This window comes from Leiobunum rupestre, chromosome 7 (genome assembly GCF_980474605.1).
Source record: "Leiobunum rupestre chromosome 7, qqLeiRupe1.1.hap1, whole genome shotgun sequence".
Classification (NCBI taxonomy): Eukaryota; Metazoa; Arthropoda; class Arachnida; order Opiliones; family Sclerosomatidae; genus Leiobunum; species Leiobunum rupestre.
The window spans coordinates 28,194,699-28,247,314 of record NC_143390.1 but is presented as its reverse complement, the minus strand read 5'-3'; the positions used below and the strand labels follow the sequence as shown (position 1 = coordinate 28,247,314).

General features: G+C 36.7%; 2 protein-coding genes and 3 long non-coding RNA genes across 13 annotated transcripts; 2 read left to right on the top strand and 3 right to left on the bottom strand.

Moving 5' to 3' along the window:
- Nucleotides 1–20,729: 20,729 nt before the first annotated feature.
- On the bottom strand, nucleotides 20,730–30,877 carry LOC149935827 (uncharacterized). Of its 7 annotated transcripts, none has more exons than XR_016482252.1 (16): nucleotides 30,759–30,877; nucleotides 30,325–30,698; nucleotides 28,300–28,417; nucleotides 28,137–28,229; nucleotides 28,039–28,069; nucleotides 27,590–27,818; nucleotides 27,351–27,515; nucleotides 25,933–26,196; nucleotides 25,747–25,872; nucleotides 25,499–25,617; nucleotides 23,474–23,591; nucleotides 23,310–23,403; nucleotides 23,212–23,242; nucleotides 22,763–22,991; nucleotides 22,524–22,688; nucleotides 20,730–21,369 (listed from the first exon to the last, which is right to left on the bottom strand). It is a non-coding gene; the product is annotated as an uncharacterized LOC149935827 (long non-coding RNA). The 7 variants fall into 7 exon arrangements; XR_016482251.1 differs by having other exon boundaries at nucleotides 25,499–25,872; nucleotides 30,325–30,443; nucleotides 30,573–30,698; XR_016482250.1 differs by having other exon boundaries at nucleotides 25,499–25,872.
- LOC149935828 (uncharacterized) lies at nucleotides 23,978–27,137 on the top strand. Its single transcript, XR_016482257.1, has 3 exons — nucleotides 23,978–24,942; nucleotides 26,174–26,285; nucleotides 26,345–27,137. It is a non-coding gene; the product is annotated as an uncharacterized LOC149935828 (long non-coding RNA).
- Nucleotides 30,878–32,601: 1,724 nt separating the features above from the next.
- Nucleotides 32,602–33,986, bottom strand: LOC149935826 (uncharacterized). Of its 3 annotated transcripts, none has more exons than XM_090181643.1 (3): nucleotides 33,889–33,986; nucleotides 33,019–33,658; nucleotides 32,602–32,946 (listed from the first exon to the last, which is right to left on the bottom strand). In XM_090181643.1, the coding sequence occupies exons 2-3, from the start codon at nucleotides 33,565–33,567 to the stop codon at nucleotides 32,794–32,796; spliced, it is 702 nt and encodes a 233-aa protein (XP_090037769.1). In that variant the 5' UTR covers nucleotides 33,568–33,658; nucleotides 33,889–33,986; the 3' UTR covers nucleotides 32,602–32,793. The 3 variants fall into 3 exon arrangements, with proteins under 3 accessions (XP_090037769.1, XP_090037770.1, XP_090037768.1); XM_090181644.1 differs by having other exon boundaries at nucleotides 33,023–33,658; nucleotides 33,773–33,982; XM_090181642.1 differs by having other exon boundaries at nucleotides 33,773–33,973.
- A 633-nt stretch (nucleotides 33,987–34,619) lies between these two features.
- Nucleotides 34,620–35,907, top strand: LOC149935825 (uncharacterized). The gene is made up of 3 exons (XR_016472316.1): nucleotides 34,620–34,736; nucleotides 34,928–35,031; nucleotides 35,347–35,907. It is a non-coding gene; the product is annotated as an uncharacterized LOC149935825 (long non-coding RNA).
- A 15,571-nt stretch (nucleotides 35,908–51,478) lies between these two features.
- On the bottom strand, nucleotides 51,479–52,174 carry LOC149935824 (E3 ubiquitin-protein ligase XIAP-like). Its single transcript, XM_090153592.1, has one exon. It carries the CDS (start codon nucleotides 52,172–52,174, stop codon nucleotides 51,479–51,481), a length of 696 nt encoding a protein of 231 aa, XP_090009718.1.
- Nucleotides 52,175–52,616: the final 442 nt, after the last annotated feature.

Below are 52,616 nucleotides of genomic sequence, written 5' to 3'. Positions count from 1 at the left end.
GTGTATTACTATCTCGACGTAGATGCCACTACGGCGTCCCTAAGACCGAGTGTCGATTTAAAAACTAAAGACGATTTAAAACATTTAAACTTGTTTAAGTACTATCAAAATATGTTTAAAACGGTATTCAATATAATTAAGTTCCATATTCGCAAAAACAACGAACCCTTCAACGTGACAATTTGTAGCTCTTACGTTCAGCTTATGATGTTAAAAAGTTTCCTCGATGTCTACGGGAAAATGTTTCCCGGTCAATATATCGACGGTCAAGACGTTGATAAAGCATCGTTAAGCGATCGAACTATAGATATAAGTCAATACGCGTATGACGAAGATGGGTTAAATAATATGGATGACATAGTCTTAGCAAATTCAACGTAATAATTTGACTATACATTTTTTTTTTGGGGTTTTAGTTTATTAGTGTTGTTTTTTTTGTTAAATGGCTATCAAAAAAAACTAAATGCATACCCATTTTTGGTAAAATAAAGCGATACAAAGATGTAACGTTAAAATTTAATTAAAATATATCAATAGGATTTTAGTATCACCAAATTTAATCCCACCAACATACGTTGATACAAATACCAATTTAATTCGTAGTAATTATTTTATAAATTCACAACAGGTTGTTCGATTATTTAAAGTGTTTCTTAGCAAATATGTACCGTGCTAATAATAGGTAGCGCCGCATTGATTGTGCAAATAATAAATAATGTATATTGGATCAGCAACAACGTTTCGCTTTTATTTTTAGTTTAATTAACATAGTTAAAACGAATCAAAATACTTCTCGAATTTTTTTATGATAAGGCTAAATAATTATTTTATGATGGGTTTTAGCTACACCAACTGAAAAAAAATCAGATTTGGCCAAAAAAATGTATTTCCCAAGTTCAAAAAAAAGAATTACTCCCTGATTAATATACCGCCAATTTCCAGAAAAATAATACATGATAAAAAAATATTTTTGATATCCAAAGTTTCGCGAGTCTTACAACGACGAATCGACCGTCAGAACACTATATAAATATAAAATCTACTATAGGATAAAGAAAAAAGAAAAAAAAACTAATCGGATAAAGACCAAAAAAAAACAAATAAGAAATAAAAGTTATTTATATATCCCGACAGCTATCGGGTATTCGTTATCAATGATATAGGCGTTGCTTGGTTTACTAAATTGAACGAGTGGTAATTCCGTTAAATCGGGATTGCCAAATAAAAGTTTTAATTCTTCAGCGATATTTTTATACTCTGATGGATTAAACTCGCGATCTTCGGTATACGGAACGCAATAAACGTCCCAGCCAAATATTCGGGCTACGGTGTAGTAAGCGATAGCTTGTACAACGGCGTACGATTTCAAACGCGATCTGTAAGCATCTCCGTTTGTGGCGCGCTTTAACATACGCGCGGAGTTGATACTAGGATATGGGTCGATAAAAACGACTCCTTTCTGCTGTATATAATACGCGATACTTGGTTCGTTTAGTTGGGAGCTTAGAAATTTAATTAGTTCATCAACCACGCAGTCTTTTAATCTGGGATTACAAAGGGGCATAATAATCGACCATAAAGGATTGTCAATTGGGCCTCGGTCACCAATCACGTTGCCTTTTCGAAGCGCAAATTCTAAAGCTCCGTGCAAAACGCCGATCGACGAGGCATTACTGGATTTTCCCGAGAATGTTCCCAAGCTTCCGCGACTGCAAATTGTCCACCCTTGAGCTTTAAACGTATCTAGTAACGTTGTTTTTCCGCAGCACGCTTGACCAGTAACGAATTTTATTTCGGCTTTTAACTTCAAACGTTCCACGCTGTCGATATTTTTCAGTTCAAAGGGTACATCCATACTCGCTTCTATAATAGCGATTTCGCCCTTTTGAATGCTTTCATCAATGAGCCATTTATATACCAACTTTAGATGGTTTATAAAATCGTGACTCAAGTGCCGCGATAAAGAAAATGCCACTTTAGATGGCGACGGATTTTCGAAGCATCGTTTAATTAACTTGAACGTGCATTTTATAAATGGCACTCCTCGATATTGATAAATGTAACGTCCGTTATCCTTTTTCTTTTCCAGAATTAATTCCTCGATTAAACGTTGAAAGTTGGGACGGCGTTTGGCAAATCGAATTAAACTCTCGTTATTCCAAAATAACATAAACGACACTATAGCGTAAATAACGCGATCGAATCGTCTATCAGATAATAGATCCCTATTAAATTCCTTGGCGGTTAAGTACTCGTTCGCGTGATCCATTTCGTTACTAGTAGTATTTCCGTTTCTTTCGGTCGCGATTTAGAGTTACTTAGCCGGTTATTTAAAGAATACTCGATTATCTCTATTAAATTCGCTGTCTCTATCGATCGCTTTGACATTATGACTTCGAATGATAAAGTCTCCAAAACAACGGAAATAACTATCTTACCAAACTCGGACTGGGTTCAAAGCGCTAATGAGGAGGATCCCTTAAAGTTCCCCCCTCTAATATATTCCCAAGTTGAAGCGTTAGACGTTCCCAAATCGATAATAGTTGGGGGTAGTTGGAATTACTGGTGCGATTTGCCCATGTACCGAGAGCGACGCGCTCTTTGCGAGAGACAGTACCTGCCGTACAGCTTAAATTCCACATTCCTAAAAGTCAGACACGGTATATTGTTATGGCCGCGTTTTAACTTATCGGCGTATACGTCTACAAAACATCCTCAGCAAATATTTGTTAAAAATTCATACGGTAAGTTTATAGCTCAAATTGAGTTTGGTTCCGAATTTATTTCGATCAAAGAATTGATTGACGACGAAATAATATAAATAGTTAATAAGAGAGCGAGATAATTAACTCTTAAAAGATCACCCGTTTTTCGCGCTCGAGGAGTAGATCGAGGTCCCTGTAGTATAGCGCCACTCGCATTCCAATTGTAATTATTGATAATTAAAATACAATTTTTTTTAAATTGCAAAAATAGTATTTTAAAACAGCAATTTTCGCTTTAGTTATAATTATATTATACTTACATTTGAAATAATAATAATTATAATAATGAGTACTTTTTTTCACAATCAAGTTGGCGCTTGAGAAGCTATAATTTCAATGCGGGGGGGGGGTAAACGCTAGCAGTACGTAACGCCCCCCCCCCTCCTTCTTGTGTACGTACGAAAGTACACCGAATTCTAACCCGCCTATATAAGCCGCGGCTTCAGCCTTGCGGACTACAGAACTTTTATTATATTTCGTAACGCCAAGTTATTTTAGAATACTTTATAATATAATATAGTGCAATGGATTTAAAAGGCGATGTTGTTTGCTGCGTGAATAACTGTAGCAGTTATTCGAAGCTTCATGGGGATGTCGACCACGATGAGATAACATTTTACAAGTTTCCAAAGGACCCTTTATATCGGGCAGAGTGGATTGCACGAATTCGGTTGAGTTACGAAAATAGTAATGCGAATGAAAATCTACGTACTGAAAAGATGATATGGGAACCGTTAAAATCAAGCCAAATTTGTGGGCGACATTTCAGTATATCTGAAGGAGAAACCATAGAAAACAAACTACCAGTGTTCATTGGGAACTGTGTGCTTCCATCGGACACTTTTTATTTTAGTAGTGAAAATTTAGATGAGGAAAATACCGGTTTGCTGAAAAATATCGCTTCGGAAATTGAAACTGATTGCAAAGAAGTTTTAGAAGAGGACTCCGCAAATTTAGAAGAGCAGTTAAAAGAAGATATTTCTAGGTTGAGTAGTGAGATTTGCCAGTTACAGCAAGAAAATCAAAAGCTGATGCAAGAAAAACAAGAGCTAATGGCTTCAGTTAAGAGTAAAAAGGAAGAAGCTCAAAAAACGAAATTTCTTCTAGAAAATATCAAAACGTACCTAGCGCTAAGTTCTATCTTTCAAAAGCTAATGGATTTAGTTAAGAGTAAAGAGGAAGACGGTCAATGAACGAAATTTCTTCTAGAAAATATATATCAAAACGTAGCTATCGCGAAGTTCTATCTCTAAAAAAAAAGGATATTTATAATCGCGCCCCTTATCACAAAAGTGTTCAAAATGAAATATTTGGTTTTTAATATTTTGGCAATATATTATCAAAAGTAAATAAAAAATTCTATCAAAGCGAATTCGTTCACAGAAAATTCCAATGCCGGTATCAACAAAGAAGTCGAAACCAATCGAGGCCAGATATACCTAACTGCCCAATCACTTGATAAAAATAGTTATGTGTACGTTTATAAGTTAGTTTTTCCCGTATATATGGAAATATAATATATTGTATTTGTCGTTAAATAAAGAAACACGATAATTCGTTATGAATAGTTATTTTGACGAGAGTGTGTTTGTTCATGGGTTTATAGTGAACGATTACGTTTCTGTTGGCGTTTCAAATAATGCCGATAAATATTTAGTCGAACGGCTGGGCAAAATAGCTAATACGCTTATTTGTTCAAACGATAATAACGGTATCAGTTTAAATCCGCCATCTTTATGTCGAGGAATAAATATATACACGATGGATGGATATAATAAGCAAATACAAAAGGTATTACCGTTTAATCAGATTGGCGTGATTGACACTCAAACCGATGTTCCAATTTATATTGGAGAACACGTGAAAGGAAATATTTATACGTCATCCAGTCGTATTAACCCCTTAGAATCGGCCATAATGGTTAAATATTTCGCTATGAATCACGTCGTTTTTATTACAAAATATCTGTATACACTCATTGAGCCCTTTTTTAAAGACACGCGTAGCTGGTTCAATATGAAACATATAGGGGTTTTACAAACTACCGATAATGAATTAAAACTTGGAAAGGAGATATTGAACATTCCGAATCTATCAATATTCAGCGACGAGGTTTTGATAGTTTGACAATATAATAATAAAAATATATATGGTATATAAGGTACATTGTATTAAATACAACATTTTAAACTATATATTTTTTTTTTTGGTTTCTACCGAATATGGATAATCTATCGGTTTAAAATAATCTATATTTCCCGAGTGTAATTCTTTCGTTCTTGATGTAAACCAAAACAGAGACGGTACAGCCGCTTGGTAGCGCACATTAGGCGCGGCTACCGCGTCGTTCCTCGTCACGAAACTTTGCACCGATGAATTCACCTCTGGCAAAATATTAGGGTGTAGCGTCGATATAATTTTTGGATTTTGCGGTTGCTGGATCGGCGGCTCTGGCGACGTAGTGGATTGGTTCGGTAAAGAACTATCATTCGGCTGTTGACTAGTATTAGTAGTAGAATATAGAAATGGATTAATATTCGAACTACTGTTGAGTGGTATAAACGATATAGGCGGGAGTTGCGTTTGTGGTAATTGTTGTTGAATTCTAACTGTAAATTCGGGATGTAACTCGTAATAAATTAACATACTATCACATTCGCAATTTTTAACGTATTTAGTTATCCCGTTTAAAACCACCCCCTTATCAAAAAACCACCACTCGCCCGAACAGACCAATTCAAAACCGACAAAATTTGGCGTCACTCGAGAATAAGAAATTCGATCAAAGGACGCTACCCACGAACCAACGCAAGATCTATAGCGCTCGGCTGCTTCTGGCGTTGGAGTTATTACGTCAAACAATAAAATAGCGTCATTATCTCTATGTAATAACGTAGTTTCTGCGCGTGCGACAATTACCGTCTTATGGTTACGATATAGAGTAAAATGATTTCTATATTTTTCCGTTCGGTTTGGTAGCTCGTTAGGTTGTTGCGATACTAAAAACATGCAAGATTTATAACTGGAACTAATAAGAACCCTAGGTCTTTTTTCAAAATTTCTATTGCTAAAGCCGTACTCTGCAAATATGTTCATTTCCGTAGCGGATATCGGTAATAATGCGCTCATTTCTTTTACTTTTTTTTTAAACCACCCCGTAACAGCTAAAAAAAACAATTGAAAATGACTAAACTAAATATTTAATCTTCTTTAATTAGTTTTTTTCTCCTTCAAACACGAACCCACACTATTTACTCTAAATTGAAAACCAAAATCAATAAATACAATGTTAGAGGAATAAAGGTTTTATTTTAGAATTATATAAGGTGGGTAAAACTTTTACGAATTTTTAAGACCATTTAGGGTATTGCCACAGAGAACGTATTCTGCTCTTTAAATTCAGTACTTCTGTGTAATATTTATTTTTTTACACTTTTTTATCCATTTTACTTCATAAACAGTAAGAATTGAAGACCTTTTAAATTCTAGGCGCTTATTTATTTCTATGTTTACTAGTCTCGAATGTTTTTTTTTTAGTTAATGGGTGGGTGGGGGTGAATTGGTATCCAAAAGGACTAAATGTTAGAATTTAACTTTATTTTTATACTGTTACTGGAAAAAGTCTTAGGGTTATTTCTCTTTCAATACCTCCCCCTCTACGCAAAAAACTGTATCGTATGAAACATTAAAGAGTATAAGAATTTGGTCTGTAATATTATTATTATATTATTTTTATTTACCCCTAATTGGTTCGAAATAAATAAAAAGTTCAATTTTAGTCGTTTTGTAAACCTTTATTTTTCAACATCGTACACTATATTCGATTATTCAATTTTAGCCTGTTTTGCTTTTGGCATTTCATCATCGTGATTTTCAGCTGGACATTTCTCATTTTCCGACGATTTTACGGTTGTTAGTTTTAATTCGTTAAGCTGATCATCGGTGAATAAATCCTTACAGTACACGTACAACAAATATTTAAACGCGGTATACATGTTTGCGCTATAAGCGTTGGTGTAAACTGGTTTGCAATAAAACATGCCTCTATCATCGTGCTGAAGTTTTTCAATTAGATCTTTATCCGTTTCTGAAACGCTACCATGGTAATCGCACAACTTTAGAAGCGTATGAATGTTTAAGCCTGTATTTTTAGATATAGCTATACAAGTTTTAGCACCAACGCTAAGACCATGCAAACCACCAATAATTTGACGAATGCTTTTAGCAACTTCCTTGTAGTTTTCGCAATTAATGAACGCGCCATTAACAATTTTAACGTTGGTGGATTTAGCATCTCCTTGGTCACTAAACAAGGTTAGTTTGGACTCTACAAACACCAAGCAATGGGTGTTCTTGTGGTATTCCGATCCTTTGGCGATTTTGGGAGCTACCGTATTTTTCGGATCCGAAGTATAAACCCCACTAAGAGTCAACAAATTCTGATCGAACCATTCTCGTTTGCGACTCGTAAATATCGTTGTGAGTTTGTTGATCTTAACTTTCTGCTTTTCAAAGGTCGTTATCGGCTTGGTTGTCGAATTAAATGTGGAAAGTAACAAGTTTCCGTCCGTATCCACGCTGAAGGCATCGAAATGGATCTTAATTTTGGTGTTTTTAACAAATCTACCGCTCCGCGAATCCTTGGGCTTAAACACGTCGGCCGTTCCTTGTTCGGAATTGATCAGCGACACGGCATTAAGCGGTCGCTTCACTTTATACGCCTTAAACACGACACGTATTTTGCCAACTTTTCCGGAAACGGTGGTGAAATTTACAGTAAATAGTCCGGTATCTTCTGGATCTCTTGTGTAAATTGCGGGAACAAAATCTTTTCCATCGGCCATCACTCGCGATATAATCACGAAATCGGGTTGCTTCGATGGTGCAGTTGTTTCAACGACGTTATTCTTCACATTTCGACCTTTAGTTACCGTGGGAATTTTTATTATGTACCCAGTGTTAATACGGACACCAGAATTTGGCGACACATCACCGACGTCGATGATCATTCTTGGTGGAAACAGCTTCGCTGAACCTCCGGTGTTTTTCATTTCGGCGGGATAGTAAATTACTTTGGGATTATCTACGACTTTGATTACTTCCATAATCGCTAGCTCTCGACCCTTTGGTACGTTGTCTAAGGCCTTGTCAAACGCGGCTACGTGTTCGCTGGAGATTGAAACTAAATCTACGGTACCGTATTTTGGTTTAGTTTCGATAAACGGCTGGTTCTTCATGGCATTTTGCAAATCCTCAAACGTAACGCTTTTTCCGTACAACGAAATTTCAGCTTTTTGATTAACCACGTTCTCTACTGACTTGTAGAGTTCGCCTAAACGAGAACGCGTAAATTCGGAAAACTCTTTCTTACTCGCCATTGCAATTTCCGATCGTTATACTTCTCGTTTAATACGATACTGACGGTACGATATTGCGAATCGGTATGCCATAGTATGGCGACTCATCACCCCCCTTTATATATACGCCTCTTGAAACGATCGCGCAAACCAAAATAACGATGTATTTAAAAATAAAAAAAAAATTGAAAAAAATTAATCAAGTTTTAATATAAAGGTAACTACGCGGTTAACGGTATCTTGAGCTGCCGGCAAATTCAGTAATAAAGGAAACGTATGCTTTAACTCGTTATGTATTTTATATTCGCACGGCTCCAACGTTATGTATTTGGAAGTTTGAGCGTGAAAAAACTCGGCTGACGAACCAATAACTAATTTGGGTAAGTTCAGACCGTAACAGCTATATTTGATTGGATTTTTCGTGCCACGCATTATGTAAAAGTTAAAGAGAGCCGACAACAGTTTATTATCAAATTTGGGCTCGTACAACCCGCAAATCCCAGTAAACGATTTAAAATTTAAACCGATTTGCGGGACTTTTATAAGATCAGACGTCGTTTTCGATGATTCTTTCTGAATAAAAGTCCCCGCTAGTAACGTTCCAGCTGAAATCCCGATGGCGTGATACGTTTGATACGTCAAGAATTTGGACAAAGTCTTATTTGCCGAAAATACCGCATCTTGAACGGTATATTTAAATCGAACTGGATAGTCAAATACTAGTATATCGTAGTGTGGTAATTTTTCATTCAACGCGTTCAAAAGGCCGTACGTGCTGGAGCGAGAGCTATGAAGAAAAACACTTCCGTGAAACAAAACAATTAATTTGGTATTTGTACCGTTAGAATATAAAGTATAGTTTTCGTTTTCGATTCCGTTTTTATTTAAGTCGTAGCCAGTCGTAGTCATAATCTTCGCGACTGGGATTTTTAACGGCGCGGGCGCGATAAGAAATAGCGCCAATAGAATAATAACGATAAGCGACAAAAGCGCCTTCAACAACGACCACATATCCATTTGAACACCCCCCCCCCTACAGTGCTATATATTTGAAAGAATTACCCAAAAAATATTATATTCTAAAAGAAATAAATTACTCGTAATAATAAGAAAATCAGGAAAAAACAATTTTTTTTACGGAATGTTTTTAATGAAATTAAATGATTTTTATTTATTACAATAATAATAGGAACTACGAATAAAGTAATTAAACGTTTATTTTTTTGGAGTTGTTGAGGAAGGCCCATTAAGAGAAAGAAAGGCCATATTAATAAATAAAATAATCGACCCCTAAAAGTACGGAATAGTGGCGTGGAATAGTCCTATAATATTAAGTTACACCGCAATTCAATTCTCTAGGTTTTTTTTTCTGCTTAATTTTACAATAACCAGATATTATATATTTTATTTCAATTTTCTAGTAAATGAATCGATTGCGTAAATAATTCGTATTCCTTTAATGAACTGGCAGCAATTCTATCGTTTCTTTCTCGTAGTATATCGAAGTTTGGCGAAATCTCGTATATACAATCCGTGACTCCCGGATCTGGCAACTTTAAAATTTTATCCGCGACCTTGTAAGTGTAAGGAGCGACACACTTAACGTCGATAGTAGGCATTTTCCATTTAATAATCATATCATTTTGCGCAATAATAAACCCATCGTATAGTGATTTATCATAAGTGTCGGGCAATGGCGCTTTGTTGAATGTTTGTACTATTAGTAACTTCCCGCCAATTGTGGTATTTTTTAGCATCTTACGAAGATGTTTTAGAAATGAAATGTTAGTTATTGGTTCCGTAGTATACGTTTTATTATAAAATGAAGCGGCGATAACTTCAATAATAATTACGCGATCTTCCATGATTTCAACTAACAAGCATAAGTTGGCGATACACGACAAGTCTCCAACGTAACGTTCGGTTTTTAGACCGCCGGCATCGGGCCATATATACACCAAGTTGTCAGTATTGAGAGCCATTAATTTAGCTTTAATTCCGTTCCATTTGAACGCCCATTTATATTCGACTCTCGGATCGAAGCAATGCCACATTTGAACTTTCGACATAACGCACGAAAATATATCTTCCAACGCCATAGTATCGGTAGTGATGACGTGATTGTCCCTAATAGCGATTCGCATCAACTTCTTTTCCCATTTTAATATCTCACCGTACGCCGTATCTTTAGGATATTCAATTTCGTATTGAACACTGTACTTGACGCCGTTTTCGCATTCCTCTTTATTATAAGAGACGCGAACACCGTCCTCGCTTTGGTAAGTGATTAATCGATGAATAGCTTTTTCAATTTCTACGTGATCAATTGTGTCCACTGCAGTTTCGTTCGCCGTAGTTCTTGAAATTGGAAAGCGCATTCCATCGCAAAAGCTCAAGATACTTCTTTTTGTCAATGTAGTTTTTTTCTGCATGGTGCGCTGACTCAGTCGTTGTCCGTTTTTAAACAAAAATATTACATCGTCTAATCCCGTGACGCTTTTATACTGGTGTTTGCTTATACATACGCGTATTGTGCTTTCACACTCGTTAGAATCTAAATTGTCGGGGATAGACATGTTTTCGCTGTTTTGGAAGCGATTGTAAATTCCCACACCGAACCTAATACGGCTAGGGAGCCGATCACGACCGCACTAATTGTAAATCCGCCGATCACTTTCTTTTTCTGATACTCCAACGCCTTTGTTTCATCCACAGTGGCTCCGTCTGTCTTTTTCAAATAGTTATAGACTATTGCAGATAATAATAAAACCACCGCGATTGTAATCAAAACCATCGTAATCAACGAAGACCTTTTGATCGATCGTGATAATTGATCACATTCCGGTGTTATCGCGGATCGCGCACGTCCAAGTGCGGAAGACATTTTTTAATAATGAAGTATAATCGAAGGGTAGGTTTACGAAGTATACTATATTATACTCTAATATTGAAATAACTACGCGATCTATTTCGTTTTGCGACGATGCTATATTTGAAAATCGAGTACAATCTACGAGACGTTCTGGCGTTATTGGCACAATCCAGGTAGTAAACTGGTTGGCGTTACTATATTTACGAATATTTTTAATACGCGTGTTCTGGTTACTCGGCGTTGTGAATTTTATTTCTTCCGTACTATGCATAAACATAAGCGGATAAGTAGGCTCGTTAAATAGAAACGCCGACGATTTAAATTTTTCTAGTATAACGCAAACATGAATACCGAATCCCACGAAGTCCCTAGCTGGTCCTGCCACGTCCATTCCTCGTCTAGTTGTCGTATGTCTTATCGTAACAACGTACAATATCATATAGTCCCGGTTAAGGAAACGACAATCTTCGCGCAAATGAAATATAATGCTCGGACGGAAAGTGGCGAATTTTGGGAAGAACTTAAAGGGGGTTGTTATATGAGTCCAATAACCTACTGTAGTTTGCGTAATGATCGCAAAGTATTCGAGTTAATATTAAATGTTTTTCGAGACCTGGATAACGAATCTTTAGTTTTCCACCAACAGCGAACCGCTGTCGATATGGTTAAGAGACATATATTGACAGATTGCAAAGAAAACATAGTGCTTTGCAATAAGCATCTATTAAAGCGAGTCAACCGAAAACAATCGAACCAAATCAAGTATACGTCTCTCGGGTGGATCAAACAAATTATAAAAGCTCTATTTCCTAACGCTACATCCCGTAAAAATACACCTACTAGTACTCCAGCTTGGGCCTTAAAAATATTAAATTATCCAGCCACGCGCCATAAAAATGAACAACACGGCGTATTATAGATGCGCGCAACTGGCAAATCTTTATCCCCAAGTAAATTAAATTTTACATTCTCAAATAAAATATTTATTACTTTTATTTTCGTTTTTTTTTTATGTTTTAGCTTTGGTCTTATATACGTCAAAATGATCCGGCCGTTATATATTTTTCTTTAAACAAAAATGACGCGCTTAGAGCACCACCAGATGTACCGCAGATTTACAATATGGATGCTTTGAGTTACATTTCGGGTCCAGCTTTGTTGTATAATAGACGCGTTATAATAGCGACTCATAATTATATAAATATACCAAATAGTGATTTTCTTATTGTCCGAAGATTGAAATAAGAAATAAATTAATATGAAATTTTATACATTATCCTCGTAGTCTACTTATTATCTATTTATTTATTTAAATAAATGGAACTCGGAGTTCTATTATCCGAATTAGACGGTCACGCTACAATTATGGATAAACGTAATTATAACGTGAACATCTTTGTTGGCGATAATATTCAAAGCTTTAGGAATAGGTTTTCCGAACGCCGAAGCGCTCCAATCTCCAATCGGCGATTGGATCCGGTATATGGCTTAATGATCGAGCCAATTTTAGCTAAACCCGAAGATTATATTTATTTATCATCACCGCCAAAACGCACCAAATTAGAAGAGTCCGGGGTCATAGAATCGCCAATACAAGATACAGTCATAGATTCGTTGCAAAGACCGCGCCATATTTTATTGAACGACCGATACGGGTTCTTAACAACTGGCGACACTAGAAAAGCCGATATCGAAAATGACGTCCTAATTAAAACACCAACGGTCAGTTTGCAAGACTCGTACGCTGCCCGTCGAAAAAATAACATATTCGATCCTTATAACCCGAAACCGGTAAACGGCAGTTTCAATAACGATAACAACGATAATAATATCAATCAAGCGATTTTTAAATCTCCGATCACAACTGCAACGTGTGATCCACCGAAATTTAATTCCTTACCATTATCGACTCGAATGGACAATATTAATACTCCCTTAAGTGTCAAAACAAACACATCGCCTGTGGTTAATTTTAACGGCCAATTGTTACCACTATCGTCTCAATCGACGTCGCCAGCACTGCCCATATTGACCAGTATAGACGATAATAATAATAATAATAATAATAATAATAATAGTCCTAGATTATCCCCGCCGCCGTCGTTGATATTATCACCACCACAATCAACAAATATCAATAAGAAAACCAATAACGCCTCTATTCCAGTATTTTCACCGATTCCATCTGTAATCCAAGAACCAGCCACTAATGATTCAACTCCTAAGCCCCCTCCTCCACCACCACCACCACCTCCCCCTCCTCCTCTTTCGCCACTAATTCTACCAAATCTATCATCTACAACGCCAGATCCAAAAGATGAAATTGTTACAGATAATAATAATTTTAAAGCTTCAAACTTAAAAAAAACAGTATTACGAGAAACGCCGCAGAGTCGTGAAAGCTTGATGAATGAAATATCGAACTCACTTAAGAATTTTAACCGTTCGAAATTAAGAAAAGTACGACCGTCGGAAATTGACTCTGATTCGGCTAAAAATCTGAACGGTCCGAGCGACTTGAATAATGAATTGGCCCAAAAATTAGCCGTTAGGAATAAAGCTATACATGGGACGTCAAAAAGAAAAGGTGGAGTTGTTCAAGCCGTTTTCGATCGTATAAATAGTAAAAACGAAAATATAGAGGCCGACAACGGCGATTCATCCTCGGATAACTTTGACGACGGTGACTGGAGCAGCTAGCGGTTTTTTTTTAAAGAAAATAGTGGTAAACAAAATGGACAATAAAAACCGAAGCAATATCGACAATCAAACGCGGCGAGCGGCGCAAAACGGGTCAGAGCCCCAAGAGCAACCACAATCACCACCGGTCATGTCGTCCCTAGAAACCGAGCAATTAAATCAAAATGCGCCTACGAATTTGAACACGCTCGTAAATTCGTTTATTCTGACCAAGTTCGAATTCCGGTTCGCGGATGCGCTAAAATATGCTACTATGGTTGTGGGAGCGTTAATAATGGCGTTATATTTATTTCATAGATATATAACGTTGATATTGCTTTTGATCTTGTTTATTATTTGTGTTATAGTATATATAGCTATACAACGGTCATCTGGCTTACATAAAAGCGACAAACCTATTAACCAAGAAAAATTGAATCGCCTGCGCCAAAATGTCAATCGAATTAGGAGAACTTATTGAAATGGCGCTGAACATTCCGCAGACTAGACAATTACTCGCGCTTTATAATATTAATATTAATAAAAATAAACTTATCCATTTAATACACCAAGTACCGGAATCAAAACGACGAATAATTAATTTTCAAGATTTTATTGATAATTACGATTTAATTCTACTAGAAATATCACCCAATCTAACAAACCGAGAGCGAACAGCGTTAAATAAATATAAATCAATCGCTCAATCTTTAGTTTGGAATATATTTCAAGTCATTATATGATTTTTTTTTAATTCATATAACGCAAAAGATTTATAAATAACTGCATTTTGCAGGAAAAATACACCTTTAGAAACCGGTGTTCAGTTTCATTCTTATATTAAAAGTTTGTGATGGCAAAAATATACGTGTGAAACGAATTAATAAAAAGAATTTGAAATGTTCTGGCAGCGCATCAGCAGGATACCCAAAACTTTCCGTAAAATTTTTATAGGTAAGACTACTCGGTAGTTTCATTTGAAACGTACCGTAAAATAAATAGTTACACTACTGCCTAGAACGGTGTTCATGGTCAAAGACTATATCATAAGCTATCGCTACATAGCCTGGAGACTTCAGTGCTTTAGAAAGGTTGACTTTTTTACACTTAGCGCCACATAGTATCGGTGGGTGGAACTAAAATAACTGCACGGCTCTGCCAGGCGCGGTTCTAAAAAATTATTCATAGGTAGACCCATACTTCAGGCAATAGTGGGGGGGGAGGGGGGAGGAATCCGAGGAAATCGAATGGAAGTTTACATAAATCATAAAATTTTGGGTGCACACGGGCTCGCTGGGCCACCCCCTAAAACCGCGCCTGGGCTCTGCCATCTACGATTTTTCTTAGCACCAAAAAAAATGGCGGTAAATTTTAATTTATTTTTGTTGGAAACGCGGTATATCATTTTTTGATATTCGACCGAGTTGTACAAAAAAAAGGCGTTCAACCGATTAATTGGTAGGCTCAAAACTATATTATTTTGCAGTATTATTATGATTATTTATAGGCTTCTTTTAAAGATGTTTACCTAAATGGCCAAAATTTATAACTATAAGCTATTAAATTTTAGCTTTCTTAACAATTCCGCTTTATTGTAAAATTGATAATACGACTATTTCTTTTATCACTTAACTCGAATACGGAAGAAGCCTATTAAGACAAATGCATTTATTTCAGAGTTCCAGTCATAACAAAATTGATAATACAGTTATTTATCTTATCACTGGTACCAGGATATGAAAAATTGATTTTTATGGCCTGAATGTTATGCATCAAGCAAAACTGCAAAAAACATATTTAATAATAAAATATTTTCAACGACAGATACTTCATGGTATTATTTTAAAAATAACACCATGAAGTATCTGTCGTTGAAAATATTTTATTATTAAATTAGTTATTAAAACCATGGTAAAAAAATTAAACATATTCGACAGCGTCCCTTAACTTTTACTCCAGGTTAGTTGGGCGATTTATTCATTTAAGTATGTATTTAAAAAATGAAGAACTTGGTTGCAAAAAAAATAAAGAAAATCTATTATAATAGATACTGTCAAATTCGATAATAATAAGTTCGCTCGGGCTTTTTTTTTTAAACTTTATTATTGGAAATCGTAATATCGTTACGTACGGGTTCATTATATAGGTTGTGTGATAATACATTTTGCCGTGCGGTTTTCGCTTTCAGTGTCTCCTCCGCTGCTCTACAGCACCTATTTATTACTGCAGCGCATTTTTGCCATTCTTTTTTATTCGAATCGCTCGCCACTCCGAACGCTGTTGGAAAATGAAGGAACGCTAGTTTTTTAACGGTATTTAATTTCTCAACGTTTAACTTTTTTTTAGGATTGTCAATGCTTTTTGAAATTCCCGAACAATTTCTTCCAACCATTTCCTCTGGTTTAAAAAAATGTTTAAAAACTTCTCGGCTAAAGTTTACACGATTTTTTTGGTGTAAATGCGCCATACTTTTTGCATTTTTATGAGCTCCGGAGAATGAATCCAAATAATCCTTTAATTCTGAATTTATGTTGGGATAACTTTCATTCTCCGAAATAAAATTATTTAATAAATTTCCAACAACGTTCGTAGCGTTTTCAAAGCGCGGCTCGATTCTTCTTACGGGGGTGCTACTACACGTTTCTAGGTTTCTCCGAGGCATTGTATTTGGAGAACGATGTGGTGTAGCGCCTACGTCAGAACGGTAAGCGCACGGGCAGGTGGTATGTGGGATTTCTTGCCTTGGCTGCTGTAGTACTTCGTTTATTTTTCTCAATTCGTGGATTATAATTTCCGAATCATTATTTTTCTGGTTAAGTTCCGCTAAAATGTCTTTAAAAATTGATATTTTTTCATTATCACGGCCGTCGTTTCGGTTTGTTTGTCTATCCACTTGGTTTAACACCTCAAAAGAAGGTTCTTTCATCGCGTCGCTCATACACGGAACCATGTCTTTAGCTTTAGTGCTGTGTAACGGGGTTTCCAGATTTAAATCTAAGTTAATAGACTTGTTATAGTTTAAGGGTTTATGTATTATGCCTTCTGGTTGGGTATCTTTGGCTAACGGTCTCATTTTTCTGGGTTTTTTAATTAAGCTGGGTGCGTGCACATAATCTTTGCTTTCAGATGGTAATTTGCGGCGAACCGCCACTCTTTTTCCTCTGTTTTGGATGTAGTTTTTAATTTTGAAGTTTTCCGGGGATTTGTTTTTGGGGTTAAGATTGGCCTTAGGTTTTGATTTTGCTACTGTGGTCGAGCCCTCTTTAGTATTAGCTAATTCTTTTTTCTTCACATCTTCATAGGCAACCTCGAAGTCTGGTTTCCCTTCAAGTTTCAGCACCCCTTTCGCGTAATCATTAAAGACAACCGTGCCTTCTAGGTTTACTTCGTCACATCCGTAACAAATTTTATCTCCTCTTTTTAAAGGTTTTAAGTCGCTCCTCTTTAAGGAAGAATTTCTCGGAATTACTCGCTCTTTTTCTATAAAACGACAGTCATCTGTAAATAACAATGAATTTGTTAAAAAAAAAATTAATATAAAAAAAATTATAGAGTTGGAGTTAAGATCTCTTAACCTAACAAGGAATATCACATTCCCGCGTCCAGGTTTAACGGAAGCTAAAGGGACCAATCATATATGTTACCATGAAAAATTTGAAGGGTGTGTCTGTTTATGTGCTTTAGGCATAATTTGACATTGAAACGACAGTTGGTTTTTCTGATAAAGCCAAATCTTTATACTCCGGCAATTTGCGGCTCGCGTGGAATCACCCTCCTACGCTATTTCACCCAATCACCTGAGTTAAAGGCAGTTAAAGTCGCTAAATGACTTGGGGCCTGAGGTGATGCCTATTTGGGTATACATGTAGTTTATAAAAAAACGAATTAAACAGTGTCGAACAAAAACAAGCAATTTATCTAAATAAATATACTAAATAACTATTAAATTTTATAGGCAAACTGATAAGAAAGTGAAACGTACCTTTATGGTAATTTCCATCCCTAGTCTCTGAGAGATTAATGAAACGCAATTTCAACTGCTCATCAAAAATTTCCAAAATTTGGGCTATGAAAAAGGTTCCCTCTTTCCGATCCAAATACTCGATGTAATCGTTAACTTGGAACATTTTAGTTAAAAACTTTAGAACAATCCTTTCGCTCGTGACCGTTTAAGAAATTCGAAAATGATCAAATGAAAAAGAACAGCGTCCCAGGTTAAATAATTAAGTAGGTTCTTGAATGACCACTATTCAGCGAATCTTTAATTCCTGCAGGCTTATCCGAACAATGCGAGTACATTCAAGTAAGAATCGATTAAGAGTATCAGGCAACTATAGAATGGTGCTGGGGTGAGCCCTAGTATACGAGTAGAAAGGTACGGAACTCCGTAAAAATTATAGTATAAAGAAACGTACGCTTGTTGGAGGAGATAAACGCATCTACTACCCTTACAATAAAGTTTTATCCCTTCGCTGAATGATTATCTACCGGCACACTCACAAATCAAAATTTTAAATGTCAGCTTAATTTCGAAGAGACGAAATGACCAAACTGATTATGATTATGACTGTAATATAAATCCATGGTATCCTGGATGTAAATTAGTTTCCTGGTTTTCGCGATTTTTCGTAAAACGCCACTGACAGGAATAGATCGACGACGTCATAAAGAGATGTGGGTATGTATAGTCTAAGAAATTCCTGGCTCCAGTTTGTGTGAGACAAAAATTTTAGTCACATTTGATACCAATCCGTTGGTTTACGTGGTCAGAGATCCCAGTAAGAACGAATACCACGCTGTTAAACCCTATACTAAGACGAAAAAAAGCTTTGTAGTTGCAATTTCGGAAACCGCCGCTGCTTTCACGTGTTGGCGGTAGAAATGAATCAAAATAAGAGCGCCATTTCCGCAAAGATTCCGGACGTACCGTCTCTCATGCCGACGATTACGAGAAAGAACGATTCCAGACCAAATAACTTGATGAATATCAGACTGGACCGAAAACCAATTAGGTTCGAGGAAATCGGTTCTTATATACCGTCACCCGATTCCATCGTTATCGCGCGAAGTCATCAGTCGACGCCTTTGAAAGATGACTTAGAATCTAACGACGGTAATGATGGTTTATTAGCGCCAATGTCCATTCCCGATACTCCTGACAAGAGAACGGTAGCTTTTAACACGCCAATTAAAAGAGAGTCGTCTAGTACGCGAATTAAAAAAGCAAAAATAGCTACCGGCCTAAGAACTGGCGGAACCGAAAAACGTAGAGTTCAGAAAAACAAGATCCCAGATGAGGAAAAATGTTTCCGCGAGGACGAAAGACCAGCAAGGAGAACGATCAGTAACGAGACTACTAACTCTAGCCTCGACATGGACGAGGCGGGAGAGTTAAACGTTTACGATAATTGGGTTTGTTCTCCGGAATGTCACCAAGATCTTGAAACTAAAGAATTTTCTACTCATAAACCCAGAGAGTACATTCACGATGTCATCCCGACTGAAAATATTCCATTTGTATCTGGACGAAGCGAGAAAACGGTCGAGCCCATTTATCAAAATAAACCAATCATTTTGGCTATTGAGAACGAGGAAAGGAAAAAAGTGGTTTTAAATATGATTATCGCTGTCGGACTAAATTTAGAACGCATAACGGAGATACGAAGTGCTAAATTTGACTTTTCGGACGCCGAAACAGTTATACATTTGGAATCGGATATTCGTGACATATTTTTGTCCAAGGGAAAGCATTATTTGCCTCAAGATTTATTGGATATCTTGGAAAACCGTAATCACAAAGATTTCTTGTGGGCCCAGGAACAATATAACCATTGGTATAAGACCGGAAGTCGATGGCCCTTGGTGTCTAGTCCAACGGGCAAAGAATTAATACAATTAAGCCCAGTCCAAACTGAGGATGAGAGATCGTTAAAAAATAATAAGCACGAGTTAGCGGGTACTTTCCATCTTCGTAAACATCAAATCGTGTTAAAAAACCGAATTAATGCCCACATTGAAAATGAGCAGAGAAAACATCCTCAAATTTCACGTACCGAAGCTTTTGCGTTATTAGATTTAACGCCAAACGAAATGCAGGAGCTTACTTTCTTCGATGTGAATGTCCAAGATTTGATTGAGAGCGGAAATGAGAAACTTGACCTATGAAATGTTAGACTCCCCAAAAAAATTATGTTATTCTTCAAATTAAATTTTATTCCAATTCTGTATTTTTTTTTACCCATTAAATTCATCAATAATCCATCTATAATTTCATTGTTTTTTTTCCTTTTATTAAATCGGACTCGAGATTAGATAAACTAGCAAGTATAATGCAGTTAATATATTATCAATATTATTTGCGAGTTTATTAAGGTTTCAGAATTCTACGTACAAAGTTTTTTAAGTTGGCGCTAAAGGTATATATGTAGAGAAATGTTTAACTTCACATTGAGTTCCGTCTTTATACAAGAATAGATTATCTTACCGAGTTCTACTCTACTTCGCTAAAACTTAAACTACCTAGAATTAATTCAAAAAAATTGGACCCACGACGATACCGTTACTTAGAAATCTCATAGGTAACTAGAATGCTGCCGTGTAACTGGAAAATGGACCAAACGCCGTGGCAGACGATAGCCAGATCTCAGCCAATCAGAGCTCAAAGAGTGGTTCTGCCAAGAATTTAATGTCACCAAAGAGAATGAAGTAACCTAGCTCCCGCTATAGTTACGTGGAACCAAGGAGGATTATTATCCTCCTTGGCGGAACCACTCTACGGCCTCTCATTGGCTGAAGGATCAAGGCGAACTGGCGTCAAGCTCGGCCGTAGGCGGCAGCATTCTAGTTACCCATGAGATTTCTATGTACTGTTACGTAGGTCCAATTTTAGTCAAAATAACATTTCAATGCGACAGGCGTTGTCGCATATTTAATCTGAGCATATTTTTTAACTTCGAGAATTTTTTTTATAAAAAAACTATTCTCCGGACACAGCCTATTTGTATGGTGACTATGACTGTGTATAGTGCGAAGTCGACGTCCATCGAACATAAAGGATTTCTGTGCTCGGTGGTTAATTTGATGGGAAATGCATTAATTTGGTCTTGCTATTTACGTGATAAACCAGGATACGCGAAGAAAGAAATCCTGATTGGACTATATAAATGATATGGTAAAAGCAATATGTGGTGATTTTAGTGGATGAAATGTAAGACGGATGGGATCTCTAAAGTTAAATCACTAACGAAACTACGAAAGAGCTTTTAAAATCACGAGGGCAATTTAGAGATGAATACGTAGTGTTTGATCTCGGGGGATACTGCAGGTTCCTTCTTGGTAGAATGTTTAAGCTTTTGTGTAACGACTTAGGCCATGGCGAGACAGTGGCCCGGCCTCGTATTTAGGAAATATGTTAAACAGTAATTTTGAAAAGCTTATGTCTAAGCATGTTTGTCGAACATCATTCTTCTGTCGACTGCTCGGTAATGATTTAATAACTATAATGTAACTCACTGGCATTTTATGTACTGGCGGGAAAGGATTATGTTTAACTTTTTAAATTTCAAATAAACAATAATAATGACTCGTGGTTTTAACTTTAATAATACGAAAATTATTAAACGGCGCAAAAAACTGAATCCATGCTGATCGCAATAACGACTTGTATGTTTCAGACTCCAAGGCGAAAATGATAATCCTGTAAATTGAACAAAAGCAGGATAATGAGCAAGTAGTTATAATTGCAAAGCCAAAGCCAGTCAAGCTTGAAATCCGGTTTAGAGCTTGGTAATTTCATAGACCATAAAACCATTTGGAGTTACATTTAACTAATTTTTTTTTTCCAGAATTTTGGAATGTTAATTGTTCAAACATCAATACATTATTCGCTCAAGAAAGTAATCACACTATCAAAATCAGCAATTTTTTTCTAGAACCTTAAATTTATAACTCTTAGATAACGAAAATAAGTTTCCAGATAATTCATTGAAGCTAGCATGACACGGAATATAAGGTTTCAAAAAAAAAGCAAAGCTTGTGCAATTCAATTTCATTAAATCCAAGTAAAATTAAGCCTCATAAAAAATTAAATAGATCATATTATTAAAAAAGCTAATGGTACCATGATTACAGTTTACTTTAATTTTTTTTAACCATTGTTTACCTAAAGTTTATCATATGGTTTTAAAATTTAATTCAAAACTATAATCTGACACAGGCTATTGTACCCAATTAAACGTCCCATTTGCACAGTTACTTTTGGTAAAGGTTTCACTTAAATTTTTATAATAATTATTATTAATTTGAGGAAAAATAGCCTACAAAAATTAAAGTCAGGCTCGAGCAGCTTCAGACTACGTGGTTTGATAAATTAATCAATTAAAAAACTAATAGCTCATGCACTGTTGCGATTCCACTCGTGAGCTTTCAAAATAGCTATTATTCGCTGATTTTACCCAGCTGACATGGTTTTATCCAAGATATTAACCGTTACATCCTGCATAAGTGAAAGTTAGGCCATTTTGAGTATTTTAGTCAAATAAAAGTTTAACAGTCAACACAGTGAAATTTATTGTTCACTTGTCAATTTTAACCAAAGAAATTGAATAAATAGTCGATTGATTTTAAGGTATGAGATCCTAATCAGGGTTAAACTTAATTATCATTGACATAACCTCAATAATCTCTTAAAGGTTTAGGAATGACTAATATAACTTTACAGATATGATTTACAGAATCATATTTGGAAAATATAGCATTTTCCGCTGTTAGCGATTGTCTTCAATTTCAAATTTTTACAGCTAAACTCAAGAGGTGAAAATTTCTATAAAATGAAATCAGTAAACTACAAACCTTGGGTTGCCCTTATGTTTTGTTTTAGCCACCAAAATAATCTAGCCAACTTTCCTCACATCATTTGCCTTCATAAATGCCAATTCAAATATAATCATCTATATTTGGATATAACCAAGATATTTCTAATAAAATTGCCGCAGATATTAGTTCTGTCCCTTGATGCTATTAGGACGAGAGAAAAAATGTCAATTACACGATCACCAACTAAACATGCTCAGATGTTTAGTCTAAATCACATTTGGTGGTGGTGAGGAATTCCTGTAGAGTTTTTTTTTTTTTGGTCACTCCGCATGTTGTTGTTTTAGTAGTTAAATAGCCCAACTTCGAAAACGAAAATTCATCAGCCACTAACAATTGCAAGAGCTGATTGAGAAAATCAGAGTTTTCTGACACCCATGATGTTTAGAAAAGATGAGAAAGGTGGCGGCGGAGAATTTTCCAGACATGATCCCAAATTATCACGCCCTAGAAGAATTTTAAAGTTGTTAGTTTCATTCAAACTTACGCCTCTAGGAAAAAAAAACAAGACAATGGGAGGGGGTTTCATTTTTTTATGATTTTGCAGATAATGTATCCACCACCTTAGGTTTAAATTTAGAGAAAATATTTAGTTTTCAATAAGTGATGATTTAAAATCCCTCCTAATAAGCGACTCAACCTAAAATGATAAAATATAAACTCATACCATTTGATCCTTACTTCTGACTTTTGGAATTCTGAGAATAACAAAAAAAACACTAAATTAGCTGGTCTATTCTAGTACAATAAATTATCTTAAATTACTCTTTCGCTTAGGGAAAATTGAGTGAGCGAATGTTAATCATCTGTCCTGCCTTTTTTTTTTTTTCAAATTAAGGAACTGATCATGGGAACATATCTATTGAAAAATAAAGTAAAGATTGGAATAAATATTTTAAAACTCAAAATTAAAAACAATTCAAACTTACAACTGAAGTTTTTTTTTATGGAAAATGGAAATGCCTAATCTACATTTTATCGACTTCTAGATTATCTTTGCTTGTTGTAGCATGGAGAAAAGGCCTGTAGTCTGTCTGATCATTAGCCCTAGGTTAATGGAAATTACGGGTCATTCATATTCCTAGATTAGCCTAGTAACATTTGTTTTTTTTTTTTTCAACTTTGATGGGAGCTTATGACTCTTCGCACATAATCTGACTGAACCACCATGATTGTACATTTAGAACCACTCATATTTTTGGTATTTTAAATTTCAATACTAAATAATCAAACAATAACCAAGGCTTACGGGGCCGTGACCTAGCAGACGTGATTATAAATTTTGAGCCTCGGAAATAAGCAAAAAAACCGCACCATCTACGGTACTTGTATCATTTTGGTATGGGATTTTAAAATCCCATGTCAAAACGAACCAAAAATTGTAGATAGATTGTTGTGCTATGGGAATTTTACCCAAAATTCGAAATGGCAAAACATTTGTTTTTTTTTGGTTTTTAAACTTTTACTGGACATAGCTGTTTTACGAGCAATGGTTATGGGAAAACCAGTAATGGTTTATCGCGAATATCTACGTTAGTATTGTATGTACGGCTATAAACCCATGTATGAACATTAGGGTCCGGCTATTTCTTACAATAAATGTTCTATGAACATTTTTCATACGAGCAATCGTTGTGTCGTAATCGCGGTTTTAACGTTGTACCTGAAATGCGTCTTACAATTTTGCGCCTTCGTTGACTTAAAGGGGCTCCAAAGTTCGGTGGCAAAATGTGTGTAAAGTCAGTAAAGTGCGAAATTTACGGTGTCCGTGGTTGACTCTGCCATGGCCCAAGGTTCATAAATACGGCCGCTAATCAAAGATAATTTAAACTCGCACCCTAGATTCGAAATCACTCTCTCGCGCGTTGCCGATAGCGTTTACCCACTTCCCGCCGGAACTCAGAAAAACTTCGCTCCATGGTTTGCGCCTTACCGCAACCACAGCCAACTTCGATCACGCACTGCCGCGTTATATAGCTCGGCAGCGCGTGATCGAAGTTGGCCGTGCCACAACCGATGGAGCCCGATTTTTCTGAGGTCACGTGCCGGAAAAGGGTAAACGCTTCGTAACAAAACCGTCAATGGGAAAGCTCTCAGTATTCGAATCTAGGGTACGAGTTTAAATCATCTTTGCGCTAATAAAGGTTGCCTACATAGCGGGGTTTTCATTTTCCCGTCGTCTGCTCTTCGGTCTTCTACGCCAGCTATGACGTCAGTGGGAAGCCTAAAGACCTGATGCAACCTTTACTGTGTGTCGACATTGCTTTCTTAAATGTTTTTTAAAGCATCGTTTTCAATTAAAATTACCTTTACATATGCTAATAAATAAACTGAATAGTCTGTTATATGATTTGCACTATCTAAAGTACAAATGCTCTGAAGTTTTCATTATTTAAAGGTGGCTAAAAGAGGAAGGTCTATTTTGTTTTTGGGAAAAACTAGAGTATTAATAATTCAATTCAATGTAAAACGAGCAATATCTCATTTATCAAAGTATTTAATTATAATTGTTTATTAAACTTAAATAAAATATTTCAGTTTTAAGAATATAAAAGGAAAATTTATTCACAAAGTTATTAGAAATCACTGAATTATATAAATATTACAAATAACTATTGATCAAACTTCAATTTCAGTAGAGTTGTAACTACTGATTATATGTAGTTAAATATAAAGATTGAGATCAAAACAATAACTAAATACTTTTTTCTCAAGAGTCCAGGTGGGGGCTAGGGTCAGAAGACCGAAGAGCCCGATTGTTAAGATATAAATAGGAAACCACATGGGTGGTTAAATTAAATTACAAAAAGTGACATTTGACAATTTTTTCTTGAAGACATCCAGAGTGCCCGCGCACACAATGTCATCTGGGAAGTAGTTCCAGGGAATAATAACCCGATGAAAAAAGGATAATTTTAACGAGTCACATTTAGAGTACCGGAGTCATAGCTTACGACTGTTGCCTCTCGTTCTGAAGGTAGAGACCAAATATGAAAAATAAGATTGATTCGGATCATGGAGGAGCTTGTAGAGGGTAACCAGATCAAGAACTAATTAAGGGAAGTTCGTCTACCTGAACGAGAAAATTTTACCATTATTATCTTTATTATATCTGAAATAGAGATTCACAGTAATATTTTAACATGCTTTTGTTTTAAAAATCTTGATTAAATTTTCTAATCCGTTTACTGGCTTAATTTACTTTATTCAATTGAGTCAATGATTAACTATTCCTAATTTCTTCAGCTCCTCGAATCGTGAAATCTTCTATTATTAATCCAAGGTGAAATCGACACTGTTTTGGCCTAGGCTTACTACCGGCTAAGATCTTTAAACCAAATAAAAATATATATTGAATTTATTTAAATGAAATTTTTGGGTTACTTACTTTAGTTTACATAATTTAGTGATCATAAAATGGTCTTAATGGATACTAATTTCATTTAATTACTAAAATATGTCAAAGACTGGCATTTTATGTACTGGCGGGAAAGGATTATGTTTAACTTTTTAAATTTCAAATAAACAATAATAATGACTCGTGGTTTTAACTTTAATAATACGAAAATTATTAAACGGCGCAAAAAACTGAATCCATGCTGATCGCAATAACGACTTGTATGTTTCAGACTCCAAGGCGAAAATGATAATCCTGTAAATTGAACAAAAGCAGGATAATGAGCAAGTAGTTATAATTGCAAAGCCAAAGCCAGTCAAGCTTGAAATCCGGTTTAGAGCTTGGTAATTTCATAGACCATAAAACCATTTGGAGTTACATTTAACTAATTTTTTTTTTCCAGAATTTTGGAATGTTAATTGTTCAAACATCAATACATTATTCGCTCAAGAAAGTAATCACACTATCAAAATCAGCAATTTTTTTCTAGAACCTTAAATTTATAACTCTTAGATAACGAAAATAAGTTTCCAGATAATTCATTGAAGCTAGCATGACACGGAATATAAGGTTTCAAAAAAAAAGCAAAGCTTGTGCAATTCAATTTCATTAAATCCAAGTAAAATTAAGCCTCATAAAAAATTAAATAGATCATATTATTAAAAAAGCTAATGGTACCATGATTACAGTTTACTTTAATTTTTTTTAACCATTGTTTACCTAAAGTTTATCATATGGTTTTAAAATTTAATTCAAAACTATAATCTGACACAGGCTATTGTACCCAATTAAACGTCCCATTTGCACAGTTACTTTTGGTAAAGGTTTCACTTAAATTTTTATAATAATTATTATTAATTTGAGGAAAAATAGCCTACAAAAATTAAAGTCAGGCTCGAGCAGCTTCAGACTACGTGGTTTGATAAATTAATCAATTAAAAAACTAATAGCTCATGCACTGTTGCGATTCCACTCGTGAGCTTTCAAAATAGCTATTATTCGCTGATTTTACCCAGCTGACATGGTTTTATCCAAGATATTAACCGTTACATCCTGCATAAGTGAAAGTTAGGCCATTTTGAGTATTTTAGTCAAATAAAAGTTTAACAGTCAACACAGTGAAATTTATTGTTCACTTGTCAATTTTAACCAAAGAAATTGAATAAATAGTCGATTGATTTTAAGGTATGAGATCCTAATCAGGGTTAAACTTAATTATCATTGACATAACCTCAATAATCTCTTAAAGGTTTAGGAATGACTAATATAACTTTACAGATATGATTTACAGAATCATATTTGGAAAATATAGCATTTTCCGCTGTTAGCGATTGTCTTCAATTTCAAATTTTTACAGCTAAACTCAAGAGGTGAAAATTTCTATAAAATGAAATCAGTAAACTACAAACCTTGGGTTGCCCTTATGTTTTGTTTTAGCCACCAAAATAATCTAGCCAACTTTCCTCACATCATTTGCCTTCATAAATGCCAATTCAAATATAATCATCTATATTTGGATATAACCAAGATATTTCTAATAAAATTGCCGCAGATATTAGTTCTGTCCCTTGATGCTATTAGGACGAGAGAAAAAATGTCAATTACACGATCACCAACTAAACATGCTCAGATGTTTAGTCTAAATCACATTTGGTGGTGGTGAGGAATTCCTGTAGAGTTTTTTTTTTTTTGGTCACTCCGCATGTTGTTGTTTTAGTAGTTAAATAGCCCAACTTCGAAAACGAAAATTCATCAGCCACTAACAATTGCAAGAGCTGATTGAGAAAATCAGAGTTTTCTGACACCCATGATGTTTAGAAAAGATGAGAAAGGTGGCGGCGGAGAATTTTCCAGACATGATCCCAAATTATCACGCCCTAGAAGAATTTTAAAGTTGTTAGTTTCATTCAAACTTACGCCTCTAGGAAAAAAAAACAAGACAATGGGAGGGGGTTTCATTTTTTTATGATTTTGCAGATAATGTATCCACCACCTTAGGTTTAAATTTAGAGAAAATATTTAGTTTTCAATAAGTGATGATTTAAAATCCCTCCTAATAAGCGACTCAACCTAAAATGATAAAATATAAACTCATACCATTTGATCCTTACTTCTGACTTTTGGAATTCTGAGAATAACAAAAAAAACACTAAATTAGCTGGTCTATTCTAGTACAATAAATTATCTTAAATTACTCTTTCGCTTAGGGAAAATTGAGTGAGCGAATGTTAATCATCTGTCCTGCCTTTTTTTTTTTTCAAATTAAGGAACTGATCATGGGAACATATCTATTGAAAAATAAAGTAAAGATTGGAATAAATATTTTAAAACTCAAAATTAAAAACAATTCAAACTTACAACTGAAGTTTTTTTTTATGGAAAATGGAAATGCCTAATCTACATTTTATCGACTTCTAGATTATCTTTGCTTGTTGTAGCATGGAGAAAAGGCCTGTAGTCTGTCTGATCATTAGCCCTAGGTTAATGGAAATTACGGGTCATTCATATTCCTAGATTAGCCTAGTAACATTTGTTTTTTTTTTTTTCAACTTTGATGGGAGCTTATGACTCTTCGCACATAATCTGACTGAACCACCATGATTGTACATTTAGAACCACTCATATTTTTGGTATTTTAAATTTCAATACTAAATAATCAAACAATAACCAAGGCTTACGGGGCCGTGACCTAGCAGACGTGATTATAAATTTTGAGCCTCGGAAATAAGCAAAAAAACCGCACCATCTACGGTACTTGTATCATTTTGGTATGGGATTTTAAAATCCCATGTCAAAACGAACCAAAAATTGTAGATAGATTGTTGTGCTATGGGAATTTTACCCAAAATTCGAAATGGCAAAACATTTGTTTTTTTTTGGTTTTTAAACTTTTACTGGACATAGCTGTTTTACGAGCAATGGTTATGGGAAAACCAGTAATGGTTTATCGCGAATATCTACGTTAGTATTGTATGTACGGCTATAAACCCATGTATGAACATTAGGGTCCGGCTATTTCTTACAATAAATGTTCTATGAACATTTTTCATACGAGCAATCGTTGTGTCGTAATCGCGGTTTTAACGTTGTACCTGAAATGCGTCTTACAATTTTGCGCCTTCGTTGACTTAAAGGGGCTCCAAAGTTCGGTGGCAAAATGTGTGTAAAGTCAGTAAAGTGCGAAATTTACGGTGTCCGTGGTTGACTCTGCCATGGCCCAAGGTTCATAAATACGGCCGCTAATCAAAGATAATTTAAACTCGCACCCTAGATTCGAAATCACTCTCTCGCGCGTTGCCGATAGCGTTTACCCACTTCCCGCCGGAACTCAGAAAAACTTCGCTCCATGGTTTGCGCCTTACCGCAACCACAGCCAACTTCGATCACGCACTGCCGCGTTATATAGCTCGGCAGCGCGTGATCGAAGTTGGCCGTGCCACAACCGATGGAGCCCGATTTTTCTGAGGTCACGTGCCGGAAAAGGGTAAACGCTTCGTAACAAAACCGTCAATGGGAAAGCTCTCAGTATTCGAATCTAGGGTACGAGTTTAAATCATCTTTGCGCTAATAAAGGTTGCCTACATAGCGGGGTTTTCATTTTCCCGTCGTCTGCTCTTCGGTCTTCTACGCCAGCTATGACGTCAGTGGGAAGCCTAAAGACCTGATGCAACCTTTACTGTGTGTCGACATTGCTTTCTTAAATGTTTTTTAAAGCATCGTTTTCAATTAAAATTACCTTTACATATGCTAATAAATAAACTGAATAGTCTGTTATATGATTTGCACTATCTAAAGTACAAATGCTCTGAAGTTTTCATTATTTAAAGGTGGCTAAAAGAGGAAGGTCTATTTTGTTTTTGGGAAAAACTAGAGTATTAATAATTCAATTCAATGTAAAACGAGCAATATCTCATTTATCAAAGTATTTAATTATAATTGTTTATTAAACTTAAATAAAATATTTCAGTTTTAAGAATATAAAAGGAAAATTTATTCACAAAGTTATTAGAAATCACTGAATTATATAAATATTACAAATAACTATTGATCAAACTTCAATTTCAGTAGAGTTGTAACTACTGATTATATGTAGTTAAATATAAAGATTGAGATCAAAACAATAACTAAATACTTTTTTCTCAAGAGTCCAGGTGGGGGCTAGGGTCAGAAGACCGAAGAGCCCGATTGTTAAGATATAAATAGGAAACCACATGGGTGGTTAAATTAAATTACAAAAAGTGACATTTGACAATTTTTTCTTGAAGACATCCAGAGTGCCCGCGCACACAATGTCATCTGGGAAGTAGTTCCAGGGAATAATAACCCGATGAAAAAAGGATAATTTTAACGAGTCACATTTAGAGTACCGGAGTCATAGCTTACGACTGTTGCCTCTCGTTCTGAAGGTAGAGACCAAATATGAAAAATAAGATTGATTCGGATCATGGAGGAGCTTGTAGAGGGTAACCAGATCAAGAACTAATTAAGGGAAGTTCGTCTACCTGAACGAGAAAATTTTACCATTATTATCTTTATTATATCTGAAATAGAGATTCACAGTAATATTTTAACATGCTTTTGTTTTAAAAATCTTGATTAAATTTTCTAATCCGTTTACTGGCTTAATTTACTTTATTCAATTGAGTCAATGATTAACTATTCCTAATTTCTTCAGCTCCTCGAATCGTGAAATCTTCTATTATTAATCCAAGGTGAAATCGACACTGTTTTGGCCTAGGCTTACTACCGGCTAAGATCTTTAAACCAAATAAAAATATATATTGAATTTATTTAAATGAAATTTTTGGGTTACTTACTTTAGTTTACATAATTTAGTGATCATAAAATGGTCTTAATGGATACTAATTTCATTTAATTACTAAAATATGTCAAAGATACGGCGATAAGACAATACTACAGCATTGATTTCAATGGGGAAATCTGAGCTTCTGGCTTCCCACTGACGTCACCATCCCGGCATCGGCTGCTTATGCAGCTAGCCAATGACAATAACTGGATCGTGCTCTTTTTTTTATATATTATTGAAGCTTTGGGCACTGCCAAGGTATTTTTAAATGGAATTTACAATTTTTAACTTACGTACAACCCTTTAGCAAATTCCAAAATTTCACAGCCCATATTTCTGACTTTTTCATCTGTTTCCTTTGATCCATCTGGCTTTTTTTTTTCTTACATACTCAAAATGTAGTTCCATTTCATCAAAGTCATTTTCATTGCTACATATTTCTGGATATTGTGCTTTTCCTTGAGTATAATGGATGTCAGGGCCGTCACCAGGGGGGGGGCGAGCGGTAGGGCCCGGCCCTGCCTAGAATTGTTTTGGCACTACCTAGAAATTCGCGATAAATAAAAATTAAAGCCCTTGGCCCTACCTAAAATTTTGGGCTGGTGACGGCCCTGATGGATGTGTTTGCAAATACGTGAATTAAAAATTAGAAAAAAAAAACTGCAGGAATAAGTGATAATGGAAATGTTGCAAAAACTACTAATTTGTGGGTAGACGCAAGATTCACATATTTTTTCAAGAGATATTCAGTGGTTTTTTGTTTTCTCAGATTTCAATTTTAAACAACCTTGTATTTTTTTAAATTCTTGCATTAAGATTCTGATTGTTGTGCATTATGTTCCTTTAAATTTTTTAACAAAATTACATAAAAAATAATTATCGTAAACTACATAAAAAACAAAACGATTACCGTAATCGTTTGGTTTTTTATGTAGTTTTAAGATAATTATTTTGTAACAAATCCATCGGTACGCCCATTAAGTTGGGAATATTAATCTAGAGATCCAATCAAACCTGCTCGCCGCGAAAAATGTTTTTTAAAATTACGAATGTACCGTCTCCTCTAAAATGACGAGAAAACGTTATCATATGACCCGTGGTACCATCCATCATTTTTGAAAAAAAAATATATTTTTGCCGTAAAACGCGTTTTATTTGAACGTACCATTTAGAGATAGACGGCGCCACGAGTAGAATGATAAAGTTTTCTTAAAAACTTGTTTCGCGAAATACTGAAATCCGATGTTTTGATTGAACCTCTAGATAAATATTCCCAACTCAATGGGTACGTCGAATAAAAAGGATTGGACATCATAAGCAGACGACATAACAGAAACACACGTGATTCCAGCTAGTTTTTGATCAGCGGGAAATTCGAATTTCATTGAGGTTTTATCTCTTTAATGATCTGGAAATTGGAATTTCTATTTATTTTTCGGCCTTTAAATAAGACGAAAATTAAAGTGGTGCAATTTCAACAGTTTAGTAACGGTAGATTTTGCATTAAGAGTCGAGGTTTCAAACGAATAAATATAATAATTGTGCAATAATAAATATACTTGAAAGAACTGCTCGTATCTTACCTCAATAAAGTTATCCTTTAAAACGCATCTTCCATATTATTTTTTGTTGTAATTGACATTGCTAAAATATTGAATTCTATACGAAACTTTTCAACTTCAATTCATCTCACTAGGATTGTTTTTTATTTGTTTAAATAAAATAACGGAGGTTAGAATGCACGATATAAGCAGTTCTAAACTGAAGTTTTTGAAAGCGGAACTTCCTGGAGCACCGTACGTTTGAGATGTCTCGAGCGTGTAAACCTTATGAGCGTGAAAAAGAAACCTCGATTTCTATCAAAAGCAAATTGAACTTTACTTATGCCACATACAATTAGTTTTTATTTGGTAATAAAAATATTTTTTTCATGCGTAAAAACAACAAGGAACCCTTTTTTTTGGTTATTAGTAGAGATGCAAAAATACAATAACAAATGTGGACCATAAAATATTTAGCGGCTTGCACCTTTCTTATTGTTCCCATCACCACTTCCTTAAGAACGTGCTGAAAGTGGATGCAGCGTGGCTTAAGCCAATAATTGTAACAGCAGTACCGAGCAACACCATTATCCCCAAACCAACCATTTTCATTAGGATGTTTGAAACTGGTTGTAAGGTCTGCGATTTAATAGACTTCTGTAAAGTAAAACAAAACATTAAACCCTTGCCCATAAAATGGCAAGGAGTAATGTGTAAAAGCACACTTACCCACCCTCCTTGTTGGTCAATCCACGCACCAGCGTAATCTTCAATGGCACCACCAATAATAACCCCAAAGTTGTCTAGAAACTCAGGGTGTGATGACTTCTTTGGAAGAATGGGTTTTGCCATCATCACTCCAAAGGCAAATAAAGTGCCTATCCTTATCCACGTTATGCCTTTGTTGTCACCATGTAGAACATCCATGGCAAGGGTGGAGAAAACATCACCAATAGACAATTCACTATATTCCATTTCCTGAATTAACTTTTCAAAGTGTGGACGATTTGCGTCCAAAAGCTTATTCAAGAGCTCTAAAAGAGCTTGCGAGGCTTCGATCTCCGTATCGTTGTAAAATTTTCGATAGTTGTCGCTGTCATTGTCTCGCCGAAGTTTAAAATTCAGCACGAATTTGGCTAGCCTAACATTAAACGTTTCCAACATATCACTTTCCACAAATGTGGTTTTATCGTTCCTGTTAGAATTCAGTACTCCAGCATTGAAATTGACGTTTTCATTACAAGTGGCACCGAGATCACGATTAATATCTGGACTCATTATCACCGGGTTCTTTGAGTGAATGAAAAGTGGACTTAGTTCCTCGACGATCGAGAAGCCAATGAACAGGACCAATGAATATCTGCCGTTGCTAAAAAGAAATAAGGATGTTTTATTTTGTTTAACCCAGTTTTGAAATTAGATACCGATGCTAATTTTAAAGATGAAGAGGGGGGAAAAAAAGAGAATGTTGGATTTCAATTACCAGAAATATAAAATTTATGGCGGTGACATTAAAATAGACGGAATTTTTTATTATCCTCTAATTATGGGTTTAACAAAAAATTAAAATGAATATTGAGTTTTAGTTTGAGAGATTACCATCATGATCAAAAACTTCCACGCTTGTTCGAAGCGTCATAATACTCGGAAACCAAATATGGGTTCATTATTCAAATCGGATATGGGGTTGTAAAGTTATTGAAGAAATAGTGATGACGAAAAACATGAAAATTAACCCTAATTTAAATTAGGGTTAATTAGGGTTAATTTTCATGTTTTTCGTCATCACTATTTCTTCAATAACTTTACAACCCCATATCCGATTTGAATAATGAACCCATATTTGGTTTCCGAGTATTATGACGCTTCGAACAAGCGTAGACACGACCACGGCCGTCTCGAGATCTGCTTCGCGCTCATAGCGGCCCAGGCGATCGTACGAAAATCGCGTATGGGAAATTAGTTCAAAAACTTCTCACATCGTTTTATGGCGCTAGTCTAGCCCCCCCCCCCTCCTCCCCCCCCCTTGAGAAAATTCGCAGCCATGTTATCGAATGGGAGGAACGGCGCGGAACTTTGAATTTCAATTATTATCGCGTAATGTGTAATTTTTTGTAAAATATTTTTTTAGTAATATTTAAGTTAATTAATAATAAAAATTTAAACACCTCTTCAGATTTTTTAACGCAAAGTGGAGTTTTGAAAAACGTTATTAAAGTTTGGTCATTCTGGAGCCAGAAGTCGCTGTCGACGTTTCTGTATAAAAATGTAAACATAAACACGTGGTTCTCCTTACAACTGTATTTTTGTTATGTAGTAACTTCCAGAGGTCTGTGTTTTGTATTAATGTTTAAAAACTTAATTGAATTAAAATAGTAAAATAAATGAATTTTAAAAGAAAATAAATGTGACTTCTCTTGAAGATTATGTAAAAGTTTATTATTAAGGTATTAACTTGATTTTTTAAGAGCCAAAATAAGTTTAATAATACATAATAGTTAGAATATAGAATGATGTATTATAATGATAATTTATACAGGACTAGTTGGAATATTGTTTAACATAGTATGATTATTTATTCAAATATTGACTAGTTGAAATATGGGTTAACGTGTGATAATTTATATGTGTTGACTAGGTGGACTATGAGTTAACATATATTGATGATTTATACTGGCATGGATTAACTAACTGTCACTTGGAAGATCTCTATGAATGAAAATAGTGATGGAAACTTGGAAGGTATTTAAATCTGATAAATATAATAAACCAAGGTGGATTTCCCACTGAATGGTACACAACTAAACAATAGATAGGAAAAATTTAGAATTTACGACTTGAGTACTTTTTGAGAAAGAGGCTTATGCACAAGTTCTTTCACTTTCTAAAATTTTGCGGACAGAGTTTTGGTAATATTTGTGATAATTAGGGGTACAACCTTTCTACAAATTAAATTAGCAATTTCATTTGGGTGATTATTATTCAAATCACATTGGATGTAAGGGCATAGAGCAATTTTTGGCCACAAGTGGATTTCAATGTTTTTTAAAATTGCAGGTGAATCCCAAAGATAGGGAGAATGTTGTTACTATATCCAATATTAGCCATTAACATGATAAAGCTTTGCTGGGGATACCTAAGGTTTCCTCTGTCGGATAATTTAAATGGTGAGTCAGAATTAGGCACAATTAGCAAAAATGTTTTTCTTCTAGGATTTGTACTACATAATCAGCCAAGTATGCGATACTTGCTAGCCGTTCAAAGCATTTAGTATGTCAGTAACTTCAGATGGTAATGTAACTTCATTGCCGTTAAAAATAGTGGAAAATTCATCGAGTCTAGTATCAATCATGGCTGATAGATCTGTGAAGCTGTCTTGGGGAACGTTAGATGTTTTAGGTTTTTGACTAAATGAAAAACGTGGCGTTTTAAACAAAAGTTCTACTAATTCATGGTTCATTTATATCTGTAAATTTAATAATAATGAAGAATGCACAACACAATTATGTCACTAGAATAACAAAGTCATGTAAATATATATTATAACATAAAACAGTTCTGAGAGCTGAAAAAATAGTTTATAGGTTTGGCCTTAAAGGGACATATTTTTATTGTTGATTAACATGTCAGCTTCATTTTAATGGTATTAAAGTACATTTCTGCGAATAACAAAATGTCGTCATTCAGTCTTTCAAATCACAGTCCATTCTTGGTCCATTGCTAACTACAAATTTCTAACACAATTTTTTGGTCACATTTTTTGACCCACAAAAAAAGTATTCATATTTATATAAATTTTTCTACCTTACACATCTAACATTTAAAAGTTTCTATTATAAATTTATATTTGTTGCAGATTACCGCAACAAAAAAAAACTAAAAAATTTTAAATGTATGTTCCTAAAAAACCAAATACTACACCAGATGGCGATACGTTTTCTGTCACGAGTCGGAGACAAAACCAGACGGCGAGCTGCAGCGTCCCGCTCGTAATTTCGAGGTTTACAAAATCTCATTTCTTAGCGGTGTTAACTAATTAAATAATAAACGTCAAATACAAAAGCGTATGCTCCAGAATGCTAGGAATTGAAATATGTTTTCAGAATTAAAATCCGTTATAAAAAAATTCTTAAAACTAGAAAAATAAACCTAGAGTAGTTCTATCAGTTCACAAATTAAGAAATTAGACCCAAAAAAAAAAGATAATATATGGGAAATATATATTTTTATATATACAGATTTTACGTTAAAAAATAATTTAGATTAAACGAGTCTTATTTGTACGATTTCCGCGAATTAAATTCACCACTAGCAGGAGAGACAAAACTAAAACCGCCAAATTTAAAACGGTGGTATGCGTTATATTTACGGAAAACAACATAGGTACGGTTCTATTGTTGGCAAAGTACATTGCGGATTCTAGAATTGTCGGAAGCTTTAGTTCCAAATGATTAGTGATAATAACTGGCTGTGTTTGATCAAAATCGGCTATAAATGTAACTCCGGTTTGATCTTTATATTTAGGTGCAAAAACATTTCGCAGAAAATCAATCCAGAATAATTGAGTTTCCGTTTGATTCGTAATCGTATTATACATTCGACCTCCAAACTCACGCATGCACCATTGTAGAGGTCTAATTTTCGAAAATTCTTCGGTCGTTAATTTCATATTCTGGGTGATATATGATTGTAATTTGTTAATGTCACGTTCAAATAGTATACGGACGTCAACGTACAATGTCGCGTTCTATTTATACCGTAAAACCAATCACGCTTTTAGATTCCGAGGACGATTTTACCGTCATGTCGTCCGACGCGGAAATGACAAACTCCGACTCGGAATGCCATGGCCGTACGTTGATGACGCCATCGCCAAAATCTCCGATACGCGATTCGTCAAATAGTCGCGATTCCATCGTCCAGGTGATTGAGAAAATGGAACGCGATTCTAAAGCCGAGACGCCCGGTGTAAGTCCCGGAAAACGGCCATTCGCGTTTGAAGATGTACAGAGCGACATTGATGCATCGGGTGACATTGACTCACCACGACCCGCAAACGGGACTATCGCGGAACCTAATAACGTGTTGCTAAAGGTGGCCGTAACAAAAGTACCATTAACTGAAACGAAAAAACTAAACCGAATGAAGCGAAAGAAACTGTTTGACTTCACCACGAGAAATCCAGATGATGACAGGATCGAAGATTTGTCGAAAACCAATCCAATGTTATACCACGCTAAAATGTGCGGAAACGCGAATGATATGGTACGAATGGCGTGTCTAAATAGGCATAACTACGATAATATCCCGTTGCTAGAATGGAGCGAAGCGGTCTTGTTACAACTTAGTCGGCCATCAAAAAAAATTGATTTTAAAGCGCTAATATGGAACGACGCTCGCAATTTGATCTTGGAAGATCAATGGGGAAAAGAAATTTCGGCTGCGATCAATGAATTCGTACATAGTGCCGAGACGTTAAGTAACATCCTCATTAAAAACCATTATGTGAAGGTGAATAAACGATACGTCACATCCAACATGTTGTTTTTAAATCCTCCCAATATCGACTATATATTATTACGAGAATATAAACCGAACTTGTTCGTATCACCTACAAAATCCAATATATTGAAAATAAAAACCAAAAAAATAAATGTAACGACCAGTCTATCAATAAATAGTACTTAGTTTAAATACTCAAGCCACCAACTTATGGACTCTAGTGAGGTTTAACTACGATTAGGGCCAAAATTTTCAAATAACGACGTAACCATGGAATTTAACGATATTTTTTAAATTATCTCCGTCGCTTGCAGCGTCTTCAGCGAGTGATAAAAGCGTCCGAAGGTGCCCCCCTCCCCCCCCCCGGGGAAGGGACGGGGGAGAAAGAGGCACGTCATCCGCCGCGTTATACAGCGAAGATATTATCCTAACTTACCTTTACTCGTTCGTACTCAGCGGGCGAGTGGGCGTGCTAGAGCATCATGGTTAATGAGTAAGTGGGCGAAACGGACGATCGACGAACGAAAGGGTGTTTTATCCGGTTCCGAGATAGTGGCGCTCCGTAAGGTTTCGAAGGAGTTCCTATAGTCTGTTCATGGCCAGTGTCCAAACTTCGTACGATTTCAATTATACAAAAACTTTATGGACGCGACTGGCGCGTGTAGCGTCGCTTCGTCCAACTGCCGGTTGTGGTCCAGGATCGAGAGACCGCCTTACTCTTACGTCGACCTGATAGCCATGGCCATCCGCCACACTCCCGATCAGATGATCATCGTCCGAGATATTTACAAATTCATCACGGACCGATTTCCGTATTACCGCGACAATAAAAAAAATCGTGGCGGAACAGTATTCGAATAACTTTGACTCTCAATGACTGGTTCGTCAAAGTGGCGGACCGAGCTCACTACTGGACGCTAGCGCCTAACTGGGAAGACAGGTTCCAAAACCAAAACTACCGAAGACGGAAAAACCAACAGCCACCGGGCGATGAAGGCGGCTCGAATTCTCCTCTAGATTTGACAATCAAGGGGAAAAGGCAGAATTTGGTTTGACCGTCCGATTCTCCTCGTCATGAAATTCGGATACGTTAATAGGCGCTTAAATTAATCATCCTCCCAGGAATTTGCCAACAAATAATATTTCCGAGAGCCATTATTAAAATAATGAAAGCTTTTCACCCGCAAACAAAACGTCGTGTTTTTGCCAATTAGCCTTAACCTGGTTAAGAGGGGAACCCTCCTAATTGTTGCCAAAAAAAGGTGCCAAATTCCCATTATATTTTAAAACGCACTGTATAAACAGCGACTCGCGGGTCCTGGCTCTTGAAAAAATATTACTTGTGGGCGATATCCTTGGAGGGTGATTTACTGAAGCGTCTATTTATATATCGTCAATCTGTTAAATGAATTTTGAATTTTAATATTATTGCAAAAAAATTTGATTGCAAATGTGTTATAACCATTATTGTAACTCTAACTTCGGCGCGGCTTAAATAAAGCCCGTTTATACTGTCTCAAGATCTGACTTTTATTTTAATTTCTTAGCCCATTTCGAGGCTTAGCGGGTCCTGGCTCTCGGAGATATTACTTCTTGGCGATTTATTAAATAAAAATATTACACAACATTTTAATTAATAATAATAATAATTGGCTAGGCATATACCTATAAGTCATCACCTTATAAGGCCCAAGTCATCTATCGACTTTTAATGCCTTTGAACAGACTGGTAGCCGGGTTACAATCATAGATATAGGAAACGTATATAAAGGTCTAGATAAAATATTTCAAAGGGAGTGAATACGGAGGTAACAGCTAGCAGAAACGCGTAATTTCTGCAGGCTATCCTTATAAAGCGCTATCTATTGGTTAGAAAGCTCGTGCTATCGTCGCGAGAGCCATTGTCTCCTGCTTAAAAATTATACTAATTACTAAAACTCACCAACAGATGGTGTCTAAAGAATACGCCTGCGGAAAGGTCAAGCACTTAGTACTAAAATGCTAAGAGAGCTCACGCTCTTGGTCACGTGCCTTCCTCGGTGTCTGCTAGCGGTCAATTCCGTATTTTATGTTAGGCTTAGACGACCCGAAATTTATCTAGACCTTTATATACATTTCTTATATCTATGGTTACAATGCCTGGTATAGGCAGTGGCGGATTAACTACCACTCGGGCCCTTAGGCTTAGCTTTGTTTGGGGCCCCCTTGACTTTGGGAAACTTGCCGCAGCTTAAAAGCTTAAATATTTTTCTATTTTGCGTTAACTGTGGATTATTTATTCTCAAGGGCCCCTCTAAAGAATTCCTACCGGGCCCATTTATCCTCCGGGCCCGTAGACTTAAGCCTACTCAGCCTATTGGATAATCCGCCACTAGGTATAGGAGGGTTTGTTTATCGTGGTTACCCGTTTCAGTGCTATTCCAAATCGTATTCATGTTAATGATCCTCAATGTAAATCTGACGTTTTTTTTTTTCAAACATGTTGTTTAACGTTTTACGGGAGTTGCCGCTCTCGCCTAGCCGACGATGTGGTCGTTCCACGCCGCGCACCGTCAGCGAACACCCGTTCGATCTCCTCGCCGCCGTTGTTTCGCTTGGCCACGAGATGGCTGCAGGGTCCGTTTGCGCGACTGCGGCGTTTCCGGCTCTCCGCCTGTTTACGCCTGGAGCGTAACATATGTTTCCTAGGTATCAGCGAAAGACAGGCGGCGAGGCGTGTTAAGCGGGTGGGCGGCGCAGCGTCTTCCTTCCGAGAGATTTACCCGCAATAAGAATACCGCCATCGGAAAAAGAAAGGGCGAGTCTAGATTGTAACATTGAGCGAGAATTTTATATTTTTAGTTCTAAAATAAAACGTGAACGTATAGAGGCACTGATTTTTGTCATGGTTTTACAGTAATAAGGTTAATTAAATTACGGAGGACTCATGAGGCCAATGAATTTTAATTGAAATTTATTAAAACAATTAAAAACATATATACAACTTAGATATTATACAAAGCCGGACACAACGTTTCGGGTCTTAACGAGCCCCTGTGTCAAGTGTGTGAACCTATATATTTTATTATTGGGATTTTACTTATTTTTGTATATTTCATATTCTTTTTTTATATAAGATATTATATATACATATATTATTTGAATATAGCTTTAAAATTTCTAAATCAACATATGTAATATCAATATAATGAATGGTATATATATATATATATATATATATATATATATACTATATTGATATTATATATGCTGATTTAGAAATTTTAAAGCTATATTCAAATAAAAAAAAAAACCATATGACGAAGATTATATCGCAATACCTATTTATTTTTTATTTATATACAACAAAGAAACAACTAGTTTTAAAGATTAAACGACAGGTCAAACATGTTAATGCATTCATTTGTAATAACTGCATTAACATGTTTTATTATTTCCTTGTCGAGGTCGCTCAAAAGAGGCGATACGTGGTTGGGGAGAAGTTCCGCGTGTTCTTCCCGGAAATTTCGACGATATAAATAAGACTCGAAAATCGCAGTTTGAATGCTAAATATAAAATGAAAACTTAATTAGTGTTGTTTATTAATAATAATAATAATGATGATGATGCGAATAAAAAAACTCTTACGCAAAACCATCGGCATTTGGTGCTACGCAATCTTCGTGGGCTGGGGAGTATATTCCTTCGGCATTCCTAGTTGGGCTAAATCGCGATATAGAAAAAGTGGGAGGGGAGATGAGAGAAATCATATAGAAACGTATTCAACGCGATCAATCTTAAGGAAACATACTTGGGATAGGTGTTGGCTGCGACGATATCTTCGAGTCTTTCCATTAAAAAATGGACATCATCGTCCTCTGCTTGAACCTTTGGCAGCAAGAAGGTCCGAATGGCTAAAATAATAACGAATCCGTTTACGTTGAAGATCTTCGGTGGCACAACCTCGGATCTAGTTGTCTGGGTAGCCTCATCTCTAAATAAAATTTCAAAAAAAAATCGCAATTATATATATATATACAGGTTTTTTCAAAAGGTTATGCAAAAACTTTAAGGAGTTGTAGGGGGTGAGTTGAGAAGTATGCCTGTTTTATTCCCATTTTCCTACGATGAGTTGAAAGAGCGCCAGAGAGCTTCAAAGTGGGGCCTACTAGCCCCTGGAAGTAGGCTGCAACAAGCGCAAAACTAAGGAGCAGGGACTTTAAATACTGTTTAATTTTACTCTTTTACGCTGGTTACCTCGATTTATTTACAAAGTCCCTTTTTTACCTATCACACGAACCCAAACCTTTATGTACGCATTTCCCCGCTGCTTGGGTTGACGCTGGCTGCAGCCTACTTCCTTGGTCTAGTAGGCCACACTTTGAAGCTCTCTGGCGCTCTTTAAACTCATCGTAGGAAAATGGGGAAAGAACAGGCATACTTCTCAACTCACCCCCCCCCCCTACAACTCCTTAAAGTTTTTGCATAACCTTTTGAAACACCAAAATACTCACAAGTCATCTTCCTCACTGTCTGAATGGGGCAGGTCATCGTTATTGTTTTCCAATTCTTCTTCTTCGTCAGAAGAATGTTGATCCGATAAATATTCATCCTCTTCCGGGTGTACGGGGATGCGTCCGACGACCATTTTAAATATAAAGAAATAAATAAATATACAGTACAACCAAATATGAATTATAGAAACGAACAAGGAGGCAGAGACGATTTTGCCCGGACGTTGTGAAAGACAAAATATACGAGAAAGAGTCCCTGATTTCTGGACTTTAATGTCGGCGCGAGGTTGCCACCCACGCTGAATAATATGTAAATAAAACTATCATTCGCCATCGCCACGGAATAAAGGGGGGGGGGGGGGCGGGGGCTGAGCTAGTGTATTATGACAAATATATATATATATATATATATATAATAATCTACTTTTTATAACCTGCATCGCAACAGACCTGAGGCCCTTTTAACAGCGATACAGGGTAATTTTAACTATGTGGGAGGATGGTGGCTAGCCCTGCCACAGCTAACTACTAGCGTCCCTACACTAACTATTGCATTAAAACCTCTGCAAGTTTTTATGGAAGGGGAAACCGAAGATCTCGGGGAAATTCCCCTTAAACCAGTGGGGAGAAAACTTGCAAACTCTACTCAGAAGGAGTGGTTCCAGATTTTTCACCCAGTGCCACGGAGACGGTATACGGTACATTCATAATTTATATAAAAAAAAGAAGTATATTGCATTGAAAGCTTGTTTATACTTATTTGAAATTTAATTTACTAATTACGCGAATAAGATCAGCTCTTAATCAAGTATACTCGATAACCCCTACTCTTTAAAAATGTACTCGATTTTTTTTTCTGATTTACTTGACTCGAATAAGAGAAAATTTCCCCCGAATCAAGTACTCGATACCCGACTCGATTGCCTAAAACCACGACAAGCGCAGCCCCAGTGAATTCGAATTGGAGGGTACAAACATGCCACAGCCGCTGTTACACGGACCTTCTAATCCAAAGACTTATAATATAACATTTGGACCACTAACCCTCCCCCCCCCCCTCTGATTTAATTAATAAACTGGTCCGGGCAATTTTTAAACTGGTCATTTGCCCACTGCCTTATTTCCCACGCTGGTCTCTCAGTTAAATTTTGCGTGTGAAGAATTGGAAGTGTCACGCTTCTATAACAATATTATACACTTCTGGTAATATATATTCTAAAAAAAAAACCAGATATATGACTTATACTAACATTTGGATACCCTACTATAGTGGTACCCTATTTCGTGATAGCAATTCATACCCGGTGATATCTGTTTAGAATCTTTCTTGGATTGGGATGACGCTCGGGAAAACTAATAAAGCTCCGTCTTACGACGGATAAGAGAAAGTATACATTTATATTTCTTTCGTTCAATTTGTTTAATAGAAACATCTATACGCTATATACAATTATACAATTTTTAATTAGACGTGAAATGTACATTTTAAATCTTTTTTACAACGAGAACGATACAAATTACCTCAGTCGATGACGAGGTAGTTGTTTAGAAAAGGCCGCTCATCAATTTTAAAACAAAAGCGGCTGCAATTTTCCGCTTTGACTAGGTGAATGGTTTTATTTATTATCAATCTACAATGCGGGCAATTATTAGTTGGTAAATTATTTTTACAGTCCAAACACACACTGTGACTGCAACAGTCAAAAAATACAAAATCCGACTGCGTTTTCGTTGAGCGGCAAATTTCGCATTCGCGACTAACGGTCGCGAACGTATCTAGCGATATAGATGTAACAATCGGACTATTTATCGAATCTAGTTTACTCGCCAATTGTTTGACCTTAAGTTCGTATTGCGATTTGCACTCGTTTAATCGGGTATTAAGGTTTTGTATTTTATATTCGTAATGTTGGATCTGTCTCTCGAGTTTCTCTTTTTCTTCAACTATTTTCTGGCAGTCCAAAATCGCGTCTTCTTTATTTTTAACCTGGAATGACACGTAAAATTTATTTAATACCATTTGAAGTAAATGAATAAATGCGAAAGCGAGCCCCCTTTTACGTACCTGGTTATCAATTTCTGATAAAATATTTAGCTTTTGATTTTCCACAAATTTTCTTAATTTAGAAGCTAAATCGTCGGAAGAATTCGTGTTGATGGATTTCCTCTTGAAACCTCGCGACGTAGTCGGCAACGACAGCGATTGAATCGAAGCATCTGATTCTTCACTCGAAGACATTTCGGTAATGGTAACGCCGTTTAGTCACCCTCGCCGACCAGTCGACCTAAACCAGTCCGGGCCTATACTTCTAATTATTGATATTCCTCACTTCCAACTTAGCTTTCATGACTCATAACCCGCTAGAAAAAAATTCCACCCTTATAGAATGTTGATTTAGCCTTATTAAGAATGGATCTATTTATACTTAGAGAGGATGTTTAGAATAAAATTTATTGAACAGGAAAAGAAAGCTTATACCTTTGGAGCCCTGCTTTTGTATCGCGAGGGGATTTAATAGCAAGGACACGAATGACGATGTTATGGCACGCGTTGAAGCCTCTCGGTAAGAAAATTAGCTATCCAGTGAATAATCATAGGGGGGGGGGGCTATATAATATTATTAAAAAAAATCAGTCTATAGAAACAACTGTTATAACTACGGTAATCGGACGCTTATTATATTGGCTTCGATGCTAAAACTATACACATTCTAAAAATAATATACAGATATCTTTTGCTCGTAGGTAAACGTAGAAACTTTAACGAAGAATGGGTTGGCCACTACAGCGCGAGATCAAAGTTGGGCGTGAATAAACGCGCTAGAGTGACGACTGGGTTTTTACGAAGGCTGGTAGTAAAGTAGGAAACGTAAAGATTGATTAGTAAAAGCTTATGTAACATAAATACTCGTAAGTTTGCGTCCTTATAACATTTCCATATAAAAAAATCCAATGAGTCTTTGTTTCACACGAAACATGAAATAAAGAGACCCAAAAATGCAAAAATTCTTAAAATCCTTGTGCTATTGAAACTATCAAACGTTATTGCGTGAAACGAATTCCTTGGTCAGAGTGATATATCATGATGGGCCACGAATATGGTGTAGAATCTATAAAACCGCCTAGAGATTGCTCGGTGCGTGCTCAGTGTTCCGATCGTTCTAAAGGCGTTGTATGTTGGAGAAAACATAAAAAATGCCATCACCGTCAAGTAGTTTTGTTTTGCCAATCACGCTGTTTTCTCAGATTCTATAAATAAAAAGGTGTACACGTTTGAGGCTACGATAATAGTTTAAGCTAAGAGCAACAAACGCAACGCCCCACACAAGGAGAACGCAACCCTTCAAAAGTCGTGGATTTTATGGCGTACATTTTTCATTGGTTAGACGCTGTAGCGCCTGCTGCCGTCGGAAGGGGGAATTCGGAAATTGCCCCCCCCCCCGCCCGTAAAACGTTCAGCGTAAAGGCTCGTGCAATGAAATTCGTACACAACCCTTCGTTAGGGTGTTTTAAGGCTAGCTGCGTTCTCCTTGTGATTGTTGCTCCTAGGTTTAAGGTTCCGCGATTTATACGACCGTATAAATCTGGGTGTACGGAAACTAAAATCAAACGCGCACCGGGAAAGGATTTACTGTATGCCCGCGGCGCCTACATTAGCTCTTTCCCTTCCGGCACCGAAGAACAATTACACTCTTGACTATTTTATCTTTTGTCTCCTACAAATCGACTCGAAATTCCCTATTTTCCATATTTTTTTTGCCGTTGTCATCCTGTATAAATACTACAGCTATATATATATAGTTTCAACGCGACTTACGTCGTTACTATCGATTGAGATTTGAAAGATAACGCTACCCATATAGGAGCGTTGATAGAACGGTATATATGGCGTGCGCGGCCGACATTGTCAGACGTTATATTTACGTCCTAACAACCGTAATAACTTTGTTCGTAATTGGATATTTAATATTCTATATAATTGACTCGCTTCACGGAAAAAGTGTGAAGATTTCGTCGGGATAAATAAAAACGTTCGATAAACCAGTCACCAAATTACTTCGAAGGGAAGAATACGAAAAACCACCGCAGTTTACACGAGTCACGTCCGAAGACGATTTATCGAAACCATCACGGAAAATCCATCATTGACTTTTAACACTAGTTAGCTAGTGATGTATGTCGAATATTAATCGGAAAAATATTATACTGGATAACCAACAAAAATATATAATTTTTTAAAATTGCCCTATGGCAAAGAAATTAATAATTGAGAATTAAAATTACATTTAATAGATTTTATTGTAACTTTTATTAATGTATTTAATTAAAATGTAAAGACGAGGTATATTGTTTGTTTTTTTTTGAAACGCATATTAACGTCTATAATTTCCCCATTGTAATTGTTTGGGTTTATTCTCACTCCTTCGCCCTTCCTCGATTGACGCGGAAAATGGCGAGGGCGGGTGTGGGGGATGGGGGGGGGGGGTGTGAGGCTCTGCTGCAGCTGACTAGAATAGCTCTTTTTACAAGATAATATATACAAATACATGTATAAAGGTGTTGATTGTCGGAGGAGCGTATTTTATAGAAACACCTATTATCCCTTGTTATCCCTGACTTACAGGCTTCAAAAAAAATTGGACCATTTTCGTATACTACTTACGATGTATTTTCATAAACTAAAATCAAAGATAGGCAAACCGGAGAATCATTGGCGTAGCTGGGAAAATTGGGCACCAGTGTAAGATCAGAAAATGTCCCCCCCCCCCCCCCCCTGTGACATGACAATTAACTTCCCTCATTTCCACCCCTCATCTCTGTGATGGAACCCTTCAACGTATGCTTACAAAATATACAGGATGTTTCAAAAGTTATGCAAAAATTGTAAGGCGTTGTGGGCAGGCGGCTTGGAAATAAGGTATATTTCTAAACGGGTCTATTTGGCCAGTGACTCCCAAACTCTTGAATTATTTAAGTAGTGGTCACGCGTAGACCAGTTGGTTAATAATACGGTAGATAATTGTCAATTAATAGGCTGGACACTGGACCAGTGAACCCCAAGCTTTTGAATAAAAAAAACTGGTCCGAGCAATTAATAAACTGGTCTTTGACCCAGTGACCACCGCTTATTTCCAAGCCTGGTGTGGTTCTTGTTCCTTGTTGGGTTGTTCTAGAAAGTTTTCCATAACAATCAGCGTTGCCAGGCGTACCATAATTATGGTACACTTCAATAATTTTACTTCGAAATCTTGGTCGTACCATAATTTTAGCCGTGTACCATATGGTACGCTTTTATGCAATAATTAAAAAAAAACGTCCGAGCAATTAATAAACTGGTCTTTGACCCAGCGACCACCGCTTATTTCCAAGCCTGGTTTTAGGCGGTGAGCTCAGAAGTATGCCTGGTTTTTCCCATTTCCTACGATGAGTTAAAGAGCGCCAGAGAGCTTTAAAAATGTGGCCTACTAGCCCATTGAAGTAGGCTGCAACGAGCGCAAAATCAAGCCATGTTCCGGTCAGGTATTTTCGCGTAATAGGGGCCTATCAAAGGTAGTACCGTCTTTAGGTATGGGGTTATAATAGAATCTATATAGACAATAGCTCCGCTTACGCACTACACTATTTACAAAATAAAAGAACAAAAGGGAGATGATAGCGGAGACGGGTTTGGAGATTGTTTGCGTATACGGGAAATAATAAGTCGGGGTTTTCGAAAGTGAGACGCAGTTTATTACGTAGAAAAATGAAAATACACGCAATGAGATAAAAAAAAACGCGTGCAAACTTCTGAAACGTCCATTTATAGTTCTTCATCGTCAGTGCTGGAATATATGGCCGACATTTCGTAATCGAAAACCCAGCTCGCGAACTTTAGCGCCTTTTCCTGGGCGCAGGCGATTCTTTCGCTGTAGAACCCCTTGTGTATTTCGCATCGCGGGAAATTGGGGTATTCGCCGATAATTTCGTTTGCTTTTGGGCATCCAATGCCAGCCAGTTCCGTTACCGAGTGGCCTAGGATCTCGGAGATAAATATTGTCTCGCCCTCGCCTTTGCAGTAGACGCGTTTGGCGTCGACAGTGAAACGGTGCAAGCTCTCGTTCACTTCGTCGTACGGTTGTTCGCCACTGTCCCAAAGCATTCCGAGCATATTTTTCCCGATCCGAAGGTTACGTCGAAGAATTTCCGGCGGTAAAAGCATTTTTTCGTACGGAGGACGGAACGTCGCGTGCTGGAAAACTGAGTTTGCTTCAACGGTAGCGACGCATAACTCCTTGATCACAAAGTCTCGTTGATCCAGGGACGTATTGCGACCGAGTAAAGACTCAAAGTGTATTACGACGGATGCTGTCATTTTCCCTGCCAGAAGCTTTAGCGTTACAACCTTTTTTTCCAAAAACTCGGTGAAAAATATAAAGCGAGTGGTATATATCCTCGCCGTTTAGGTAGTCGGGAGTTGTATATGGACGTTATTGCTTTGCTGGCGACTTTAACATAAGATGAATTTCCCGGGGGGGGGGGGCGGTGCTATTTCAACGAGCGCCACCTCTCCTCAGTCACCCATTTAACTGGATCGGCTTAAAGGGGCTTTTTTAAAATATGTCTTTCATTCGCCGTTCGTTTCGAGAGTCACCGGAAACAAAACGTTTATTTTCTGCAACATGTTGTTTAACGCTTTGCGGGAGTTCCCTCTATAGCCTAGCCGACGATGTGGTCGCTCTACGTGGCGCGCCGTCAGCGAGCACCCGTTCAATCTCCCCGCCGCCGTTGTTTCTCTTTGCGCGACTGCGGCGTTTCCGGCTCTCCGCCTGTTTACGCCTGGAGCGTAACATATGTTTCCTAGGTATCAGCGAAAGACAGGCGGCGAGGCGTGTTTATCGGGTGGGCGGCGCAGCGTCTTCCTTCCGAGAGATTTACCCGCAATAAGAATACCGCCATGTTTGGAGGTCTCGCTTGACCAACGGACTCGCGCAGGATGGGGAATAAGAATTTTTTTGAAAGTGGATAGGTGGCCAATGAGTCCCCAGGCCTAGAATAAATAAACTGGACCATGACCAGTGCACTTCGTCTGCTACATTAGAATAACGTGTTTTAACTGCTGACCGATTTAAATAGGGTGATTTCTGTAGACTAGAAATGAGACTAGAACCACTGCGCTATCCGGATATCTCAAGAGAAAGCTAGAAGGCATCCATGAGAGTGCACCATCTATATAAATAATAATACATAAACAAATATAATTAAATAATTTTTTCATAATAGATGGCGTGCTCAAACAAAGAATACTGGCGATTCCACTCTCATGGCAGCCTTCTTACTCGAACATCTCACCACAGTTCAATCTTGCTTCTAGTCTCATTTCTATTAATATATGGTGCGAGTACTCGAATATTATCGATTACTCGGCATTTTGTTAAATCAAGTACTCAAACTGGACCTCGAATAATTAATTGTAAAACACTCGTCGATTACCGAGTACCAAAAAAAAATTGAATAGTCGGGTATCCGATTACTCGAATAAGCTGCTGTTATAGTTCAAAGACGTGTTTTTGCAACTTTTAGGGTGGAAATAATAAACGGTACCTATAAGACGTACAATCAGCAAATGCTTTGAATGACCTTGGGGATGGATCACGGCTTCTAATAATTTGCGCGCCGGCGTGGTTTTTTTTTTCAAACAATATTATAAAGTTTTAGTTTTGGTTTAGAGTGTCACTTCACGAATTCGGATGTCGGTCGGCTTTAGAATTTACCTGAGTCTTATAACTTCGGAAGCCATATACGGAGATGGTACATTCACAATTAAAAAAAAAGTATATTGCATTGAAAGCTTGTTTATACTTATTTCAAATTTAATTTACTAATTACTCGAATAAGATCAGCTCCTAATCAAGTATACTCGATTACCCCTACTCTTTAAAAATTTACTCGATTTTTTTTCTGATTTACTTGACTCGAATAAGAGAAAATTTCCCCCGAATCAAGTACTCGATACCCGACTCGATTGCCCAAAAGCACGACAAGCGCAGCCCTAGTGAATTCGAATTGGAGGGTACAAACATGCCACAGCCGCCGTTACATAGAACTTCTAATCCAAAGACTAATAATATAACATTTGGACCTATATCTATTGCAAAATATTCTAGCAGAATCACTGAAAAAAACTAAAACACTGGGAATTAATTAAGTGGTCCAGGCAAACCGGAGAATCATTGGCGTAGCTAGGAAAATTGGGCACCAGTGTAAGATCAGAAATCCCCCCCCCCCTGTGACATGGCAATGTTTAAGGGTTTCAATGTACACGATTGGGTGCGTTGGCCTATTTACGTCGTTGGCTGAAACTATCGTGATAATGACATCACGGTTATACCCTCTATAATACAGGGTGGAAACCTACGCCGTGATCCAGCCTCGATACTTCTCCTAGTACAGCGGTGCGCTGCGGGTTGAACACTTCTACAGGCGCTGGTAGGTTAAAAATCTAAAACTACAGTTTCCGACTTTCCAAAATTTTGTTAGTCAAATTGGTGTCAAGAGATTCAGAAATGGATCCAATAACTTCATTTTTGTTTGCTGCTTTTTTTAAAAAAAAAACTTTGGAATCGTTTCAAGCTTTTCAGTTTTCGTTTCAGAGATACACTTTTATATTTTTGGTCCCTGTCCATTGCCACCCACGGGCAAAAATAAGACTTTTTAATAAAATAGTAGCGATTTTAACGACAAGCTGGTAGGTCTCCCTTTAAATTTTTTTTTCTACTCATGCTTTCAAATATCAATAAAAATGCAATGAACCGTATGGGCAGACAATGTCGTTAATCAGATATATTTGCTTAACTATTTATATTTTTATTTTTCAGTCAACTATTTTAACTTGGAGTAAAGTTGGATACATGAAATAAATGAGTGATTGAAAGTGTAATAATAATAATACTAAGTTGTTATAATACGACATTGTTAATTTTTGAGTCTACGGTGTGCTCCCATCAGAGTTTTGTTTTTGTTTTTTTTTACTTACAAAAATATATAGGTCGAAGAAATTAAATTTAATTAAGTTTTTTTTAATATGGCATTTCGTAAAAGTAAGGTTTTGAAATACAGGCGTCAGCATAATTTCTAGAAGCGCTATTATCCTTTGAAAACCGGCACGTCGTTAAACCATACAGTTTTTGCAAGCTTGTTTGGCACTTTTGACATATTAGACTACCGCGCAATAGCGTCCGTCTTTAACCTTCGTTTGGATGTCTTTTTCGGAATTGTTTATCGTCGGCTTAACGACCGATTCTTCGTCCACCGGAGTCTCGTGGGAGCCTGGGTTGCGACGCGTGATTGATTTCGACGGAGGCGGTATAACCTCGTATTTAGCTTCGTTCGGAACGTTCCCTGATTTATCTCCCAAAATAAATTTGCACTTGGGGAAATGTTTCGCGTGCTCCTCTAGCGGCACGTCGTCTTCTCGCCACGCATTAAGCTGTCCCCCACAAGAGAAGCAAAGAACCCAATCTTCAAACTTTGAGTAATAAAAGCCGGCTTTGGCGAGTTCGCGGATATTGGTGTAATTCGAGGGAAATCCAAAGAGAAAGGTCCGCAAACGGACGACTTCGTAGCGCATGCGATCAGGGATTTTGCGAGGCCTCTTGAACGAAGGTTCGTGAGGCACATTTCCAACGTCGCGGTCGTTAAGGAATTCGCATTTTGGAAAATATTTTAAATGTTCGATTAAGGGTAATTCGCCTTCCTTCCACGAGTGAAGTAATCCTTGGCAGGAGAAACAAGTTACGTAATCCTTATAGTGCGTCGAGTACAGCCCGGCTTTCGCGAGATCCTTTTTGTCCAAAAATTTCGCCGGAAAGTCATCGGTGAAACTTCGGAGTCGGTTGACTTCATAATTCATAGTGCAGCAGGATATATCGGAGGGAGGGTGGTGAGATAGTATATAGACGAGGTCGTAGTAAAGGAGGTCGTGGAACGTCCGATCTCGATCGCGGCTAAGCGACTTATGTTGGCTTGCTTGAAGATTCGTGTCGTTTTATTCGTAAGGCGAACTATATAGGCAAAGGTTCCAGGATTTTCCAATCACGCACCTTGGATACAAGTACGCACTACACATATATTATACTATAGCCATGTTCCGGTCAGGTATTTTCGCGTAATAGGGGCCTATCAAAGGTAGTACCGTCTTTAGGTATGGGGTTATAATCGAATCTATATAGCCAATAGCTCCGCTTACGCACTACACTATTTACAAAAAAAAAAGAATAAAAGGAATATGATAGCGGAACAGCTAGGAGACGGGTATGCATGGAGATGTGTGTTTGCGTATACGGGAAATAATA

Excerpts from the sequence above, each read along its gene's own strand:
- LOC149935826 (XM_090181643.1), bottom strand. The coding sequence starts at position 33,567 with ATGAGTCCAGATATTAATCGTGATCTCGGTGCCACTTGTAATGAAAAC. Across the intron at positions 32,947-33,018 it reads TTGACCAACAAGGAGGGTGG|AAGTCTATTAAATCGCAGAC; the intron begins GTAAGTGTGCTT and ends TTTACTTTACAG.
- LOC149935824 (XM_090153592.1), bottom strand. The coding sequence starts at position 52,174 with ATGAATTATGAAGTCAACCGACTCCGAAGTTTCACCGATGACTTTCCG.